Below are 72,089 nucleotides of genomic sequence, written 5' to 3' on the forward strand. Positions count from 1 at the left end.
CTGCCAGTTTCCTGCCAGTTTCCTGTCTGATACCTGCCTGTCTCGTGTCAACCTGCTACTATTCCTGCGGTCCGACAGTCTGCCTACCAGCCCTGCCAGTCTGTCTATGGATCCGTCTGCCCACTCACCTGGGAGCGCACATCTGCTACCTGCCTGCTAGCCTACCTGGAGGCTCCGCCGTCACGTGCTGTGACCACCAGCCTGTCCAGAGACTCTTGCCCGCTCACCTGGTAGCGCTCACCTTCTACCTGTCTGCTAGCCTACCTGGAGGCTCCGCCGTCACGTGCTGTGACCACCTGCCTGTCTAGAGACTCTTGCCCGCTCACCTGGGAGCGCTCACCTTCTACCTGTCTGCTAGCCTACCTGGAGGCTCCGCCGTCACGTGCTGTGACCACCTGCCTGTCCAGAGACTCTTGCCCGCTCACCTGGGAGCGTCCACCTGTTACCTGCCTGCTAGCCTACCTGGAGGCTCTGCCGTCACTTGCCGTGACCACCCGCCTGTCAAGAGACTGTCCCGGTCACTTGCCGTGACCACCTGCCCGTTTACCCAGAGACTGCCCCGGTCACTTGCCGTGACCACCTGCCCGTTTACCCAGAGACTGTCCCGGTCACTTGCCGTGACCACCTGCCCGTTTACCCAGAGACTGTCCCGGTCACTTGCCGTGACCACCTGCCCGTTTACCCAGAGACTGTCCCGGTCACTTGCCGTGACCACCTGCCCGTTTTCCTAGAGACTGTCCCTGTCACTTGCTGTGACTACCTGCCCGTCTTCCCTGGGCGCCACCCGCTTCCTTACAAGGGCCGCCCCCTTGTATAGTTGCTCAGAGGTTCTGCCTCCCAGACCCGTTACACACAATATCAACAAAAGTATTTGTCACATGAACATCACACCTACACAAGCTTTTTTAACATCTTATTCTCTGCATTAACACAAAGTTACTCCTCACATTTGCAGCTAAAACAGCGTCATGTTTTCTGGGAAGGTTTTCTACAAAATTTTGGAATTTGTCTGTAAGAAAATTTGCTTAATCATGCAGAATAGCCATGTGTCAGGTGGCCAGGCTTGCAATCTTTAGTTAATCTCAAAGGTGTTGGATGGGGTTGTGGTCAGTGCTCTGTTCGGCCGGTAATGTTCTTCCACACCAAACTCACCTGACCATGTGTTTATGGACATTGTGCACTGGGTACAGTCATGTTGAAACAGAGAAAGACCTTCCCCAAACTGTTCCCACAAAGTTGGAAGCTACAATTGTCCAAAATGTCTTGATATGCTGAAGTATTAAGATTTTCCTTCACTGGAATGAAGGGGCTAAGTTGTCTGCAGTGTTGTCTGCTTTTCACCGCACCATCCAACAGTTGTCATTGTGCTAGTTAATGCAAAGCTTGCATGCAGCTGCTCAACCATGGAAACTCCATCAACCATATTTTCACATGACTACTTGATGGCCAACTTTTTGGGGCTCCCTTTTATGTTCATGTTTACGATGCCTATCAAAAAGCAGCTACAGGTACATCATGAACTGACTTACACTGATGACGATGTATTGCTGAAGCACTCTTGCTGGTATCAGTGAGTTCTTTAGAATGAATCATTCTTTCACAAATATTAGCCAAGGCAGACAGCGAGGGGCTGGATTTTATACATAATAAACATAGAAGCATAGAAAAAACACAACGCAATTATCTATTTCTGATCTTGGAAAGGCTGGAACTTCGGAACATCCCCATTGCCATATGTTTGTAGAGACTGTAGAAAATTATAGTTTATCCAGCTGTGTATTTTTCTTTTTTGTAACTTCTTTTTTAACAATCATTAAAATCCATTTCAATGTGGAAAAAGTAGAAATAGCAGTTGGAAGATTTCTTTCCGCACTGAGATTGATTTTATTCTTATTTTTACGCATTGAAATGGATTTTAATGAATATTAATAAAAAGCATTTTTTAGAAAAATATGGATTCAGCTAAACAAACTATTATTTTTTCGTCTATTTTATTCACAGGATAACCTGAATTCAAATGTTAAGAAGTACTGTATGCTCAAAACCTTTTCTCCATATTATGTATGCTTACTGAATAACTACTCTCAGATTACAATTGTTCTGTACATCCTCTGTAAAAAATGGAGTAATTCAAAAAGGTTGGTCAATTGGGATATCCCAAAATCATATGAATAAAGCTAGCCATTAAAGTGATTCTAAACTCCTTCCACCATATTTTCACATGACTACGTGGTGGCCAACTTTTCGAGTCTTCCTTTTATGCCCATATTTAGAATGTCTATAAAGAAGCACCTATATAGTGACAACAGTCATTAATCATTAGTAAATAGCAGGCTGCATGCTTTGCTCTCAACTAGGTATCTAATTAATCCTGTAGTTCATGTGCTTTAGACTTGTCATACCAGCTCTCACAAGTAATGAACAATTCCAACTTAGAACAAAAATTGCGTGAACAGACCGAGTCCTCCTAACGTGTGATGTAACATATTGAGTTAAGGCCAAAATGTGCGTGCTGTAGGAAATCCCCAGCCACCACTACAATTATACAACCCTTTGGGCTATATTAAAAGCCCTTAAATTAATGGGCTGCATCTTCGTCTGATGAAGAGCTTTTAATGTAGCTCGAAAAGTTATGAGATTCTAGTGTTCCTCGGAGAATTGGACGTGAGATTTTTTTACATTACCTTCTGTGTTCCATTTTCGCTGTGTTCTCCAGCCTCAAAGTCTTGATCCTTTTATTTGAAATCATAAAAATGTTTTATCTCTTATCTCCTGTGGTTAAGTTGAGGACCAGTTTACATCTTTGTGGTTAGTATCAAAGAAAGAGCGCTGTGAGAGCTTGGAAGACCATGAATGCATTTCACTGACTCTCAACCTAAGAATAAAGTATTTATTAGATTATAGACAAGGTTCAAAGATAAAGTTTATACTAATGATTTTGTGTCTAACCTGCATATGTTTTGTCTATTTAGATCCTTTTGCATGCATGTATTATTATTCTTTGCAGCTTTCCAAGTAGGCAGGTTCTACGGGCGCGATAATAGCCTTTACTTTGGTGTCTTTCCTTGTTAACCTCACACACTGTTTTGCTGTGTACAACACCCAGACTTCTTCCCAATTCTTCTATACCCTCCCTCCTTTCTGAAAGAGAGAGAGAATCTGCAGATGTATTTCCCTCCGCCCGACTTATATCTTATGTCTCTGATGAGCGTGTAAGTGTTCTGTATGGTTAGGATGGTAAGCTGCTACCAGACACCTCTGTTGGTGGCTTATCTCCAGGAAAACAAACGCATGCACATTAGATGACTGGCCGGAAATAATAAAATCAACGGGTTTAGCTCATTTAACTCATCTATATTGTTTGCTCATATTCCATCCCTAAAGTGTTATTAAACACATGTGTGCTCACAGTATTATTTATTAGAGCTTGTTCACATGATCGTGCACAATCCATCAAAACATTGGATTGCACTCAGACCAATATTATGCTATGAGGCCGTGCACATGTCCGATTTTCTTCTCGGACTGCGATGGTCCATTGAAAAAATCGCGGTATGGCCGACTTGAATCCGATTATCGGATCGCACTCCTCTATGAGACCGTGGAAAACATCGGACTGCAGTCGGATGCAGGCCTTTTGCAGTTACTTGAGAGTTTTTGACCACCTGCCTACTCAGGAATCTGTTGGCAGCCGGTGACTGCTTCTTATTTCTGCCACTTCCGGGGAGTGTATCCAGTGTTCCATTAACTTGGAACTTGCAAGCTGCTTCCATCTGTATCTCTAGGAACATTCTCTTTGAATATTTTTGTATCCTTTGGGCTTGGTTCAGGCTATGAAACTGAGTCTACCTGTATAGCTGTTTGGATCAGGAGACCTGCGATCGGTTCAGACATAGTGGTCCATAGTCTGACTATGAAATACTGCTGTCAGCACCTGGCCTTATCTTGATTGTGCAAAGCAAAGATATCTTCTCTTAACTTTCTGGACCACTCGCTTGACACAACATCTGATGTACAAAGTGTGTCATTATGGGGAATTCTGTTCAGGAGGTTGAATCTTTCTAAGACTACAATAGTTATTAAAAGAGGCATTTTGTGTTGGTTTTGGAGAAACCACTTGTTATAATAGTTGTGTTGAGCTATTTATAGTATTCTTGTCTTGATAGTTTATTGGAAACATCAGAGTTTCCTAATTTGCAATGGAGCTTGAATAATTTCAATTGCAACTGTATACAATATGTGTTCTTAATGGAAAAATTTTTTTTTTTCCATTTTCATATCCATTTATTAAATATACCACTAAGGCTAGAGACCAAGAGCAAAGACAAATTAAGGTAAAATTAGGTAAAATCACTAACCATGTGACTCCAATTATTCTCCATGGTAGAAAAAAATGTAAGAATTTCCAACATTTTCTAACCTAACTATTGGAAATAAAAGATGGCATTCATCCCGAATTCTCAGCTAGCGGGTAGCTATAGTTTTAAATTCGGGTTCAAAATATGTGAATGGGGCTTAATAACTATTCTAATTCAGGTTTCGAAAGCTGCCTTAAGCCAGCCACCTGGCTATAGGAACCCACAATCTGTGGCCTGACTTTAACCTCAGGAGCCTAAGAGCATAACCCCAGAAACTGTCATATGTGACCCATGTCTTGTGGAGCCAAAGGTTATTTTGCTAGGAAGCATGAACTCTAACTCCTTTTCAAAGGGGTCAAGTGCCAATGACTTCTATGCAACCTTTAGAAAGATATTTTATATTCTATAGCTGTGACCTCCTGGCTCTTCGTGGTGATTCTACTCATATATTATAGTGAAAATCATTACATTCTTATTTCTTAAATCTCTCAGCTGCAATTTGGTGTTCAGTTGTCTTAGGTTTTACTTGGGACTGCAAGAAAAAACACTGAGCTCTCCTACATAGAGATGAGTGAATCGATTTGATGTAGAGCGAATTTGTGTAAAATTTTAGTCAATTCACTGGACTCAATGAATTCGATCAATTTGCAATTTGATCACTAATCACTACAAAAATTCCCATCACCATTTTACAGAAAGAAGAAAATGTAACTGTTTCGCAACCCTGGGATTGTCCGTTTTTGCATTTTCGTTTTTTGCTCCCCTTGTTCCCAGAGTCATAGCGTTTTTATTTTTTGGTCAATATGGCCATGTGAGGGCTTATTTTTTGCGGGACGAGTTGTACTTTTGAACAACATTACTGGTTTTACCATATTGTGTACGGGAAAACGGGAAAAAAATTCCAAGTGCGGTGAAATTGCAAAAAAAGTGCAATGCCGGAGCCCTCACTGAACCGGGGGTTACAGCCTGGTGCGTACTAATACTTACCAGGCTTTAATGTTACATGAGCCAGAGAAGGAACACATGTCCTTACAAGTAGCCGTCTCACATCCAATCAAAAGGAGCTATCGCAGGCCAAAGGCGAATCTAGGTTTTCCGTGCAGGTGCACTAGAGCAAAAATTCAGTTTTTGCACCTCCTCCTATACACAGCTTAAGCCGTTTGAGTAATCATCATGTAACCGCTCATATGCAATTTGCACACTAAGGTTACGGCCCCACTATCAGTATTTGGTCAATATTCGTTCGGTATTTTTTCTCAGGAGTGGGAGCCAAAACCAGGAGTGGGTGATTAATGCAGAATTGGTGACTTGTTCCTATTATACCTTTTCTCTGATTGTTCCTCACCTAGTTTTGGCTCCTACTCCTAAGAAAAAATACTGACCGAATACTGACCAAATACTGATAGTGGGGCTGTGGCCTTACAGTCATATGCCTACTAACTGCTCTTACTATTTCTCTCAATGTTCAGTGAAAAACCAACAGCCCTTGCTTCATTGAAAGAAGCAGGAAGAGAAGCTAGTTGGCATGTGACTGTAAGGCTATGTTCACACAGGGCGTTTTTGGTGCATTTTTTTTCCGCAGCAAAACCTGCTCTCTTGGCAGTAACGTTTCTTCCTCAATAAAGCAGGTTTTGCTTGGTTTTTGCTGTTTTTTTTTCTGCGTTTTTGTCACTGTCCATTTGTTTCTTATGCATGCTGATAAAGTTTAGTAAAAAAAAATTACCTAATTCAACGTCCTCAGGTTTTAGCACAAAAAACGCAGCAAAACCTGATACCTGCGTTTTTGCAGCATATTTTCAACTACCCATTGCTTTCAATGGGTGAAAAACGCTGCAAAAACGCTGAAAGAAGTGACATGCTCCATTCTGCAAAAACACAGCTCTTTATAAAAACAGTCTAGAAAAAAAACAAGCTGTGTGCATGAGATTTCTGAAATCTCATAGACTTTGCTGGTACTGTAAATGCTGCTGAAAATTTGCATAAAAAATGCACCAAAAAAGCCCTGTGTGAACATACCCTAAGTATGAAAATCCCATATGAGTAGAGATGAGCGTTGTTCGACTCGAACTGTTCGCCAATCTCAAATTCGAGCTGTTTTGGGCGGTGTTCGAGCCGTTCGGCGAACACGAACGATTTGAAAAAAATTCGGCTGTTCGAGGTTATGTTCAATAACTGTTCGTGCACCAAAATCATAACTGGATTTTTTCTCAGTAATGCTGAAAATTAATGTTAATACGCAGTTTGAGTGTACAGCGGGGTGGGGGGAGGGGCAGGGGATGGATCTCTGCAGGAACAATGAAGATCTCCATTTTTTTTTTCTCTTTCCCGCATTTACAGTGGGGAGGTGCAATCTGTCAGCCTATCAGCAGCGCACACACGGAGCGAAGTGCTTTTTTCACACAAGCAAGGGCATGTGTCATTGGCAGTGTATGTCACATGTCCTTGCCCTATAAGACCAAGCCATTTTCCCCGTCGCCACCATTTTCTCACTGCTGCAGCTGCGTGTTAGACGGCACCGCTGTTGCTGTGTGCGCTATACCTTGTTAATTTCAAGCCAATTTTCGCACAAATCTACAGATAGCTTGGGAGTAGGGAATAGTTGTGATTGCAGTCCTTTTAAGGACTAGGTTACAGCATTTCCTACGACTTTTATCAGGCAGGTCTGTGCTCTTAAATAGATAGATTGTGGGAGTAAAGACTAATTGTAATTGCAGTCCTTTTCAGGACTAAGTTACATCGTTCCTATCAGTTTTTGCCAGGCAGGTCTGTGCCAGTGCTGTGCAAGTTTTTTCACAGCATTTGGCTAAATCTAGCAAAGCTAATCCTTTTTGGCCTTTTGCAGAGTGTGTTAGTCAGTGGAGTAGCCTATCTGTGTTGCAAGCTACACCACCTGTGTATAGAATACCAATTTTTTTACTGCACCTAGTGAAGTAAAACCTTTTGGGCATAGCATCATTCTATTAGTCCATCTATACTGACCTCCATCACGTTGCAAATTGAATATAATTTTTTTCTGCATCTAGCTCTGAAAAAATATTTGGCCTTCTAGCAGTGTGTGGAACTTGCTCTATTAGTCCATCTATACTGACCTCCATCACGTTACAAATTGAATATAATTTTTTTCTGCATCTAGCTCTGAAAAAATATTTGGCCTTCTAGCAGTGTGTGGGACTTTCTCTATTAGTCCATCTATACTGACCTCCATCAGGTTGCAAATTGAATATAATTTTTTTCTGCATCTAGCTCTGAAAAAATATTTGGGCTTCTAGCAGTGTGTGGGACTTGTTCTATTAGTCCATCTATACTGACCTCCATCAGGTTGCAAACTGAATATAATTTTTTTCTGCATCTACCTCTGAAAAAATATTTGGCCTTCTAGCAGTGTGTGGGACTTGTTCTATTAGTCCATCTATACTGACCTCCATCAGGTTGCAAACTGAATATAATTTTTTTCTGCATCTAGCTCTGAAAAAATATTTGGGCTTCTAGCAGTGTGTGGGACTTGGTCTATTAGTCCATCTATACTGACCTCCATCAGGTTGCAAACTGAATATAATTTTTTTCTGCATCTACCTCAGAAAAAATATTTGGGCTTCTAGCAGTGTGTGGGACTTGTTCTATTAGTCCATCTATACTGACCTCCATCAGGTTGCAAATTGAATATAATTTTTTTCTGCATCTACCTCAGAAAAAATATTTGGCCTTCTAGCAGTGTGTGGAACTTATTCTATTAGTCCATCTATACTGACCTCCATCAGGTTGCAAATTGAATATAATTTTTTTCTGCATCTAGCTCTGAAAAATATTTTGCCTTCTAGCAGTGTCTGGGACTTGTTCTATTAGTCCATCTATACTGACCTCCATCAGGTTGCAAATTGAATATAATTTTTTTCTGCATGTAGCTCTGAAAAAATATTTGGCCTTCTAGCAGTGTGTGGGACTTGTTCTATTAGTCCATCTATACTGACCACCATCAGGTTGCAAATTAAAAATAATTTTTATCTGCATCTAGCTCTGAAAAAATATTTGGGCTTCTAGCAGTGTGTGGGACTTGGTCTATTAGTCCATCTATACTGACCTCCATCAGGTTGCAAACTGAATATAATTTTTTTCTGCATCTAACCCAGCCAATACTTTTGGGCTAATACCACAGTTTGGCCACTCAGCTCTGCTCGGTTCCCATCCATTGTTTTTTTGTGCAAACAACTCCAGAGTTGTGAATTAGTTAACCACCAAAATGAGTGGAAAAAGGCCTGCTGCTGGTGGAAAGGGGAATAGGCGTATTGGGAAGGGGAAAAAAGGTTGTGTCCGTGGAGTAGGTGTTAAAGCAACAGTAACATCTGCAGAAGAAAGACCATCTTCCAGCAAAACTAAAATGTCTACTTCTTTTAGCGGACAATGTGATAAGATCCCTTTGTTACGGCCACGCCAATCGCTACAAATTCCAGATGAGGCACAAAAACAGCAGGTGCTTCAATGGATATCAAGTGCTCCTTTAAGTGGGCTCTCCTCCACATCAACTTCAACATCACAAATACTCCAGTTCTCAGAGGTGTCACCCCAATCGCACTTGCTTCCTCACAGCTCCCAAATCTCCAGCTGCCCGTCTGAGTATGAGGTAGAACAGATGGTTGAGTCTGCAGAACTGTTTACTCATACTATAGCCTGGGAATCAGAGGTCGGCTCCAGCGCTTCTGTGAATCCAGACGAGGAAATGATCTGCACTGATGCCCAGAATCTTTATGAGTCGCATCCAGGACCAGACGCCGAAGGTTCTGACCATAATGTAGACCCTCATTCCCAAACTGTAACTCCTGTTGGTGGAGACAATGAGGAAGACGATGATGAGACTCAAATACCTGATTGGAGCGACAACTTTAGTTTTTTGTCAGGGCCGGAACAGGTTGGCTCTGAGGACGACGGGTGTGATAACACACAGGGTGATGATGACGAGGTTGGAGATCCCACTTACTGTCAACCCACAGTCAGCCAAGAGATGAGGTCAGCAGAGGAGGTGGAGGAGGATGCTAGTGACGACGAGGTCAGGTTGCGCCTTCCTGGACAGAGACGTAGTACTGGAAGCACGTCAACAACTGCATCCTCAAACACAACTCTGCCTCTGACCACAAGTCGTGGTGGCTCTTCAGGTCGCATGGGTGCTAAGCCTTGCATAGCCTGGGCATTTTTTCAGATCCATAAAGATGACCCAACTCGTGTTATCTGTAACATTTGTCAGCAAAAGCTAAGTAGAGGCCAAAAAATACATAGTTTGAGTACTTCATACATGAACCGGCACATGGACATGAAGCATAAGTTGCAGTGTGAAGCTCACTGTGCTACAATGCGGCCTAGCCGGCCGGGCCAACCGCCGTCTGCCACATCTTGTGCATCCGCAGCCTCTTCATCCTCTGTGACTGGGGGGACAGCAGTCACACCTGTTTTGGGAAGCAGACCTGCCACCTCTTTACCCGCAACAGCCAGCGTGATTGGCAGGTCATCATTTTCTTTGGAGGTGGTAACACCAGCTGGTGTTCAGCGCTGTCTGACATCGATAGCACCACCTTTGGATCAAGGCAACCTAACATGTCCGCCTGCATCTTCCTCACAGACCGGCAGTTTGCTGGGGACACCCTTCTCAACCCCGTCTAAGCACAACAGCAGCCCTCAGTCCCTCAGATGTGGACAAGTAAAAGACCATTTCCTCCTAGCCATGAGAAAGCTAAGAGGTTGAATTTCACCATCTGCAAGCTCTTGGCTACAGAAATGCTGCCTTTCCGCCTGGTGGACACAGAGGATTTTCGAGACCTTATGTCCGTCGCAGTGCCCCAGTACCAGATGCCCAGTCGGCACTACTTCTCAAAGAAAGATGTGCCTGCGCTCCACCAGTATGTCGCACACAACATCACCGCTTCTTTGAGAAACTCTGTGTGTGACAGGGTGCATTTCACCACAGACACTTGGACGAGTAGGCATGGACAGGGGCGTTACATGTTGCTGACTGGGCACTGGGTAACTATGGTGACAGCAGGACAAGGGGCTGCTGTCCAAGTCTTGCTGTCCCCACGAGTTGTGCGTCAATCCTCTTTATGTCAAAGTTCCTCCACTGCTTCTGCCTCCTCAACCTCCTCTCGGTCCTCCACCTGCACCCAAAGCCTGTCTGGTCATGCCACAAGCTTTCTAACTGCGCAGAAGGGATCCTGCACACCTCCTTACTATGCTGGCAGTAGGGCTCAACGTCATCAGGCGGTTTTTACTTTGAAATGTCTGGGAAATGTGAGTCACACAGCTGAGGAGTTGTGGTCAGCTCTGGAGAACCAATTTCATGAATGGTTGTCTCCACTGGACCTGAAACCAGCGAAGGCCATGTGCGGCAATGCTGCAAACCTGGGTGTGGCCCTTCGCCGGGGCAATGTCACACACGTGCCTTGTATGGCTCACGTGTTGAACCTGGTTGTCCAGCAATTTTTAGCCCACTATCCCAGACTAGATGGCCTTCTGCAGAGGGCACGGTTGCTGTGTGCTCACTTCCGCCATCTATACTAAGCTCCACCAGATTTAAAATTAATAATAATTTTTAGCTGCATCTAGCCCGGAAAATAATTTTGGGGCTCCGAGATGCGCAAGACACATAAGTGCCTTCTTGCTGCACTACCTGCAACATGACCCTCAGATTGTCAGAATTCAAAGTAATCCTGACTACTGGGTTGCCACACTCTTAGATCGCCCACACTCTTCGATCAACCTTTTCATTTTAATAAAGACCAAAAAAATGGTCATTTTTGAAATTATAAGCATTAGCAGGTTATTAGAAACTGAAATCAAACAGTTTTCAACTCAAAACTTTATTCTAGGTGATGTTACATTTGCACATAGGACCCCTTGTTCGAAAGGAGCTTCTGAACTCTCTCGTCCATTGAATTTGTCAGGTTTTGGATGGTTTCTGCTTCAATTGTTTTGCATGAGGACAGAATACCCTCCCAGAGCTGTTGCTTAGATGTGAACTGCCTCCCGCCATCATAAACACTCCTTTTGATGATGCTCCAGAGGTTCTGAATGGGGTAGAGGTGAGGGGAGCATGGGGGTCACACCATAAGTTTGTCCCCTTTTATGCCCATATCAGCCAGAGATGCAGATGTGTTATGTGCAGCATGAGACGGTGCATTATCATGCATGAAAATGTTCTTGCTGTGGAATACACGGTTCTTCTTCTTGAACCATGGCAGGAAGTGCTGTTTGAGAAACTCCACATACATTATGGAGTTCATCTTTACCCCTTCAGGGATCCTAAAGGGGCTGACAATCTCTCTCCCCATGATTCCAGCCCAAAACATTACTCCACCTCCTCCTTGTTGGCGCTGTAGCCGTGTTTGCGTGGGGTGTCCATCAACCAGCCATCCTCCACTCCATCCATCTGGACCATCGAGCGTTGCACGGCACTCATGGAAGTGCATTGAGGTGAAGGGTACATTGCTGGAAAAGGGGAAAAAGAAAAAAAAACTCTTTAAATCTCTTAGTTTGCGAGTGTGAACGAGCTGCGTGTGTCCGGAGCGTAAGTGCGAACGAAAGTAAGTGTTTGACTTGTTTTTCAGTGAAGAGGTATTGGGAATCCTGCAGAAAATACCTGTGTGAATTGTGGTGAGTGCTGCATTGTGACCTGCTGAGTGCTTTTCTACCTGTTTAGATTTATTGGGCTTTTTAAAATCTATTTTCTCACTACAGTTTTAGTTTCTTAGTTTACTACCTGTGTATATAAGGGTTAACTACATTGCGCTAAAATTCTGAGGTGTAGATTTACTCACAAGGGGTTAATTAAGGGGAAGGGGTCATAATTAAGGGTTTATAAGGGGCAGCTGGTTGGGCATCAAGTCCTTTGGAAGTGCATTGAGGTGAAGGGTACATTGCTGGAAAAGGGAAAAAAAAAAAAAAAAAAAAAAACTCTTTAAATGTCTTAGTTTGCGAGTTTGAACGAGCTGCGTGTGTCCGGAGCGTAAGTGCGAACGAAAGTAAGTGTGTGACTTGTTTTTCAGTGACTTTGGATTCAGGGAGTTTGGAAGGGAGGACTTAGGACTGAATTGCTGACTGTATTTCATTCTTTCTTTACTTTACTTTTTACTTAATTAATCCACCTGACCTACTTAGCTGATTCCCCCGTCCATACTTGATACTTAATTGATCCCTCATCCATACTTAACTGATCCCGCGCCGATATCTAATTGATACACTTGCACATCCCTAATTGATCCCCGTCCATACACCTATATATAAATAATTGTGTTTTGTACTTGTATATATATACTGACTGTATCCCCATATTTAGAATGACGTCCATGTTGGCCGGAGTCGTGCAGTGTACATCTTGCGCAATGTATGCATTCCGTGAGCACCCGCTCGAGGATCCATACTGCTGCGAGAGATGTGAGCATATCGTGCACTTGGAAGCCCAAATTCTGGATCTAAGTGCTCAGATAGCGGTACTGAGGAGCATCGACAACATGGAACGGAGTTTGCTGCTCACCGAGCAGACACTCAATGGGTCAATACTGGGGGTGGAGCATAGAGGGGAAGTGCAGGCTGAACAGGCAGGGAGCTGGATAACAGTTAGGAGGGATAGAGGGAAGAAGTATAGGAAGGCTGGTTCAGAACCGGCATTATTGGAGAACGACAGATCCTCTGACCGCCGGGGGAGTGTATGCTCCAGTAATGAGGGGGAGGGGGGAAGTGTAGGGCAGGCAAGACAGGTTCTGGTAGTGGGTGACTCTATTATTAGGGGGACAGACAGGGCAATCTGTCACATAGACCGGCATCGCCGAACGGTGTGCTGCCTCCCTGGTGCTCGAGTCCGGCACATCGCGGATCGGGTTGACAGGTTACTGGGTGGGGCTGGTGAAGACCCAGCGGTCATGGTCCACATCGGCACCAATGACAAAGTGAGTGGTAGATGGAGGGTCCTTAAAAATGATTTCAGGGACCTAGGTAGGAAGCTTAGGGCAAGGACCTCCAAGGTAGTTTTCTCAGAAATACTACCAATCCCGCGAGCCACACAGGAGCGCCAACAGGAGGTTAGGTAGGTGAATAAGTGGCTAAAGAGTTGGTGCAAGGCAGAAGGGTTTGGGTTCATGGAGAACTGGGCCGACTTCGCGGTCGGCTACAGGCTCTACCGTAGGGACGGGCTGCACTTCAATGGGGAAGAAGATGGCTAATAGGTTGGAGGAGTTTTTAAACTAGAGGGGGGGGGGAACCAAGGAAATAGGTGGGATGTGAGGCAAGCAAGGGGGAAGGGGAGAAGTGAATATAACGAGGGTAGAGAGGGGGGTGGGGATAGTACAGTTAGATCATTAGAGAAGAATAGGATGCTAAATAACCCCAAAGTTTTATCTTGCATGCTGACCAACGCAAGAAGCCTGACCAATAAGGCGGATGAGCTGCGGGCGCTTATATCGGAGGAGAGGTATGACATCGTAGGTATAACAGAGACTTGGCTAGACGATAGCTACGACTGGGCGGTAAATTTATTAGATTATAGTTTATTTAGAAGGGACCGGAAACAGGGGAAAGGCGGAGGAGTCTGCTTATATGTAAAGTCATGTCTAAAACCCAGACTAAGGGAAGATATAGGAGAGGGAGAAGAGGGGGTCGAGTCCATGTGGGTAGAGATAGAGGGGGCAAAAAATAATAATAAAATATTACTGGGGGTCTGCTATAAGCCACCAAATATAACAGAGGAGAATGAGAATCTGCTATTAGGACAAATAGACAAAGTAGCAAAACATAATGAAGTGATTGTAATGGGGGATTTCAACTACCCGGATATTGACTGGGAAACAGAAACCTGTAGATCTCAGAAAGGAAAAAGGTTCTTGACAAATATTAAGGATAATTATCTCTCCCAACTAGTGCAGGAACCAACGAGAGGGAAGGCCGTGTTGGACTTCATATTGACTAATAGGCCTGATAGAATAACTGAGGTACAGATAGGGGGGCACCTAGGTAATAGCGATCATAATATTATCGACTTCAAAATGACCTTCAGTAGGGTTATCAATAAGGAAACAACAAAAACATTAAACTTTAGGAGGGCGAAGTTTGATCAGCTGATAGAAAGCCTTCAACTTATTGACTGGGACAAAGTTCTTAATCAAAGGAATACGAATAGTAAATGGGAAACCTTCAAAAGAATTCTGAATACTCAGTGCGAGAGGTATATACCGTATGGGAATAAAAGGGCCAGAAATAAGAGGAAACCAATATGGTTGAACAAGAACGTAAAAGGGACGTTAAATAGCAAAAAAGAGGCATTCAAGAGATTAAAACAGGAAAACAGTAAGGAGGCACTAATGTGTTACAAGGAAAAAACGAGAACCTGTAAAAAACAAATAAAAATAGCGAAGGAGGAAACAGAGAGACGTATTGCTAGGGAAAGTAGATCAAATCCCAAACTGTTCTTTACGTATATAAATAGTAAAAGGATTAAATCGGATAATATTGGACCGATAAAAAGTGAGGAAGGCAAAATCATAGAGAAAGATGAGGATAAAGCTAATCTATTAAATAATTTTTTTTCAACAACTTTCACAAAGGAAATCGAACTAACAGGAGAAATGAGAAGTGACAAGCTTAATCCTCCACTAAGTATGACTAATCTAACCCAAGCTGAGGTACAGAAACGCCTCAGTAACATTAAAATAAACAAATCACCAGGACCTGATGGCATACACCCATGGGTACTAAGGGAACTAAGTAATGTGATAGACAGACCGTTATATCTTATATTTAAGGACTCTGTTGAGACTGGGTCTGTACCACTTGATTGGCGACAGGCGAATGTAGTGCCAATATTCAAAAAGGGAGCAAAAAGTAACACTGGAAACTATCGGCCGGTGAGTCTGACGTCCGTTGTGGGCAAAATTTTTGAAAGCTTCATTAAAGAGGCAATCATGGAGCATCTTGATGCTAACAATCTTTTAATCCCGAACCAACATGGATTCATGAGGAATCGCTCCTGCCAAACAAACCTGATTGACTTCTACGAGGAGGTTAGCTCTCGAGTAGATCAGGGGGATCCAGTGGATGTCGTGTATCTCGACTTCTCAAAAGCGTTCGATAGCGTGCCACATAATAGGTTGGTATACAAAATGAGAATGATGGGGCTGGGGGAAAATGTCTGCAAGTGGGTAGCTAACTGGCTAAAGGATAGAAGGCAGAGGGTGGTTATAAATGGAATATACTCAGATTGGGTAAGCGTCACTAGTGGGGTACCACAGGGGTCTGTACTAGGCCCAATGTTATTTAATATCTTTATTAACGACATAGTCAACGGGATAAATAGTAAAATATCAATATTTGCAGATGACACAAAGTTATGTAAAACAATTAATACAAAAGAGGACAGTGCAGACCTACAGAGGGATTTGGATAAGCTGGGTAGGTGGAGCATTAAATGGCAAATGAGGTTTAATGAGGAGAAATGTAAGGTCATACATATGGGAAGGAAAAATGGAAGTCACCAGTACTCACTGAATGGGAAATCATTTGGGCATTCAGAGATGGAGAAGGACTTGGGCATCTTGATTGATAGCAAACTAAATTGGAGTGCCCAAAGTCAGGCCGCTGCTGTAAGGGCAAACAGGGTAATGGGATGTATCAGAAGAGGTATAGCTGCAAAGGATGAGAACATTGTTCTTCCACTGTACAAAGCACTGGTCAGACCACACTTGGAATACTGTGCTCAGTTATGGGCGCCAATATATAGAAAGGATATAAATGAGCTTGAAAAGGTACAAAGGAGGGCAACAAAATTAATAAAGGGAATGGAGGGACTGCAATACCCAGAGAGGTTGGCAAAACTAGGACTATTCAGCCTGGAAAAGAGAAGGTTGAGGGGGGACATAATAAATGTGTACAAATATGTTAGGGGACAGTATAGAGATCTTGCCCGGGATTTGTTCAAAAGGAGGGATATTACGGTAACAAGAGGGCATTCACTAAGACTGGAAGAGAAAAGGTTTCAGCACCAGCATAGGAAGGGGTTCTTTACGGTAAGAGCAGTGAGAATATGGAATTCACTGAGTTAGGAGACGGTAATGTCGGATTCACTACACCAGTTCAAGCGGGGACTGGATGCATTTCTAGATACCAGGCAGATTTCAGCGTATACTTAAAAATAAAATAAAATAGTAGGTTGATACAGAGATTTATTCTGACTGCTGGTTTCAGAGTCGGGAGGGAATTTTTCCTCAGGTGAAGATTGGCCAAATCATTTGGGGTTTTTGCCCTCCTCTGGATCAACTTTAGCAATTACAGAACTAACAGGTCGAACTTGATGGACGCAAGTCTTTATTCGGCTTTACAAACTATGTTACTATGTCATCCGTGAACAAAACAGTTTTGAAATCAGTCTTCATGTAATGTTTGGCCCACTGGAGCCGTTTCTGCTTGTGTGCAGTGGATAGAGGAGGTCGACAGGATGGCGTACGCACAGCTGCAAACCTCTGAAGGACCCTGCATCTTGTTGTTCGGGGACGTTGGAGGCACCAGCAGCTTCAAAAACTTGTCTGCTGCTATGACAAGGCTTTTTTGCCGCTGCTCTTTTAACCTGACGTAATTGCCTGTAGGAAAGAGTCCTCAATTTGCCCTTATCAGCACGCACATGTGTGTACTGTGAATCAGCTACATACTTCTTGATTGCCAAGACACTTCATCCTCATCATCGCACAATGTTGATTGTAGTCATGCCTTGACCTAAACACTCCACAATTTGTTGCTTCTCAGCAGCCGACACATCCTTTTTCTTTCCCATTTTGGCAGAAAATGTAGGCTGCTTAATAATGTGGGACAGCCTTCTTAAGTAGTCTTGCCGTTCATTGGACACACCTGCCAAACTAATTAGCACAGGTGTCTGCAATTGCTTACAGTGATATAAAGAGCCCTGACACACATCACCATCAATGAGTTTAACTGACAAACAAACAAATTCTTCCCTTATCACTCCTAAACACTTTTTGCATAATAATTTGGAACACAGTGTACATGTGCTTTTCCACAAAACACCAGTGGTTCACGTAGTGAATCTTACAGTTCTAACTTGCCAACCGTGGTCTGTATGGAGTTGTTCAATAAAGGGCCCAAAATTAAGATAACATAGACGGGAGAGGTCTCTATGAATAGGAATTCCTAAGAATTTGATACCCTGTGAGGGCCAGGCAAAGGGAAAGTTGGACTGGATGGAATCCTGTATGGATTTGGGGAGGGAGACATCGAGGGCCTCAGACTTCGCTGTATTGATTTTAAAATTTGACCATGTAACAAAGTGATCTATTTCAGCCATAACAGCCTGCTGATGGATATATGTGATTGACATCATCAGCAAGTGCAGAGCACTTGTACTCGGTGCCTCCCACCTCAATCCACCTAATATTGGGGTTATGGCGAATTGATGAGAGCAGGTGCTCCGTCACTAGGATGTATAAGAGAGGGGACAGAGGACATCCCTGCCTTGTCCCATTGGTGATTATGAAAGGTGATGAAAATGTTCTGACCCGCCCCCTGGGCCATGGGACATCCGGAGCCGGACCCATTTTGGTGGATGCTGGTGGTTGTAGTCTCCGTGGCGGCGACCCGGTTCCGTGGCTCAGGGCGGTCAAACCAGTGGCGGAACTATTTATGTGGTTTTGATGTTTAAATGTCCGACTACGCCACCCATGGATTGCGGTCAGAGTGAACCGGCGCTGCAGGGCAGACCGCTGAGGCTGGTGTTGTGGGTGCAGCAGAGCGTAGCATAACTCCCCACGGGAGGAGTATAGCCTCAGGGCAGTGTATGCGGAGGATGGGGGTGATGGTGCAGGGCAGCAGCAGTAGCGACACGGAGTCAGTGATGCAGTCCAGGGCCTTTACTCACATTTCTTATTATCCAGACCACTTCTGCAGGTAACAGGTGCCCACGTCGTACTGTTCTCACCAGGTGAGGGGCTCAGACAACTCCCAGATAACTCTGGAGCGCTTCACAGGACCCCCTTTGTGTGTCCTTTGTCTGGCCTTTCTTACCAACCCTTCTCTCCAGCTGCCTCTGGCCTCCTCTTGGTAAACTTGGCGCCAGTTTCCCTTACCCTATGTGCTGACCTCCTAGCAGGTTTAGCGAGGGGCTGCGCCACATAAAATGTCACAGCCTCTGGTTTCTAGCTGAGGGTCGTTTCCTGCCTCCACTAGTTTCGGGGACTGGTCTCCCCCTTTGGCCTGACCCCTCCACGCAGGTGGATTCGGGCGTGCGGTGGCGACTCGCCCGTCCACACCCCTGGGATCCCTTCGTTCCTCATTCCTGGAGCCTTCTCCGCTCCTCTTCCTTCCTTCTCCCTCTTCCAGGCCTGGGCCTCTGTTACTAGGCCCGCCTCTGGAGCAGAGCTCATGCAGAGCCCCTGCTCACTGTCACTTCTGCTCAGACTTCTCTGCACTGAACTAAGATGGTGCCCACCTTTTATACTCCCTTCTCAATGCACCCAGGAACTGCTTCCTCCCTGCTCCTGCACTACAGGGTTCCCCTTTCTCAGTGTTCCCTCCCCCCACTCCAGCCAGGGACAGGGACTGTCGTGCCCATCTCAGGGGCATATTGGTCGCCCTGCCCCACAGCAATGTGGTGTAAAGCATGCAGGTGTCGTGGTCCTGATCCACACTCCATCCTTACCTGAGAGTGAGATATCACACCTCTGGGTGAGGTGCAATACCTCTGCAGCAACCGAGCCCTCGGGGTGCTACAGTTCCATTTATCTTCAGCCTAGGTGACGCATTGCGATACAGGGCCGTGATTTTGGCTATAAAAGGGTCCCCTAGACCCTTACCCCAAGCTTTTTAAGAGAATAATATATGGCGTGCCAGGAGACTCTATAGAATGCTTTCTCAGCATCCGAGAGTATCTAATTACAAATTTTTAACTGCATCTAGCCCAGGAAATACTTTGTGCCTAGTAGCAGTGTCTGCTAGTCAGCGGATTATCCCGGCTGTTAAGCAAGCTACACCACCTGTAGTTTGGACACTTAATTTTTTCAAAGGAAATGCTTAGGGACCACTGGATACTCAGTGAAGAGCATCAGGAGGCACCCCAAGGCATAGGGGCTGGGACTGGCGGTAGGACGTCTTGCGGTGGACAGCCGAGCTCGATCCATATAAAAGCTTTTTAACTGCAGCAGCTTTAGTGGACGCTACTGGAGCTGGAATTACGCGGCTGCTGGCATGAGACTTGCCCTTCAATAGATTCTTGTAAAAGGATTTAAAGTGTATTCATTCAAATTAGAGAGACAATTTAAATTAAAAAGCTTAGTGCTGCCTCCACCACAGGGGGGCTCGCTCGACCCACCAGCGGACAGGCACCAGTATTGGGAGAGGGGGGCTGGCCGTCAGGGTCCACCGCGGCTCTGGCACAAACCCGGCGACACGGAGGTGGCACGGGCAGGAACGGACTGGCCGTGTCGGCTTCTCACTTTTTGGATTTTAGAAGGGCATGACATGCCTATATCTGTGTCTCCCCCTCCTTTTACTCCTCCACCTCTTTTCTTTTCGCATGACTATATGTACTTGTCACTTTTCCATGTGTTAGTTATGTGTTCTGAGCAGTTTGTCAGCTTTTGGACACCTTTGAAGGTGTTTTCTATGTGTTTCTATGTGTTTTTGTTTGCCTGCCATTGGTTTTAACGGTGTTCGAAGGTGTTCAACGAACAGTTCGACGAACAGTTCGGCGAACACAAGGGTGTTCGACGAACCGAACTGAACTCGAACACTATGGGGGTGGCTCAACACTACATATGAGTGGTCATGTGTAGACCACTGAAATTGGCAAATACAGCCGAATCCCGACAGTGAGTATATTTCATGCTGTTAGGATTTGGCATGCTATAGTACTTAATTTTATAGTTAATTCTCATAACCTAAGCACAGATATAATAATCCAAATTTGAAGATTAGTAATCCTTAACTTGTCAGACGGTACAGTACTTTATTACCATCAGGTTTTCTGACAAGTTATGGATTGCTATATGTGTACAGGTTCAGAACCAATAACAGCATATGAATTCATCACCAGAACTACCAACAGTACATAAATACATAGTCAGAAACATCTACAGTACAAGAATACAGCATATCAACTATCATCAGTTCAGGAATACATCACCAGAAGCACCATCAGTACATGAACACATCATCAGAACACCATCAGTTCAGAAATACATCACCAGGACCACCATCAGCACATATATACGTCACCAAGCTTAGTACATCAATCAATTGTAATGTCTGGATAGTCCTATATACAATTGTATCACACGAACCTACAACTCCAAGTATGCCCTTGATAATAGTAATGCGATACAGAGAGTTGTTGTTAACATCTACCATCACACTGTGAACCATACAGGAATCACAGAGCTGATGAGACTAAGTCAGTATCACAACATTTACATCCAGGTACCATATAGATGACATCTTGTCTGATAGGAGTCATTCTCTTTATTTTCTTCTCTATCTTGTCCAGATTGCATGATCACGTTTCAAATCCACAGCTTGTCTGTCTTCTCCTGTCTTCTGTTGCATATCCTGACAAGACATTTGACGTACCTATACGTCATGGTCACATAGAGGTTCCCGGCCAATGACGTATATGTGCAGTATGTCATGGCGATCGTGCGGGGAACAGGAGCTATGCCCGCATAATCGCTGCTGGGTGCTTGGCTTACGTGATAGCTGAGCCTCGGCTCTTACAGCCAGGAGCAGTGCCCACACAACCGCTGGCTGTTTAACCCCCTAGATGCCACAATCGATATTGATTGCAACATTTAGGCGGCTGGGAGAGGGAGTGGGCCTGCAATGTCATCACAAGGGCCCAATCAATGTCATGGCAACTTGAGGTAGTATGATGACCTCCCTGTTTCTGCCAGCTACAGCAAGCCTGTTAGACCATGCATGGTCTAACATTGACAGGTAGAAAGTATTGCAATGCTGGTTCATTGCAATCCATTATACCAGTGATTAGAGGGACAAAGGTTAAAGTCCCATACAGGGACTAAGTAAAAAAGTTTAAAAAAAATTGCAAAAATATATATTTTTAAAAATCGCAAAATAATTAAAAAAATTTAAAAATTACACTCATAAATACATATTTTTATGTAAAAAAAACAAAAACAAAAAAGTACATATATTTGGTACCTGATCTATAAAACTGTCACACTAGTTAACCTCTTCAGTGAACACCCTAAAAAAAAAAAAATAAATAATCGGGCCAAAAAACAATGCTTTTTCATCATACCGTCGAACAAAAAGTGGAATAAAATGTGATAAAAAAGACGAATGTAAATAAAAATGGTCTTGCTGAAAGCCTCATCTTGTCCTGCAAAAAACAAACCACCTTACAACTCCATCAGTGGAAAAGTAAAAAAGCTATAGCCCTCAGAATACAGCGATGCAAAAGCATTTCTTTTTTTAATAAAAAAATTTTGTGTAAAAGCAGCAAAACAAAAAAATGATATAAATGTAGTATCATTGTAATCGTGCTGACCTGAAAAATAAAACTGTCTTATCACTTTTACCACATGGTGAATGGTAAAAACAAAAAACCCCACAAAAAACAATTCCTGAGTTTCTGTTTTTTGTTCATTCTGCCTCCCAAAAATTGGAATAGAAAGCGATTATAAAATGTCACATGCCTGAAAATGGTACCAAATAAAATGTCAATTCATCTCGCAAAAAACAAGCCCTCACATGACTCTGTCAGCAGAAATATGGAGAAACTATAGCTCTCAATATATGGCAATGTAAAAACTTTATTTTGCAAAAAAAAAAGCTTATTTTAGTGTGTGACAGCAGCCAAGTATAAAAAAATATATATATATGGTATCTCTGTAATAGCGCGAGAAGAATAAAGTCATCTTATCACATATACCGCACGAGAAACGGTGTAAAAAAGAAATAAAACTAATGTTTGACATGCTGTTGATTTTCTTCATTCTGCCTCCCAGAGATCGCAGTATGGCTCGGCTCACATTTATCCTGTGCTCTACACTGAGCGCTTATGTAGCACCCTGAGGATTCGGCTGCTACAGGGGTATTGCACCTCAACCCAGAGGTGTGATATTCCACTCCCGGGTAAGGATGGAGTGTGGAGCTGAGCTCAGTCAGCTGCTTGCACTACACACATCCCATTTCCGAGGAACAGACCAACGGTACTCCCACTTAGAAATGTGCAGGTACGACAGAGTCTGTTCCTGGCTGGAGTGGGAGGGGGGTGGTACATCCCAGTAGTGTAGGGGCAGATAGGGGGAGCAGCCTGGGTAAAGATAGGAGCTCATTGGGTGCTGGTCACCTGAGCTCACACATAGAGGGAGTATTTAAGGTGGGCACCATCTAAGATCAGGGTCAGTCAGTCAGTCAGTCAGCCACAGTCAGTCTGAGAGAAGTCAGTCTGTGAGTCTTGGCAGTGGAAGAAAGCAGAAGAGCAGAGCAGCCCCAGCCCAAGAGTGAGAGAGGAGAGCAAGAAAGACCCAGAGGGGGAGAAAGAAGGAACTCTGAGACCCCAAATACAATCACAGGGTGAAGAGTTGGCAACAGGGTACCGGATCCCAAACTGGTGGGGGCTACAGCACACCTCAGCCAGAGACCGGAGGCCGTGGGCAGCATCTGCCACGGCCACCCACCATATCCACCCAGAAGGCAGACCACGCGTAGGGTCAGGGAACCCAGAGTCAAGGGTTACCAACAGAAGGCCCGAGGGAGCCGGACATAGGTGGATCCCTGGTGGGGAAGGCCAGAGACGAGGACAGGACAGAACGGGAGCTCAGAACCACGCTCCAGAACTACTTGGGGGTTGGCCGAGTCCAGGACCTGGTGGACGCAGCGCGGCTCGAGTGGTCACTCAAGGCCGGAGTGACCGGAACATCTGCAGTAAGTAAAGAACCCTGAACTGCACAACCCGACTCTGACTCTCATTACCATCATCCCTGCACTTCCACAACCACCATCCTCTGCACCTGACCCCCTGAGGCTATACCCCTCCCGTTGGGGGTTATACTACCTAAGCTGCACAAACACCATCAGCCTCAGCGGACCCTGCTGCAGCGGCGGCCGTAGTGACCGCAATTCAACGGGTGGCGTAGTCGACATAAAGAACTTTAGTAACATCAGTAAGGACTGCCACACACTGAGCTTGACACCCTGGGCACGGACCGGGTCACAGCCACTCGGAGACTACAACCCCCCATCTGATCCGGCTCCGGGTATTCCCCTAAAGAATATGGCCCAGGGGGCGCGTCAACTTTGGCGTAGTCGGCAGGATCACGTGCCCGCAACACCCGGGTACTGCGTGCCTGAAGAAAAGAACAAGTTTACCTCAAAAAGAAGTCTCCTGCCGGTTCCGGAGGGTCCCCGCCATCGGACTCCATCACAGATCGATTCCCGCCGGTTGTCCGCCATTAACAGCTTTTTCCCGCCATCCATGGAGTTTCCCGCCACTGGGAGACGATTCCCGCCATTTCCAAAGGTTTCCCGCCTTGGAAGAGCGGACGCCATTATGGGCGTGCCAGAGGGTGGCAAGAGGCCGCCTCCCATCGTGGGCCAGGACCGAACATGGCGCCAAAAGTGGAAACCGCCCCCAACAACAGAGACTGTGATGCTAGAGGTGTCTGTCAGCGTGAAAGAACTGCCCCTGGAGCTGACAATCACCAAGTGGCCCCGGGACCGCCCTCGAAGTGGGAGGACTGAGAACAAGAGAGCAAAGATGGGTGTCGCCTGGAGCAGTCTGGAGAGAGCGCACCCGGAGACAAGAAGCCTGGAGCAGAGTCCAGAAAGAGCCTACCCGGAGATGGAGGGAGAGCCAGGCAGCACCGACCCAGTGGTCAGGAGCCTGATGCGGGCCGCCACTCCAGGCAGCACTGACCCAGTGGTCAGGAGCCTGTTGCCGGTCGCCACTCCAGAAGACCTGCTGGAGACAACGGGAGGAGAGCAGAGCAGCACCGACCCGTTGGTCAGGAGCCTGCTAGAAGCAACGACCCCACTAGGCTTAGTGGAGGTCCTGGCACAGCTCCCCCGAGATCGGGAGTGTGCACAGACCGCGCTGGAGGGCCTCGCACGGAGGATGGCCCGGGTGCAACGAGAGACGTTGGCGGAGTGGAGCCGAGAGATGGCCCAGCGGACCGAGACTCGTCAGCGGAGCACGCCACCCGAGACGAGGAGACAGACCGCCTCTGAGGATGGCGCAGGAGGACTGAAGGCCGGAGACGGCGCCGAGAAGGGAGCCGAACGAAAGGAGGCAGGTAAAGGGGACGTTTCTACCCCAAACCGGGAAACCGCGTACCTGCCCCAGCTCCCCGTCGCAGAGCCCGAAGTACCCCCTGCCGTGCCCGTAACCGCAACGTCACCGCCACAGACTAGGCCTCAACCGGAAGCCGCAGCCGCGACCCCTGTGACGTCACACGCCTCGACCCCGAGCGTGACCAAGCAGGAAGTACCACCAGCCTGGTCGCAAGGCCTAGTACCCCCGGGCGCCGCAATACCAACAGCGCCCCCTACCTCCGCGGAGCCACCGGCCTGGTCGCAGGGCCAAGTAGCCCAGGGCGCCGCCGTCCTTACGGTGCCCTTCACTTTCCAGGTGCCCCAGGCCTGGCCGCAAGGCCTGGGCAACCCGGGCGCCACCACCACCGCGCCCATAAAACCAAGAGTGCCGCATCTGGGAGAAGATCTGTTCGCCCAACATACGTGCCCGGATGGGCAGCCCTTTATATGGCCACCGGAGTTTCACCATCCCCGACTCCGGAAAGAGAGACCCCTAGACGAACCCCTGATTCCGGTTCCAAAGCCCGTAAAAAGGACCTCGCCCCCGCTAGAGGAGGCACAGTTTGAGTGGGACCCCACCGGAGAAGATCTCATGGGGTTCACTCAGGAGACTCGGGCAGCTGCAGCGGAGCGTGCAGAGTGCTGCCGGCAACAGCTCGAGGTCTTTGAGAGGGAGCGGAGAGAGAGGCGGGTCCGGGAACAACAAGCCCAAATAAAGAGCGCGGAGCAGAAGAGCCGGGCCAGGAGGAGTCCCCGTGCAGCTCATGGTCCCCCTTCCACCGGGACTGTGATCAAGTTTAATATGCAGCACGGGTGGGGCTTCATCCGAGATCACCGCACCCCAGGCGACGTCTTCGTGACAAGAAGAGACGTTGAGTCCCACCTACCGGAGGGACACAGAGGACGTGACCTGTATATAGGGGACGAAGTCACCTTCACCCGGCACAAGTGTGCCAAAGGACCCTACGCCCTCCATGTGCATCGCCTGACGGAGGAGGAGCTGCGGTGTGAAGAGGAGCAAGAGGACCCGGACGGGTCTGAAGCTAAAGTTAATCACAAAGAAAGAGCAGGAGGACGTCGTCGTTGAGTACAGCAGAGTAGAAGCTGTATATAGTTGCCCGTCGGGGCACAGTGAACAGTTGCTGCTAATATAGTCCCCGTTGGGACCAGAGAACTGAACTGTTAACCCGTATTTCCCTTAATCCCACTGACCGAGGACTGAGAGCGGTCATCCCTTTCCTAATACCTGGCCGAGGACTGAGAGCGGCCATATCCCCTTGTATATAGTTGCGCTTCCTAAAGCGCCCCCTACCGGTTTTATAGGAAACCGTGTTTCTTCAAGAGACTGTCGCACTTTACCCGGTCACAAGTTGCACCGTGACCGGAGGTACCAGAAGACAAGAAGTTTTATATGAAAAGTTTTATGATGCTGATATATATGATGTTTTATATGTTTATGTTTATGTTTATGAAAAAATTGTATGTTTTGGATGTTGTTTATATCTTACAGCCCGAGGACGTGCTGTGATTTACCAGGGGGGAATGTAGCACCCTGAGGATTCGGCTGCTACAGGGGTATTGCACCTCAACCCAGAGGTGTGATATTCCACTCCCGGGTAAGGATGGAGTGTGGAGCTGAGCTCAGTCAGCTGCATGCACTACACACATCCCATTTCCGAGGAACAGACCAACGGTACTCCCACTTAGAAATGTGCAGGTACGACAGAGTCTGTTCCTGGCTGGAGTGGGAGGGGGGTGGTACATCCCAGTAGTGTAGGGGCAGATAGGGGGAGCAGCCTGGGTAAAGATAGGAGCTCATTGGGTGATGGTCACCTGAGCTCACACATAGAGGGAGTATTTAAGGTGGGCACCATCTAAGATCAGGGTCAGTCAGTCAGTCAGTCAGCCACAGTCAGTCTGAGAGAAGTCAGTCTGTGAGTCTTGGCAGTGGAAGAAAGCAGAAGAGCAGAGCAGCCCCAGCCCAAGAGTGAGAGAGGAGAGCAAGAAAGACCCAGAGGGGGAGAAAGAAGGAACTCTGAGACCCCAAATACAATCACAGGGTGAAGAGTTGGCAACAGGGTACCGGATCCCAAACTGGTGGGGGCTACAGCACACCTCAGCCAGAGACCGGAGGCCGTGGGCAGCATCTGCCACGGCCACCCACCATATCCACCCAGAAGGCAGACCACGCGTAGGGTCAGGGAACCCAGAGTCAAGGGTTACCAACAGAAGGCCCGAGGGAGCCGGACATAGGTGGATCCCTGGTGGGGAAGGCCAGAGACGAGGACAGGACAGAACGGGAGCTCAGAACCACGCTCCAGAACTACTTGGGGGTTGGCCGAGTCCAGGACCTGGTGGACGCAGCGCGGCTCGGGTGGTCACTCAAGGCCGGAGTGACCGGAACATCTGCAGTAAGTAAAGAACCCTGAACTGCACAACCCGACTCTGACTCTCATTACCATCATCCCTGCACTTCCACAACCACCATCCTCTGCACCTGACCCCCTGAGGCTATACCCCTCCCGTTGGGGGTTATACTACCTAAGCTGCACAAACACCATCAGCCTCAGCGGACCCTGCTGCAGCGGCGGCCGTAGTGACCGCAATTCAACGGGTGGCGTAGTCGACATAAAGAACTTTAGTAACATCAGTAAGGACTGCCACACACTGAGCTTGACACCCTGGGCACGGACCGGGTCACAGCCACTCGTAGACTACAACCCCCATCTGATCCGGCTCCGGGTATTCCCCTAAAGAATATGGCCCAGGGGGCGCGTCACTTACTCTGGGGTTTCCGTGTCAATCTCTGAAATACTGTACGTGATCCAGACGAAACCCACAATAGAAGATTCCCTATAATGAGGCAGATAGAGACTCTATGGTCGCCGTCTGGCCAATGATCTGGTGGTGTCCATCTTAGCACAATGTACCGTGTCTCAAAAGTAGTTTTTGAACATAAATTGGGTATTGTTGCACTAGGGAGAAATTGTGTAACAAATTATACTGTTCATTTTCTCCTATTATCCTTTTGAAAACTGAAAACTTAGGGCCAAAGAAACATTCTAGTGGACATAACTCATTTACTCAGCCTAATGTTATACAATTCTGTGAATCACTTGAGGTTTAAAAATGCTCACTACACCCCTAGATGAACTCCCCAAGAGGTGTAGTTTCCTAAATGCATTCACTTGTGGGGTTTCTGCTGTTTTGGTAAGTCAATGGCTCTTCAAATGTGACATGGCCTCCACAATCTCTTCCAGCCAAAATTGCACTCCAGAATTCAATTTGTGCTCTTTCCCTTCTGAACCTGGTCGCGTGCCAAAACAGTAGTTTTCCACCACATATGGGGTATCGGTGTACATAGGAGAAATTGCACAACAATTTGTATGGTTCATTTTCTCCTGTTACCCTTGTAAAAGTGAAAAATTTGGGGCTGAAGCAACATTATTGTGGGAAAAAAAATATTTTCACAGCTCAATGATATAAAATTCTGTGAAGCACCTGTGGGTTCAAAATGCTCAACTCACCTCTAGATAAGTTCCTTGAGGGGTTTAGTTTCCTAAATGGGGTCACTTGTGGGGGACTTCCACTGTTTAGACACATCAGAGGCTCTGTAAACTCAATATGGAGTCCGCTTATCAATTCCAGCCAATTTTGCTCTCCAAAAGTCAAATGTTGCTCAGTACATTCCGAGCCCTGCCGTGAAAACAGTAGGTTTTCAACACATATGGTTCCGAGCTCTGCCGTGCGTCCAAATAGTAATTTTCCAACACATATGGGGTATTGTCATATGAAGGAGGAATTGCACAACAAATTGTATCGAGCTTTTTCTCCTGTTACCCTTGTGAAAATTAAAAATTTGGGGCTAAAGCAACATGTTTGTGATAAAAATGTATTTTTTCATTTTCATGGCTCAATGGTATAAAATTCTGTGAAGCACCTGTGGGTTCAAGATGCTCACCACACCTCTAAATAACTTCCTTGAGGGGTTTAGTTTCCTAAATGGGGTCACTTGTGGGGGACTTCCACTGTTTAGACACATCAGAGGCTCTGTAAACTCAATATGGAGTCCGCTTATCAATTCCAGCCAATTTTGCTCTCCAAAAGTCAAATGTTGCTCAGTCCATTCCGAGCCCTGCCGTGAAAACAGTAGGTTTTCAACACATATGGTTCCGAGCTCTGCCGTGCGTCCAAATAGTAATTTTCCAACACATATGGGGTATTGTCATATGAAGGAGGAATTGCACAACAAATTGTATCGAGCTTTTTCTCCTGTTACCCTTGTGAAAATTAAAAATTTGGGGCTAAAGCAACATGTTTGTGATAAAAATGTATTTTTTCATTTTCATGGCTCAATGGTATAAAATTCTGTGAAGCACCTGTGGGTTCAAGATGCTCACCACACCTCTAAATAACTTCCTTGAGGAGTGTAGTTTCCAAAATTGGTCACTTGTTGGGGTTTTTCGCTGTTTAGACACTTCAGGGGCTCTGCAAACGCAACATGGTGTCCCCTATCTATTCCAGCTAATTTTGAGCTCCAAAAGTCAAATGGCGCTCCTTCTCTTCCGAATTCTGCCATGTGCCCAAACAGTAGTTTTCCTCCACCAATGGGGTATCGGCGTACTCAGGAGAAATTGCACAACAAATGGTATAGTTCATTTTCTCCTGTTACCCTTGTGAAAATGCAAAATTTGGGGCTAAATGAACATTTTTGTGTGGAAAATTAAAACATTTTTTCCCTTCCACATTAGGGAAAAAAATCACCTAAATGGTTAATAAATTTCTTGAAAGTGGGTTTCAGCACCTTGAGGGGTGCCATTTTTAGAATGGGGTCAATTTTAGATATTTTCTGTCACATAGGCCCCTCAAAGTCACTTAAAATGTGATGTGGTCCATAAAAAAATGGTTTTGTAAATTTCATTGTAAATATTAGAAATGCAGATTAACTTTTAATCCTTCTAACTTCCTAACAAAAAAAAATATGTTTCAAAATGATTCTGATGTAAAGTAGTCATATGGGAATTGCTATTTCAAAATTATTTTGTGCAGCAGTTTGAAAATTGCGAAATTTTCTACATTTTCTCCAAAATTCTGATATTTTCACAAATAAACGCAAAAAAAATTTGACCTAAATTTACCACTAAGATAAAGTACAATGTGCCACGAAAAAACGTTCTCAAAATCAATGAGATTCGTTAAGTGTTCCATAATTATTACAACATAAAATGACACTGGTCAGAATTGTAAAATTTGGCCTGGTCAGGAAAGTGAAAGCAAGCCTCTGCACTTCTGATCATATTCTGACAGGGATTACTGTGTCAGTATGATTGCAGCAGTCTGTGAAGGGGACTCATTGGCTGCTTAGTTTAGTAGCTCAGCTGACTTCCTTCTCTCTTGCTATATCTGGAGTCACAAAAAATAGAGGTTGGTTGAAATCAACAGCCAACCCCCTTCACATACTGCTGCAGTCATAGGAAACTCTGGCCTGTGTAGGTGTTTATCAAGTGTTTTCACCCAGAAAGGGGTGAAAAAGTAATCAAAGGGCATAAAACTATTTTAAAAAGTTAGATATTTTACCATTTCTAATAGAAAAACCCTTTACGGCCATAATTAGAAAAAAATAAGCACAACGTTTGGCATAAATCTTTTAGCTATGAACAGGCGTGAATTTACTTTTCAGTTTATCTGAGAGATCAAAATATGTCAAATACTTTAATTATCCCATTTTTTTGTTTGACTGGCACACAATATGCCAGAGCTGCTTAGTGTGGGTTATTGAAGGGGGGTAGAGGGTCGGTAGCTATGGGCTGGAACTAAGTTCTCTTTGCCCTGAAACCCCTCTTTTAAACAGGAGTCTGACTTATGTGCTGTGCTGTGTTGTTCGTTCTATACTCACTTGTCATTTGGGAGTCCTTGTTACCCCCCGTCCATGGGACCGATTACAGCTACATACAAGACAGGAGACCATAGATCCGGTTCAACAGGTTCAGCTTTACTGTGCAATTTGGATACATGCGGTTCCATCACACAGAGTGAGACAGAATCCCCTCCAGATGATGTTCCCTTTGTCCAGTGTACTATCAGTCCTTGCCTACGTTCTGCCTACCCTGCCCACGCCTCAACAGCTCCTGTTGGTACCGGGAACCTTCTATCTGGCATAACAGCTTCCATGAGACCCACCATCCTTCTCTGTTGCTGAGATCCAGCCGGGATCTTCCTCACAAGGGAGACAGAGACATGACACTCAATGCCTCTTCTGAGCCCTAGGCCTAAGACTGCCCCAGTGTCCTCATGAAGCTTCAGATGTGTCCTCATACTTTTTGGAGACTTGGCACTGACCGAACCTTTTCGTCTCTGCTGCATCCACTTTCTTGGAACCTGTTGAATACTGTCACTATCTAGCACTTTCTCTGAACTCCACTCACACATTTGACTCTGAACTTGACTCTACTAGACTCCTCAACTCGACTCACTAAAGTAGGATGTGCTTCCCTTCTAATCTGATCTAACTCCCCCCAACTAGTGAACTAATCCCAATCTGTTAACTGTATATTACCCTGTGTGGTGCAAACTATATCCCTATGCTTTGTAATGGTTCCCCTAGTAAACAGACCTCCCTATTCCCAGGGACGGCATTGAGCCTAAAACATCTAGGAAACCGAGACACAAACCGGCCATATGGATAAAATGCAACACTCTTTATCAAACATGTAATCAAAACATATGCACAAATAAGGGTATGTGCACACGATGCAGAAATGAAGCAGAAAATTTCTGCATCATTTCTGCATCTCCCTGGCAGAAAAAACGCATGCAGATTGTGCATGCGTTTTTCCTGCAGAATACATGCGGATCCACATGCAGATTCACATGCGTTTCCGCATGCAGATTGACAAGCGCTTTCCAGGCGATGTTAGCATCACCTGGAAAGTGCTTGATAACTAGGTCACACTATATAAATCCATGCAAACAGCATGGATTTATACAGTGTGAACCGAGAGAGTGTATATACTTACCTCCGATGGCCCGCGCTGTCCTGCTCAATCTGTTCTCCCTCGCCGGCAACTTTGAATTGAAAGACCTGCCGACGTCAGCGTCACGTGACCCGTCACATGACTCTGACGTCACCGCAGGTCCTACAACTCACTGCAAGTGCCGGGAACCAAGCGGGAGCGCTGCGCGGGCCGACAGATGGTAAGAATACATTTATTTTTTATTTTATTCTTCTTTTACAGCTTTTTTAATGGTACCTGGGTGTGGATGAGACTCTCCTCTCCTCCACACCCGGGTACCATCCGCACATTAGAACGCACCAATTACGCAAGTACAAATGCTGTCTTGCGGAATTGGCGCGTTCTAATGCAAGTCAATGGCGGCGAAATCGCCGCGTTTCCGCAAAATTAATTGACATGCTGCGGATTTTTGACCGCAGCGTTAACGCTGCGGAAAAATCCGCATCATGGGCACAGCACATGCGGATTTCCATTGGGGAACATTGCTTCCCTTCTACCATGCGTTTTTCATGCGTTTCCGCGGCGTTTACGCAACTGCAAAAACGCCGCGGAAACGCATGAAATACGCATCGTGTGAACACAGCCTAACACTCATTCTCATTAACTCCTTCTTACCCCAACATCTTCTTCTACCCCCATGCACTATTTTAGTGTTAATGTTATGTCTCACATGTGGAGGTAGAGTTTTGAAGCTCTTGGTCCTGAGATGCAGCTATAATGCAGCACAGATAGATGACTGTGGTGCAACAGGGTGGTCCAAATAAATCAACTGAAGCTGTACAAGCCGCAAACAGAGGAACACACAGGAAAAGACAGGAAAAATCAGCGATGAGGAACTGGTGGAGATATATAGCAGAGCTAAGTTTGTCACAGAGTCTGATTCAGAGCTGGAAGACTTGGCTCAGTAATAGCAGAGCTGAGTTTGTCACAGAGTCCAAAGCAGAGGTGGCAGTGACTCGCCCCCAGGGCCGTGGGGTACTCGGCAGCCGGGCCTATGGATACCGGTGGGGGGATGTCACGGTGGCTGGCCTGGCCCGTGGCCCAGGGCGGTCACCGAAAAGGGGGGTTATTTACAGGGGATTTGTGAAGTGTTCGTGACGCCACCTGTGGAATGCGGCTAAAGGGAACCGCCGCTGCGGAGCAGTCCTCTGAGGCAGATGTTAGGGCAGCTTATGATGGAACAGCTCCCCACAGGTGGAGCAGGCCTCAGGGCAGTGTGAATAGCGTGGGTTGCGCTGGGCATTGTAGTGCCGGGAGGCAAGAGGGCGCAGACGAAAGAATGGACGGAGGCAGTACGGTGCAGTCAATCGAGTCTTTACTCACAATTCTCATGACAGTTCCACTGGTGCACTGTACAGGTGCCAGCCTCCCACGTCGCGCTGCGTTCACCAGGCAGGGGTTCAGCTCATCCTCAGGCAGATTAGGAGCACCTGACGGAACCCCACTTTCTTGTGTTCCTAGTTAGACCGTCTTCACGCTGGGTCTTTCTCCCTCCTGCCCTGCGCTTCCCCACTCTCAATCCCGCTCGGGTGCTCTGAGGTCCCTCCTGTCTTGCTGGAGTTCCCAGACCTGCTTGACCCTCACGGCGATTAGGATAGGGCTTCGGCAACTGGACTCTGAAAGCCAGAAGCCTCCGTTTTTTCCAGCCGAGACTTGAAGTTACACGACTGGTCCAGGGACCAGTCCCCTTCTTGCAGCCTACGATCCCTCTGTCTTCTGACAGATTCGGGGCGCACGAGTGCTGTCCCGCACTCGCCGTACCCCCTGGGATCCCTTCTTTAGATCGGAGCCTACTCCTCTGCTCCCCTCCTGGGCCTCTAGGACTAGGCCCTACTTGTGGAGCAGAGCTCCTAATGAGACTCTGCTCCCTGACTGTCTTCCTGAACTGTTCTTCTGAATTGCTCTGCCACCCTAAAATGACTTCCCTTTATATACCTACTGTCAAAGTGCTCCCCTAAACTACTTCCTCCACCCACACTCACTACTGGTTCCCCCAACCTTTGGGTTCCCCCCACTCCAGCCAGGGACAGGGCTCAGCAGGAAAACACATTGCATCTTGCGCTTCCAGCCAGCCTGGAGCAGTGTAGTGTTGGATGCAGGTGTTGGGGTTCCGGGCAGAACTCCCTCCTTACCTGAGAGAAGGGGATACCACACCTCTGGGTGAGGTGCAGTACCTCTGTGGCGACTGAACCCTCAGGGGCACCACAGGCAGCAGAACGACAGAGTTGGTTCAGCAATAAGAGAGCTGAATTGTCACAGAGTCCACTGCAGAACTGGAAGAAGTACAGCAGAGTTGATTCAGTGATAGCAGAGCACAGCTGGGTAGCAGTCTGCGTTAACAGCAAATGAGACCTACCTGGATTCTCTGCTGGAGTCTTGTCACCTGACCAAGGCTAAATGACCTGGGAGAGCAATTTCATAGGAAAATGCTGGATTGCTATGGCAATCTGGCGCAAAGAGGAGCTGGCAGTACCAGCCTGTGGATGGAGTGCTCAGCAGTGTATCCAGGAGAGATGACTAACAGTAATTTAGCATTTTGTACAATAAAGATTTGGGACATTCAATACATTTTTTAAATATTCAGAATTTTCTAACAACATTGCATTGTAAACTATAACATTTAGGAGATGGACAGAAGACAAGTACGTCGCCTCCAGCCCTTAACTGGGCTTAAAGGAAAACTCCACTATCCAATGCATTTTTGATTCAGAGCCTGAGCGGTTAGATATTACAGTTAATGGTCTACTTTTACAACGTACAGATTCCTGACTCTTGTTCCCATATTAATGCATTAGTAGGCAGGAGTGCTAGTCATCAGTGCAGGAAAGACTGGTGCAATTCTTATGGGAGCTATAGGAATTAAAAAATGTCTACATAAAATTTTTTGGATGGAGCAAGTCGAGTGAGGGGACACTTAGTGGTGATTTTGTGATTCTAGGAGGCGTTACCGTCTTATATTGTGTGTTACGAGAACATACTTATTGATAGGATTGTGTCCCTCCTTTCTTACCTTGCAATTGAATCTAAACATCTAATTCGAAGTTCCCTTTACCATCAGAGGCAATACAATATGGTATCGTTGCATTTACAGATCCCCCTCCTCTTTCTTATGTTCATATGATTCCACGGCCCATTTTCTTTCCCGTCCTCTCAGCGCTTTCTGTCTGTAGTGTCCGGCTTCTTCCTCATTACTAACCAGCAGGAGGGCCCATGTTTCCTTGTTTTGAAGCTGTTGGACATTTGTTATACCCTGTTTACAACCAGCAGGTGTCTATCCCCCACCTTCCCTTTCTACTTTATTGCATTCTTCTTTAATCAGCACTTGGGAGTAGGGGAGGTTGGGTTAGAAATCGGAAATAATCTTAATTAAATGTTTTCTATCCTGAAACAAGGAGAGTCTCTTTTTGAATACGAGGCGGTGTACCGGATCACAAAAGGCGAAGACAAATATTTACCAAAGAACAAAAAAAGAAGTCTGATGAGGCGAACGCTCAATTTGATTATCTTTGTTCTCCCGGTAGAAATGTTTAACAGTGTCAGATAATTGCTAGGACTCCTATAGAGGAGGCAATTTCCCTTCCCCAGCCCAGTGTGGCAGTGAACTATTATATAAATGATATCAACAGTTAATCAGTAAGAACAGTCAGAATGTATAATGTATTGTGGCTCCTCGCCGGCTTTAATTTTAGCATTGCGTCTAAAGAACGGCTCCCGCGAAGTCGTCTGTTTATGAATTGAAGCCATTTCTGTTTGTGTGCATTTACAGGTGGAATAGAATTTATTGAAGTTAGTAGAACAACGAAAAACTTTTTGGTGTTAGGTTTATTAGCTTAAATTATGTAACATTAAACTACTTCGAAATAAACCATTAAAAAGCAGAAAACTGCAGCAAATTAGAAAAAATATATAATAATATAACAAATTGTTATGTATTTATTTTATATAATTTTAATATTGTTAAAAATAATAATAACACTAATAATATAAATAATTATCTATTTATTTTTATATAATAATAATAATAACACGTTATTCTTTATTATTATACATAATACCGCTAATACTTTTTGATAAGAAAATAATGTCTCAATAATTTATCTCTTCATTGCTTATTTAATATATATTTTTAAATCTAAGCATTTTTTTAAAAATAAAAAAGCAGTCTGCACTCAAAAATGGGATTCTAACGAAAGTCCAGCAAAACTTTTAATAAGCCATATGTACAACAGGAAATCGGCAACGTGTTGGCTCCACAGAGCCTTTCTCAAGTACTTTATTATTTTAAAATACATTATAGCTTTGCTGACACTGCAATTTTAGCTACTATTGTTGCATAGCTGTCATGGCTCCAATAGAAACATATCCCAAGGACCCTGGTGTGAACCAAGCTTTTAGTTGGCCATACACACGAGATAGTTGATGGCTGAACAATCGTTCTTCTGCAGACAGTTATTTCTCCCAATCCCTTCCATACACATGAGTGCTTGCAGGCAAGGACTGGCCCATCCTCCGGTGGGCCCCTGTGCAAAAGTGGGCAAAAATGGCAATATAGATACCATACCCAGAACATGGTGCATTTTAAAAAGACTCCCCCAAAAAGTTTTATTACAACCAATGGAAAATATGGTGCTTTTAGTGCACTATACATGTTAATAAAGACATATATGTACCATTTGGCTGCAGAATTCAGAGTAAAAAAATACATTGGAAAAAAAAAACTTTTTTCAGCAAATACCATGTAAGAAACCAGAATAAGGCTACGTTCAGATAAATGTATTTTCAATCAGTGCGCAGTCCAAGTGTTCAATGGACTGAACACAGTCAGCACACTGACCGCTGTTAGTCAATGTGCAAGTGAGTGGTTATCTACATTGACCTTAGATCTGTGTTGTAAAAATCACTGCATGCATTGGTCTCGTCCATTATACATCCATCCATCATCCATCCATGACTAAATAATAGGGAATGATCCATTTTTTTCTGGTAATATGATGGACACCATGACGGAATCCTACTAGAGTCTGGGTCTATTAGGTCACCTCGTGTCCATCATGCACAAGGATTCAGCTCTGCTTTAATTTTTCTTGTTCTGCTTCTATGATGGCACATTACAGTGAAGGAAATAAGTATTTGATCCCTTGCTGTTTTTGTAAGTTTGCCCACTGACAAAGACATGAATAGACTATAATTTTAAGGGTAGGTTAATTTTAACATTGAGAGATAAAATATCCAAAAAAAATCTAGAAAATCACATTGTATAAATTAGATAAATTTGCATTTTGCAGTGAGAAATAAGTATTTTATCCCTCTGGCAAACAACACTTAATACTTGGTGGAAAAACCCTTGTTGGCAAGCACAGCAGTCAGACATTTCTTGTAGTTGATGATGAGGTTTGCGCACATGTCAGGAGGAATTTTGGTCCACACCTCTTTCCAGATCATCTCTAAATCATTAGGATTTTGAGGCTGTCGCTTGGCAACTCGGAGCTTCAACTCCCTCCATAAGTTTTCTATGGGATTAAGGTCTGGAGACTGGCTAGGCCACTCCATGACCTTAATGTGCTTCTTTTTAAGCCTCTCCTTTGTTGCCTTGGCTGTATGTTTTGGGTCATTGTCTTGCTGGAAGACCCAGCCACGACCCATTTTTAATGTCCTGGCAGAGGGAAGGAGGTTGTCACTTAGGATTTTACAGTACATGGCTCCATCCATTCTCACATACCTGCGGTGAAGTAGTCCTGTGCCCTTAGCAGAGAAATATCCCCAAAATATAATGTTTCCACCTCCATACTTGACAGTGGGGACGGTGTTCTTTGGGTCACAGGCAGCATTTCTGTTCCTCCAAACATAGCGAGTTGAGTTAATGCCAAAGAGCTAAATTTTTGTCTCATCTGACCTCAGCACCTTCTCCCAATAACTCACAGAATCATCCAGGTGTTCATTGACAAACTTCAGACGGGCCTGCACATGTGCCTTCTTGAGCAGGGGGACCTTGCGGGCACTGCAAGATTTTAAACCTTTAAAGCGTAATGTGTTACCAATGGTTTTTTTGGTGACTGTGGTCTCACTGCCTTGAGATCATTAACAGGTTCCCCCCGTGTAGTTTTAGGCTGATCTCTCACCTTCCTCATGATCAAGGATACCCCACGAGTTGAGATTTTGCATGGTGCCCCAGATCGATGTCGATTGACAGTCATGTTGTATTTCTTCCATTTTCTTACTATTGCACCAACAGTTGTCTCCTCCTCACCCAGCATCTTACTTATGGTTTTGTAGCCCATTCCAGCTTTATGCAGGTCTATCATCTTGTCCCTGACATCCTTAGAAAGCTCTTTGGTCTTGCCCATGTTGTAGAGCAGAGGTCCCCAACCGCCGGTCCGCGGACCAGGACCGGGCCGTTGGGGTTTTTCAGCCGGTCCGCGGGGAGAGGGGGCCCCTCCAGCCTCCAGCAGGGCCGCCATCAGGGCATGACTGCCCTGACTCCAGTATGGGGCCCGGCCGGTAGGAGCCCCCTCGGAGCCCCCCTCTTGTGCGTCTCTCTCCTCATGGGGCCCCCGGCCACATGCTAAGCGCCGGGTCCGGGAGATCTTAGCGCTGCGCTGCTGCGGCAGCACCTTCATGATTCCCCTGACTTCCGGTCATGTGACGGCGCCGTCACATGGCCGGAAGTCAGGAGAACCTGGTGTCAGCGATTTGGACAAGCGCCAGGATTCTGCAGGGATCGCATGGGGGTAAGTATAACAAGTTTTATTTTTTTTTAAATACAATTAACTAGGAGTGGGGGGAATGGGAGATGCACATGGGGGGAGGGGAGAGATGAGAGATGCACATGGGGGAGGGGAGAGATGAGAGATCCACATGGGGGGGAGGGGAGAGATGAGAGATGCACATGGGGGAGGGGAGAGATGAGAGATCCACATGGGGGGAGGGGAGAGATGAGAGATGCACATGGGAGGGAGGGGAGAGATGAGAGATGCACGGGGGGGTGAGAGATGCACGGGGGGGATGAGAGATGCACGGGGGGTGGATGAGAGATGCACGGGGGGTGAGAGATGCACGGGGGGATGAGAGATGCACGGGGGGTGGATGAGAGATGCACGGAGGGGGATGAGAGATGCACGGAGGGGGATGAGAGATGCACGGGGGTGAGCTGCACATGGGGGGGTAAGAGATGCACATGGGGGGGTTATGTTTACATAACTTTGTTGCCTTATGAAGGGCGGGGGGGGCCCCCAAAAATTTCTTGCACAGGGGCCCACTACAGTCTGTGTCCGCCCGTGGGATGAAGTAAATGCAGCTGAACAGCAGCTGTCAGGACAGCTGCCCTGTCCTGCTGCAGGGCGTGATGGGGCCTCAGTGATGGGGCTCCTGGCACAGCACATTATGTGGGGCTCCTGGCATAGCTCCTGGCGGGGACCTGGTCTACACTATATGATAAGTATGCACTAAACTCCAAATCCCTCCATTACCCCGCCCCCATATGACCAAAGCCCCGCCCACCCCACCCCCTCCTTGCTGGGCCATGGAAAAATGATCTTGCTTCAAGTCGGTCCCTGGTGCAAAAAAGGTTGGGGACCACTGTTGTAGAGGTTAGAGTCTGACTGATTAATTGAGTCTGTGGACAGGAGTCTTTTATACAGGTGACTATGTAAGACAGCTATCTTTAATGCAGGTAATGAGTTGATTAGGAGCGTCTAACTGGTCTGTAGGAGCCAGAACTCATAATGGTTTGCAGGGGATCAAATACTTATTTCTCACTGCAAAATGCAAATAAATTTATCTAACTTATACAATGTGATTTTCTTGATTTTTTTTGGATAGTCTATCTCTCATTGTTAAAATTAACCTACCCTTAAAATTATAGACTGTTCATGTCTTTGTCAATGGGCAAACTGACAAAAACAGCAAGGGATCAAATAATTATTTCTTTCACTGTATATTGACCCTTTCTTAGAATTCACATCCTAATCATTTTCTCTTTGTTGTATAAATATTGGCACCCTAACAAACTTGTACTATGATAAAGTCACTACAGGATTGATTTGCAGAGTTGAGCAAAACAATTAATAGGACCATGTTCCAGCAGCCACATAAAACTGAACAAGAGCACCATGAACCTCCTACTATCTACGACATTCCCGATGCCTCTTCTGTTTAGTAGGTGACATCATTATGTTGCAGTGGGCTACTAGCGATGTCTACTCAGTAGAGGCACTGGGGATGTCACAGGTAGTAGGAAGTTTTCAAGGCTCAACATGTATCTATACTCAAAAGATGAGAGGGATACAAGCCGTTGAAGGAGATATTGATATTGATATTTGGTTGCAGTTTAACTTCTTAATTCAAACTAATGACCTTTCACTTGGGAATCAACGTAATAACACACTGAGCTATTAGGGAATCTGAGAACAGGTTGTGATTTGTAGCAAACAGGAGGAAAAAGATTTTTCACCACCAGGAGCAAAATAGTAACAATGCAGTGACATGACGAAAATCTGCATAACTAATCATATTCTAAATAGTTACAAGTCAAATTTATGTATGCGATAACCAAGATGATTGTCTATAAAATAATGGTAGTAGTCGAAACAGTGGTGAATGGTGAGATATGGAGCCTGAAAGTCAAAAGTTCAAAACATTGTTACCCTTTTGCTTGTCACTGTATAACAAAAACAGTCACAGATCAGTGTAAAGAGGTGAAGTATTGAATGCATAAGGCTTTATATGCCATAGGTTACCCAATGAAATCCAGTAAAAATTCCAAGGTGTTGGTAAAGATCTTCCTCACCCGACGCGCGTTTTTCGGGAAATGCTTCGTCCAGGGCAAATTTGTACCATAATCTTAAATGGCTCTCATTTGTTTTTATTTATTTTTTTCCAAGTTTCTTCAGTGTCTCATCAGTGTTTCAGTTTTTACCATCAGTATTTCATCAGTGATTTTCCATAGCTTCTCTTATATATTGCAATGTTAACCACGCACAGTGCACATATTGCATACTGATGCCATCTGTGTGCTGTCTGTGAATTATACAGTAATTTTGATCCATGACTTGGATCAGAATCGGACATATCTCCGTGATTCTTTTGTGCACTGTCGGTCCGTAGAAAAACAAGGTCAAGTGCCAATTTCCATTGGCTTTAATGGGTACGTGTTCTATCTGTGAAAATAGCGGCTATAACATGTATGTGATTCCCGGACCTCTGCATGTCGTCTAAAAGGGTGTTGACCATATTATAATGTTTTACACGTGTAGTGGTTTTCAAAACTATTTCGACTTTCTAGGAAACATCTGGACATTCTTTTCCTAATTACAGAATACCATGCGAATAGCAAAACATTTCAATGTATGTGTCAAAAGATAACCAAATGAATGGAAATATTTTATGCAGAGAAACAGTTTTATGCATTGTATCATAAATTCGATGGCACTTCTTATAATTCATTAATCAACCGCAAAACAGCATTTAGGCACATTGGCGGAGAAGACTTCAAAAGCATTGTTTCATTCACAAATAAGGTGCTCTCCTCCTCTACAAGGACAATAAACATTATTATTTTATACTCAGTGGTTGCTATAAGCCACAATCCAAATGCAGGGACCTTTACACTTATTTTAAATTGAAGGTCATCTGTTCATAAAGGTGTTAAAAAGAGCGAAATGCCCTTCTGTATTGTACTTGAAATATTGAGATGAATGGTAATTAAGCAAAGTCTAGACATGGTGAATTATGCCTGAACTGTCCCCGGAGAAAAGCTAAGGATTTGTTTTCCACAGTAAAGATAAAATGTTTTGTTCTTTCAATAGATACATTTGTGCAGATAATAAAATCGGTAATTGAAATCTAATCACCTTTTATGATGATGCAAGGTAGGACGGCACCTCGGAATAAGGTTAACACATTTAACACACTCATTGAACATCAGGACTAGAGATTATAGCAATTTTCTGGATCAAAAATGAAGCGCTCCAATCAGGGTTGGACTGGGGTGTCTGGGGCCCACAGTAGGAATTGACCCTAGCGGCCCACCCTACAGCTATATGCAAATACCTGTAAGCCGTTATCTCTGTTATAGTACAGCATCGACTGCAAAACACGGGTGGCTCCTGCACATTTACTGTGCGCCACTATAACTGTGATGTACTATTATAGTAGTTTGCATTAAAGGGATTCCTTGATGAAAACAAATTATCACCGATCCACAGGATAGGTAGTTGATAACTTATTAATCATTAGAATCCAACCATTGGAAAGCGCACCAATCAGAAGAATGGGGAATTTTTATCCTTGACAGTTCACTTTTATCCCCCTTCTAAAATGAAGCGGCAGGAGGAATGTCTGACCGCTGCTCCATTCATCCTCTTTGGGGCTTACAGAAAAAGCCAAGTGCAGCGTGTAGCCACTTAGGGAATGAATCCGTGGTCGAGTCGACCATGCTGCTCCAAACTAATGGGGATAAAAGTTGCTCATGCTGCCAATTGGTGCGGGTCCCAGCAGTCGGATTCCCACCCATCGATAACTTATCACTTATCCTTAGGCTATGTTCACACGTTCAGTATTTGGTCAGTATTTTACATTAGTATTTGTAAGCCAAAATCAGGAGAAGAGCAATCAGAGTAAAAGTATAATGGAAACTGCACCTCCTCTTTTTTTTTTTAACCCACTTCTGGTTTAGGCTTACGAATGCTGATGTAAAATACTGTCCCCATCCTGGGCCCCTTTATTTAATAATGTCTCCCATACTAGACCCCATTGTTCCTCTATCCTGGGCTCCTATGTTTCTCCTTCCTGGATCTCTATTTCATCCATCTTGGGCCACTATGTTCCTCCGTCCCAGACCCCTATGTTCCTCCATCCAGGGCACCTATGTCCCCGTCCTGAACTCCTATGGCCATTACCCTTCCCATTCACAAAGAGGAAAAAAAAAGATTCTTCTCACCTTCCGACGTCCTCTTGCGGCTTCATATCTGGCGTGGTTGTTACAATGGCGGCTATCCCATCAGAGGCTGCACACTGAATCGCGTGGTCCCTGATAGGCCCGTGGTCATTCTAACGAAAACAGTTACCGTGAGGGCCCCCTCTATTTTCAGCATGGGGGCCACCGAGGACCCGGAGCCCACCGGAGGATTGTCCGATTCTAGTTCCAATCAACTGCATGGTTTTCTTTGTATATTATGGATTGCCTACAAATCTTGTGCTTCTGCTTTCACAATTAATATTGGTTATTTACATGTCATTAAAGGAAAATTCATTTGTTTTTGCTAAATAACATACAATCGTTTACATACAAAGAGATAGTGATATCAGAAAATTACCTATTGTAAATAATCAGTGGTTGGGTGCTTACGTTTATGACATCCCTATACATGTATATGACATAAAAGGGCTCATTGGCAGAAGTTATCCTCGGTCAACACCTCTCCATTTTTGCTCTTTATTGGAAATGACACAAAGCTTACCTAGAATGATGTCAATCTAATGATAGCTAAGGATTTGGTGTTGGGCTAAAATGGGGGAGAAAAGTCATGGGAGTTCTCATATTTTCACCTCTGTACAGGGATATGGTCTTTGCTACAGTAAATTCTTAGGCTGCTACTCCTAAAACCGTCTCCAGCAGGGCAGGTGCAGACGACCGTTTTTCCCCTTCTGAGAAAATTGGTCCGATTATGCTAATAACATTGATCAGAGTGGGATCCAATTTTCTTAGAAGTGGAGAAAAATTTTTTTTTATACCTTTTCCATTGTATCAATCCATGAAAATCTTCCGATTGAGGTCTAACTTTTTCCACGGACCCATAGATATGAATAGGTGAGTGCCATCTGATTCCCGGAGGCAAATCGTGCATGCTGCAATTTTTCCATTTGGTCCGAGGAAAAAAATCGGACATGTGCATGACTCCATAGGATAACATGGGTATGACTGTTATCCGTCAAAACCACGGACAGCACTCTTCCGATTAAAACAATCGTCTGCACGAGCCCTTAGTAAAAAAGTTTATGTTTAGAAGACTAAAAAGTCTAAGATGGAAAGCTTAGACGGGCAGATCCTGAGTCAGGGCAGGAGGAGTTTTATTACAATGGTAAAAAGAAAGAAGGTCAGGGCTGGCAGCAAACAGAAAGATCTGTTGAGAAACAAGTTGGGTCAGTAACCAACAAAACAGCAATAGCACACTTACACAGAGATAGGGAACCCAATGAACCAGTTTGTTCAGGTAAATGAAGATTTTTAAAAAGAATATGTCACCAAGTTTTTGTCAACTAATCTGAGAGCAGCATAATGTAGGGGCTGAGATTCTGATTCCAGTAATATCACTTACTTGGCTGCTTTCTGTAGCTTTGATAAAATGACTGTTCTTTCAGCAGGAGATTATCAAAAGAGGACTAGTAAACCAACTGGCAGGTAGTCCTCTATATTCATGACCTCTGTGTAACCCCTTTGTTACCATTGATTTGTAGCTTTCTGCCTATGCACAGTGCACACAGAAAGCTGCCAATCAGTGGTGTGGGCGGGGTTACACAGAGCTCAGCATTCAGAGAACTGGTAGGTCTGCAGCCGAGAAAACTGTGATTTTATCAAAACTACGGCAAGCAGCTCAGTAAGTGATACATCACTGGAATAAGGGTCTTTGCCCCTACATCATACTGCTCTAAGATGGGGTAGCAAAATCCTGGTTCCATATTACCTTTAAGATGCCTGGAGAATTAGCGGAGGACATGTGTAGCCTACAAGCCTGGGCTGTGTGTTGTACACATGTGTAACTATCAGAGGAGAGTAATGTATGCCCAGAACAGCGGTGACTCAGGTGAGGACGTCATGCATGGAGAATGATAAGAGTGTACAGCATTACAGAAAAAATGTGTACTGAAATTTTTATCCTAAGTCATATGTCAAGGCTTTTTAAAAGGGCCAATAATGACTTTTAGGATTGCTATTTCCATTAGGTGGCGCTAGAGTTCAAGCCCTCGTCCTCTCTGAAGAGACAATTTGCATATAGAAATTTTGAAATTTATTGATGAAGACAAGACAAGACCATGATCACACCTCACTGTAGTAGGCGATATATTATGGAGTTACTTATTTTCATATATCCATAAAACCAGAGGGGCACATTAAATATATCCTACCTTAGGGAGCATAGTGGATGCACCCACCCACACCTACGAAATATTCTCTCTAGGTGTACTGATTGGATTACTGTAAAATTCTTAAATTGAAGTCATGCTTGAGTACAATTAAGAAGAAGGATTCACAGTGCATATTTTAGCATGTGCTGATTTCATTAAGTTAGATGACATTTTTTGATGGCTTCTTGTAGACAGTATAATAATATTAACAACTGTTTTTATAGTAGAAAATGATAAATGAAATGAGCTGCAGATCAGTGTCTTATTTTTGGTTTATGTTTCGTCTGTACCTTGATTATGGTGATGATACATACCTTAGAAGGTTATTCCCCAAATCACAATGTGGTCTTATAATAATGTATACTTATATTTATTAATTTGTTCTAAAATAACAAATATGCCCCATTTTGCACATCATTCACAGAAAAGATGCCCGTTATTTACCCTTTTCGGTGATCCTCATCAATCACGCGCAGTGCAGTCTCTCTCGGCTGGTGTCCTGAGAGAGCGGCTCCTGTGTGGGATTATAATAACAGAAAGGGATGAAGCCACCTTCATTACATTGCAGAGATACCAGGAAGCAGCTGTGCTTGTGATGGCTGTAACTAACAGGAGTGATGTACTGCAAGAGAGGGCTTTATATAGAGGGGGCTGAAAGGAGACATATACAGTAGAATGGGGCTGTGTATAGAGGGGCAGTAAAAGTGATATACTGTCAGATTAGACTGTGTATACAAGGGGCTGAGAGGAGTGATGCACTGTGGGATGGGCTCTAAATAGAGGGGCTGAGAGGAGTGATGTACTGTGGGATGGGGCTCTAAATAGAGGGGCTGAGAGGAGTGATATGCTGTGGGATGAGGCTCTAAATAGAGGGGTTGAGAGGAGTGATGTACTGTGGGATGGGGCTCTAAATAGAGGGGCTGAGAGGAGTGATATGCTGTGGGATGAGGCTCTAAATAGAGGGGTTGAGAGGAGTGATATACTGTGGTATGGAGCTCTAAATAGAGGGGCTGAGAGGAGTGATGTACTGTTGGATGGGGCTCTAAGTAAAGGGGCTGACAGGAGTGATGTACTGTGGAATGGGGCTCTAAATAGAGGGTCTGAGAGGAGTGATATGCTGTTGGATGAGGCTCTAAATAGAGGGGCTGAGAGGAGTGATATACTGTGGTATGGAGCTCTAAATAGAGGGGCTGAGAGGAGTGATGTACTGTGGGATGGGGCTCTAAATAGAGGGGCTGAGAGGAGTGATATGCTGTGGGATGAGGCTCTAAATAGAGGGGCTGAGAGGAGTTGAATTGTTGGTTGCCTGCTGCTGAGATATGACCCCCTTTCCAGTATATCTAATCTTTTAGCCTACTGAGTGTGGTCCTCCACCCTTTTCTGTGGGGGTCTTCATGAGGACAATGCCCTGTTTGCAAAAATATACTAGATTTACATGCAAGAAAGAGTAGGCATATCTCAAGGAGGGAGAGGCACGGGGACAAAACAAAATCACCAGATTTAGGAGAATAGCCCCATTCATACCAGGTAAAAACAATTGTATATATGGAAAGGTCCTCTTTAAGATGCTTCAAATTGTGACAGCAATTTTGCAATCCTTTTGGCTGTAAGATAAGACAGCCATTAGGTGCTGTAAAGTTAGAAAAAAGTTTTTGAGGATGTGCCAAATTCATTTCCAAATGATCCATTGTGATAAATTGCATTTGCTCTTTACAAAAAAAAATGGACAGGATTAGTAAATCTGCTCCAAAGTGTAAGGAATAAATAATTGGCAAACTTGAAACCAAGCTTATTCCACTTTTCAGGAGCAGAGAGAAGCATCTAGAAAAATATTTTCACAAGAAGGACTCCAGTAATTTTTACAAGGTATTTTTTTTTGTATTAAATGTATGGGGAACAAACCATCAGCAGATGTCAATTCTTTCAATTATTTCTTGCAGAAAATGTTTTCACTTTTTTCTCCATCTTTTTGAACATTGAAGCATTACTGACTTCACCGTGTCGACAACTTGTCTGTTTTTTGTCTGTCATTCCCTTAACTTTAAAATTAAAAAAGTAATTGAAAGAAAAACTAGAAGCCCGATCTTTGTTCGTAATCAAAGTTAATTGAATTTATTCACTCATCTTCAGAAATCGATGAAAGATTCGTCTGCTGCTTGCATTCATCAAAAGAATCAATTTGACCTATTTGAGCCTCTTTTTTTGAAAATCTAAGTAATTGGAAAATATACCCTTCAATCTCGCAGATCAGGTGGATTCGCAAATACAATGGATCAGGCTCAGTTCATATACTATAAGCTTAACTGCATATGTGTTCATAGACTTTAATGGGAAGAGAAATGCAAGGCCTAGGGTTGTCAATCATGCCAAAGGAGGCGTGATTAGGAGATCTAAGGCAGGGCTAGTCTGGGTGAAGAAATGTCCTGCAGGACTAGTCCTGTCTCAATTGCATATTTGACACTTCGAGATTCGTGGAGGTCCAATATCTGGCACCACCACCAATCAACTGAAAAATGCTTTGTCGGAGGCTACATGCAAACACATGGAATGGAACTGCAGATCGTCGTCTCATTCAATGTGTACCATTCGCTTACAGGTACTGCAGATAATATCAGTAGCAATTAACAGCTGATCAATGGGGGTGCTGGGTGTTGGACCCCACAATCTCAAATTGATGACCTCTTCTTTGGATAGGTGATCAATGTGATGTGACTGGACAACCCTATATCCAGGTGCAAATTTTCATCTATACTGATAGCTGTGTCTGCTACTTACCAGCTCAGTCCAATTTAAAGGAGTTGTCCACTACTGCACAACCCTTTCTAAATTGTGGGGGAACACAACCCTGCGATGATACCGATCTGGGAAGTAAGTATGCAGCATTTCTCATGTTTCTGGGCCAGAACCCTTGAGCCTGCGCTTTGTGGTCGGCTTCTCTGCCCACCAAGCCAAAGCAGATACACCTTTTCTCTAGGTCTTTAGTTTCTGTTATCCTTGTTTTAGTCTTTTTAGGGTAACTGGTGTTTTCATTTACTCATTTGTCTGCCCTATCGCCTTTCGTGTACGGCTTTATATACTTTCCCCCTGCTGTTTTTTTCTGCTGGTGATAGTCTCATTTAGATATCCAGCCATACTTCTGTAGTTTAATCCAGTCAGTGAAAGATCAGCCAGGATTTATCTCTTTGCTGTTTATGATCTTTACCCTGCACCTATCTTCTGTTTTTTTTTATGAAGTAGGCGGTATATTTACTAAGAATATGTATTTAATCCTTTATTTTGTATTTCGTGGTTTGTTTTACTCACTTTGGGATCTCTTTCTATTTCAGCACACTTTCCCTTCTGTAGGTAATTTGCACTCTACTCTGCTCTCTGGTTCTTTAGGAGGAACGTGAAGCGCTCAATGGCCTTTCAGGCAGCATAGGTCTGAGTCGCCATCACCTAGTCTGAGGTTAGGGCTGTATCAGCTCACCCAGAAACCACTAGGGACTGTGGGGTCAGGATCTTTAGTCTGTCCAGGAATCGGAAGGGTCAGTTGTAGTTATTAATGTGTTACCTATTTTCCCAAGTAAGTTGCTACACAATCATAACACATTTTAATTTTATAATAACCAATAGAGGATTTAAAGAAGCTATTGTCTAGTACTGACTATTCCTTTTGGACTCCTCTCTTTATCCTTTTCTATAGTGGCAGTACTAGGAAAAGACTGACTATGTTAATAATATAATTTATTTTTGCTTTCAGTTGTATCCTAATTGGGAATCATCAGATCACATTAGGCTAAAAATGTTCAGTTCTATAAATGTTGATAACGTGTAAACTAAATACATATAAAAATGTGGCTTCATTAAAAGGTATTTCCACATAATCAAATCTGGATTTGTCCTTTTCTGTCACCAAGTAATAATCTCATGCTTTCTTTTTAATGCATATTTTGCAACCTGGAAAAATGGGAAATCTGGGTGCCAGATAAGAGACAAGCATGGGTAAAGAAGATTTTTTTCAGAAATTTTCTTTTAGATTTTTGACATTTTTTTTGACATTTTATTTATGTTGTATTTCTTCACTCATGTATTATCATTGTGTGTCCCTCTCCTCTAGGGTGAAGTGCTGAATAAGCCCGCAGAGGTAGCAGAGTTCTTGGTAAGTCTCTACTTGTTATGGTTTCTGTTGAGTTCTTAGTAATAAATTCAGCAGAAGGAAATTATTTTCCCCCTTTAAGTACCTTAATATATCAGAAAGTTATAATGAGAGTTTAAAGTCAGTGAACCCCAAAATGTGATTATGTATTTGTATATTCTATCACCAAAAAGGTATCAAACATTCAGAGTTACAAATGCCCAACAAAAATTACCACAATCTCTTTGATGTGTGAATAACAGGGACCCCATAGTGAAAATCATAATGAGGCACCTATTCTGCTGCGGGCCCACACCCTTCATCTGAGGACAGAAGAGCCAAAAGTTTGTTGGTCCCTATTTACCGATCTGTCCTTACTTACCTTTCTTGGTTCAAGATTTCCCAAGATGGCAGGATATGACCAGCTTTCAAAGAGAAAAATTGCATTACCTGTTGGGCATTGTTTTTTACTATATGTGTCAGCACGAGAATGCATTTAATTTAGGTCATCAGAAATTGGAGTCTTTAAAGGGTTATTTAGAAAATCCTCAGTTATCAATTATCCATAAAATAGGGTTAACTTGCTGATCGTTGAGAGTCTGACTGCTAGACCCCCAATATTCCCAAGACCAGGGCTCTAGAATTCCATGAACGGGGGGCTCTGGAGCACCATCCCCAGTGGAGCAGAGGTTCACATGCTTGGCCTCCACTCCATTCATTGTCGATGGAACCGTGAAAATAGCAATGCACAGCGCCCAGCTTTTTCAAGCAGTCCCATTGATAATGACTCTTCATGAGGTTCCAATGCCCCAAACTTGGGATCCCTTTGGATTTCAGCAGTTAGACCTCCAGTAATCAGCAGGTTATCCCATATCTGATGGGGTGGATACAATATTCTATCCCACAAATAGCCATCAAACATTTAGAGCAACAAATGGCCATCAAAAATTATATTCCACAAGCTCTTTGATGGGTGAATAAAAGGAAGCCCATAGTGAAAATCATAATGGAGCACCTATTCTGCTGCAAGCTCATACCCTCTATAGGGGACAGGAGAACCAAAAGCTTGTTGGTCCATAACTACAGATGTGTCTTTATTTACCTTTCCACTTGATTCACGATTTCCCAAGATATGTTAACCATCTTTGAAATAAAAAAAATAGTTTTACCCTATTGGGCATTGTTTTGTGTTATATGTGTCTGCATGAGAAGGTTTTGAATTTGTGTTGTGAGAGATTGGAGTTCTTAAAGATTTATTCCCAAAACTACAAGTTGTACCCTATCCATGGACTATGGGATAAGTTGCTAATCACTGAGGGTCTGACTGCTGGACCTCTGACAATCTTGAGATCAGGGCTCTAGAATCCTGAAAACATGGCTCTGAAGCCTCATTTTGAGTGGAGAGGAGGTGTTCATGATCTGCATCCGCTCCATTCATTCTCGATGGGACTGCCAAAAATACCCATGTATGGTGCCTTACTTTCTCCAGCAGTCCCATAGACAATGACTCTTCATGAGGTTCCAGAGGTTCGATTGTTGAGGATCCTAGCGGTTGGATCCTCAACTATTAGCAAATTATCTCCTATCTGATGGGGTGGATACATCTGTAACATAGAGTAGATTTCATAACTTTTGGGGCTTATGGTACCTGGAGAAAGGTGGAACCTCTGGCGTTTCATGAGCCACCAGCATTTGCTTCTACAATTTCACCTCTATCACTGTATAAACAGGCTAATATTTGGTCCAGGTCCTTTTGATGATTTTCAATTCGCTTTTTTTATTCTACCCTAAATATAACTTGTGCTCTCTGTCTTCTTTCCATCTACTGTTACTATGAATAACTCTACAAATGTAAATCTTACCTGTAGATATTTTTCTGGCAGAGATGAAGTAAGAACTGGATTTAATTACTGATCATATTTATGTAACCATGCTAGCTCAATATTGTAGCTGAATCAGCAGAAGTTAATGAGACGTGGAATATCCTCGAAGAGGAATATGATTTTTTTTTTTTTTGCTTCAGGTTTATGATGAGGAGCAGAAACTTAAAACAAGGCAACTAGGAGGCAGGATGGTACTGTACGATGCTGGGACATTGTTTATGGGAGATGCTGCGAGAACTAAGCAGTCATATTTCGAGTGGGAATGTTCTCACTTTTAGGTTTCTGTCTCTCATCTGTATTATTTTGGAGGGGTATTAAAAAAGTAAAGTCACCTCCCAACTAATAGCAATGGTGGAAGCCACTAAACACTAATGGTTCATTCTGCACCAGTGTGGTGGTGTTACCACATAACTTGGAAGATGTGTCATTCACCACCCTGTATATTAACGGCCATATAAGTTGGTCATCTTTTATAGGAACAGATGTAAGTAAAGGAAAGTTCACACCATGTTCAATACACACGTTGGCAGAAGAGCTGGAGGGTAATAAGCTGCAATGGACACGATTGATGCCATCATTTGTTATTTACCAGGCAGTTGTATGTGGGTACGCCCTTCTTTTTGCATCAAAATATGCCTAAGGTTCCTGTAATGAGCTTTTGGTAACTTTTTTAGCACCTATTAATTAGGTTAGTTGTGTTTTTTACATTACGTTTTTCACAGCATTTTTTTACATGCATTTCTTTTCACGGTTTTGAGGCTGCAATTTCTGTGTCTTTGCTACTTTGTTTTTGATAATTCCTGGTATTTGTCTTTAACAAAACTTTATTGATGCTGTCATGTGCGAATTGCATTAGTTTTTCATACATTTCCGCAGCAGAATCGCACTAGAAAGGCATATGCATTTTTTTACCTATGGATTTTCCACATCTAATGCAAGTCTATAGGGAAAGTCAGCACATAAAACTCAATACTTACAAGAGGAATTGACATGTTGTGGATTTGAAACCCACACCGCAACACCGCAGGACAGTTTACACTGAGTAAAGAAAAGCACAGTGGGCATGAGATTTCTATAAATCATAAGTACTTTGCTGAAACTGCACAGTGAAAATATGCAGCATCAAAAACTCATCAAAAGCTCATCAAGTTTTGAAAAACACCTTACCTCACCTCACTTAGATTTTTTGCTGAGTTTTGGAGAGGAAAACGATCAGAAACTCCAAATTTTTGAGGCGTTTTGAGTTTTTGAGGAGGATTTGGAGAGTTTCAGCTCAGTTTCTTCTCAAAATGATGGCTTTAATCCAACGGTGGAGTCACCAGAGTTTTCTTTCACAAAGCCGCTTGAAGAAAAAGCTGGTGGTCATTCTCGTGGTATCTTTTTCCTTTATCTTCTATTATAGTGAGCAGGTGGCTTCCAAATGACAATGCTTGAAGACTGAACAATTAATTCATTTAACCAGTCCAGTGTTTATGAACACTGACTCGGTTAAAAGAAGTGACATAAGACGGAGCATCTCCACAGCATTGTCATTTTGATATTACCATACGTTATATTCATGTTTTGCAGTGCTTTATCAGGCAGATTCCAGGTGACGTCCACCTGACAAAGACATTGTGTGTACCTAGCCTAGGTGCAAATCACTTATATAAAGTGTCTACTGATGAAAAACTGAGCATTGTCCAGTCAAAAGACTTCAAAAAGCACTTGAAAAATACTCTGCAAAAACTCTTAAAAACTGCTTGAGAAAACAAAAGTCTCTTCAAATAACTCCCCAGAGAGGGAACATTTTCTGAAGTGGTTTCCACTAGAAAACTTGTCGTTTTTGACCACCTGAAAATAAAAATGCACACTGAGGCTTTTTGCTGAGTTTGCGGAACAGAAACTAAGCAGAAACTCAACATTTTTTAGGACTTTTGAGGTTTGAAAGAGGATTTGCAGAGTTTCTGCTCAGTTTCCGCTCCACAAGCTGCTAAAAATCCTCTGTGTGCACATAGCCTAAGAAGCCACTAAATATACTATTTTTTTATACTGGATTCCTTTATACTCCTTAAAATGAACTTACAGGTCTTCTGACATTTTATTAGGGTAGGTAGTTATATAAGTCCATAAAACAACCTATACCATCTCATGTTAGAGTGCAGAATTGCACTGTACCTCTGTAAAGGCTCGTGCCGACGAGCGTATAAATCGGATGTGCGCCGTACGATTTTGATCCGATAGCACACAGACCGCTCACTGACCAATGTCATTCAATATGGCTTTTCAGATTAACAATTTTTCTTTCGGTCCGACTGTCCGTGAGAAAAAAATGACAGCATGCACTACTTTCTTCTGAGTCTTGGATAACACTTTCCAATTCAAGTCTATGGGTGTGTAAAAAAAATCTGATCCCACAGAGAACATATGGGTGGCATCAGATTTTTACAGATACATTTCTAGTAAACTGTACTTAATTATGTACATTTTTTAATGTAGATGTTTGAAAAAGGGATCTAATGCGAACATCATACATGTAAAAACAGGGAGCATGGATGAAAATGGGATGAAAATTGTCCGAGTTTTCCGGATGAAACGCGGACAATATTTCATATGCTCGTCTGCAGCCGACTTTCCTTCTAGTGCTGCCCCGTCTCACAGTGTGCTTCTCCTGAAAATGTATGCTTAAAGAAGCACTCTTCCTCCCACCAAAGTTATTATCCTCTTAACATATTGCAATCATCATATTATATAGCACTGTGTACTTACAATTGCTCATATTGTCTTTCTACCCAGATAATTTTTCTCTTTTCCGTTAGGTCTATGTCCATCACATGATTAAAAACTGACTAGCTGAATCCTTCTTAGCTCTATGTAGAAACAGAAGGTCGATTTTCCCTGCATGAGTCATAAGTCACTGCAAAAGTCCCTGGCAGAGGGAGGAGGGAGTAGAGATGTGCCAACCCAAACTGTAAAGTTCGGGGCTCGTACCGGTTCTGAACTCCAAACATGGACTTCTCCTGGAAGTCCTTTTTAGAGATCAGGAATCAGGGGAGAGAGAGAGTTATTTTACAGCTTCCAATTTCGGGTCACCATCGATTTCTATGGGGTTCGGGTTTAGGTTCAAGTTCGGATACAGTTCTAGTACCCGAATTGAACTTTGGACTAAAGTTCCGAAGAAACCCGAACTTTCACGGGTCTGCTCATCCCTGGTGGTCGGGAGTTGAAGAGGGGGATGACTCACGCAGGATAAAGAGAGAAGAAGAAAAGAGAAGAATTAGCTGGGTAGAAGGGCAAATTGACAAAAGGAACTGTAAGCCATGTTGTCAATATATGCATACATTTCCAGGAGGAATAACTGAGGAATTGCACAATGTAGACTTGTAAGTAAAGGTATTCTAGCATAATTATTTCATTAAGTATTTATTAAGGCAGACTTGTCAGAAGAGCTACAAGTCCTCTCTATGATTACGCTTTATGTAATGTCTAAAAAGACAGAGAGGAATAGAAGCAGAGTGTCTGGTATGAAATAGGAGTCATTATGGCACCGGAGCTAAGCAGCGGTGATTACATTATTACTGCACAGAAATCAGCCATAAAAAGTTTAGTTCCAGCAAATCAATCTCTAAGTATAGCATTTATCAGAGGCGCCACTAATGCAACGTAAGCACGGGTTAAGCAAACTTCTGCCATTGTGAAAATGGCTGGAATTATGTATTTCTGATATAAGATCTATACGATGAACATCAGGGGGAATTACTTAACCGGGGGAGAGAGGCCACAGGCTCCAGAAAACAGCTGCATCTGTATCATTATTCTTTATGAGGCTTTTTGTGTACAGATGTAAGACTCTCATAACACATCAGATGACATCAGCAAAATTGGAGTCTCAACATTTTGGTTTGCAAAAGTCTGAAAAGGACTTCTCCAAGCTGAGAATAAATTTGGATACAAGCCCAATAGAAAGCAAAAAAACCCCCCAAAATATATATATATATTTTTTAAATTAAGGATTAATTTACGAAAGGATCCTGCAAGGGGCAAGTTTTCTTAGCCTCTATTGACCTTCATACAGGTGCGTATGTACATGACATTAGTAGCATACAGTATATTATATTATAAGGCCTTGTTTCCATTAATTTGGCCATCTGGGTTCGTTTTTTGTAGTAGACTGGTGGGAAACTGTTGTAGAAACTGTTCCCGTAGTTTTCTAAGGGATCGTTCCTATTCATCCTGCACATTAATTGGACCCTTCAATGAGCCGGATTGCAAAATGCTAGGTGTTGCGTTTTTTGATCTGGCTCACCAGTTTTGCAGTAGGAATTAGTAAAAATAATAAAAGCCGTATGACAATGTCACGCAAGGTGTGGGAAAGACTAAGTGCACCTCTAAGGAAAGACAGGAAGGGAGCCCAGACGCTAGGGTAAGGGGGAGTGGAGACCTCCTAGGCTGATCTGATATCACCCTGACTCCCCTATTATCCCTCTATTGGTTCCTCGCCATTCGCCACACAAGAACCTAAGCTCTGTATTTCCCTAGGCCCTGAATAGGGAAGGGGGGATGAGCACTAGTCAGTCCCCACTAGCAACTAAAGACAACAAGGGAGACTCACACGGGGAAAAGTAACTCAGCTTGAGCCGACTTCAGAGAGATTACACCAAACGTCCTCCTAGCACCAGGGAGGAAGTAAGCAGACTGCAGAAGCTCCAAGCCTTCATATAGAAACATGTGAATATCACCAGCCCTTCCATGCTGCAAACTGAAAGCATTTAAACACCCAGGCCTGGGTGTCAATTAGCATGAGGGAGGTAGCCGCTGGGTCCTAGAGTGAGACATATTCAAGAAGGTGTCTGTAATTCCAAACGAAGAGCTCTTCTGCAGCGAGCTGCAGGGTGACAGTCGTCACATCTGACACAACCATGACCCATGACAGACAATGATCATTGATGCCATTTTGGCATCTAATCAGTTGAGGGTTATGAACACTGATCCCGATGGCATGGACAAATAGAAACTCAGCCTTAGAAGGAACTTTATATGGTTCTAGAAGGAATCCAGTTAAAGAGCTGTAAGAAAAAGGAGAAAACTCATAACTAGAGGACTAGGGGCTTTCTGCAACCCCCAGCATGGCAATTTGGTGTTCAGGTAACAAAGCAGTGTAAACATTAAAGAGGCTTCAGTGCTCATCTGAGTCTCGTGGTCTTTGCTAACAGCTTAATAACGGGGTGCCGACAGTCAGACACCCACCACATAATTACCAATATAGTTCCTGCTGTTAACTTAATGAGGTCTTAGTCCTGCCCCCACTCACACCCATTTGTATATGTATGTTAACCTCGTCCATTTTTGTCTGGAGTTAGGGCTCATTCACACGTTCAATTTTTCCATGTATGAGAAAAAAGTGTCATCCTCTTTTCTCGTACGTGGAGAAATATGGAAAAAGTTTTCTCCACCTTCTCCGTTCTGACTGTCTGCGAAAATCAGATTTTCACAGACCCATTGACTTGCATTGCCGACTTTGAACCGACAGGTACAAGTGCTATCCCTGAAAAACATGGATCACACTCTCATGTGAAAATTGGACGTCTGAATGAGCCCATACTGCAAATTTAAGGTAAAAAGAAACTGGAAAGAAAATAATAATAATAAAAAAAGAAAATAAGCACAAATAGGGCTTTAACTGGTTAAAGCATGGATAAAAAAGCGATAATACGCTCACCTTGTACAGTTGCAGTCCGAAACAGTATACACACATATGCCAGCTGCTGCAAAGCCACAGGTTCGACAGACCAGGTAGAAGAAAATGTAGATGGATAACGGCTTTTCCTTGCGCTGCTGGTGGATCCACATGGAAGGATGCATTCAAAGTGAGCAGTTCCCATGAAGAATATTTTTATTTCCAGGTTATAAAATCTGTTTCAAAGTGCATCTCACTTCTTCATCAGGACAAGAGATAACCAGCGCAAGGAAAAGCCGTTATCCATCTACATTTTCTTCATACTGCAAATCTGGGATTGTTTCTGAAAAATGAGGACGCTTTGGGAAAATTCTAGACAGATGGCATATATGCCACCAATTAGAAAATAATAACCTATTCTAAGGTTATACCATCACCATTTTGATCCTGGAAATCCCCCTTAATGGTGAAACTTCAACTATTGTTTAACAACTTAGATGCAACAGTTGCTATTGATCTGTGAAATCAAACAGCCAGGATCAGAGCTGTCTCTGATCTCCTCCATGACATTTGTATTACACACCAGACACCCACTGAGGTTGATACATTGATGGCATTCTGCATGGCGTCAACAGTGAAAATACAGTAAATGGGGCGAGGCAGTGAACTGGGTTAAAATTAAGGTTTGAAATGAGTTACATAGAGGTGGTTATTAGTGGAACACACTTAGGTTGGAACACATTAAACAGTGGGGTACCATAGGAGTCAGTATTGGGCCCTCTTCTTTTTAATATATTTATTAATGACAACGTAGGGGGAATACAGAGTAGGATTTCAATGTTTGCAGATGACACTAAACTCTGCAGGGTAATCAATACAGAGGAGAATAAGTTAATATTACAGAAGGATTTATATAAGCTGGGAACTTGGGCTGAGAAATGGCAATTGAAGTTTCATGTAGATAAATATAAGATCATGAACGTGAACAAAGGAAATAAAATGTATAATTATATTCTAAATTGTAAAATACTGGGAAAGCTGTCACTGAAAAAGACTTGGGAATATGGGTGGACGGCAAGCTCCACTTTAGTGACCAGTATCACACAGCTGCTGAAAAGGCAAATAAAATCATGGAATGCATTAGAAGAGGCAGAGATGCTCATGACGAGGACATTGTTTTCCCTCTATACAAGTCACTAGTACAGCCATACTTAGAATACTATGTGTAATTTTCGACTGCAGTGTATAAGAAGGTTATAGCTGCACTTGAGCACGTGCAGAGAAGAGCAACCAAGGTTATTAAGGGAAAAAGTTGACTGCAATATCAAGACAGGTTATTACACTTGGGGTTATTCCTAAAACAAAGGCTTAGGGGTGATCTTATTACAATGTACAAATATATGAGGAAGACAGTACAGAGGTCTGTATAATGATCTTTTTACACTTAGACCTGTGGCGGTGACAAGGGGTCATCCTCTACATCTAGAGGAAAGAAGGTTTAATCATAATCACAGACGGGGATTCTTTACTGTAAGAGCAGTGAGACTATGGGAATCTCTGCCACATGATGTTGTAATGAGTGATTCACTTCTAAAATTCAAGAAAGGTTTGGATGTCTTTCTTCATAATTATAATAATACTCGTTATACACACTAGATTCTGTAACGGGGAGATTATCCAGGGGACCAGTCTGATTGCCGTATGTGGAATCAAGAAGAAATTGTTCCCCTAATATGGAGCTATAAATGTCTGACCCATGGGGTTTTTGCCTCCTCTGGATCAACATGTTAGACTATAGGTTGGACTCTATGGATTTAAGTCTACCTTCAAATGTAAAAGCTATGAAACTATGGGTTAATGAGTTGGGTGGCAAAAATTTAAATTTGGTTCCCTTCAGAACTCTAAGTACTTGAAACAGGAGGGCTTAAGACTTTTTTTTTCTTTGCCCTCCACTTATTTTCCTTGATTCTTGTTTCCAGAACATTTTAAAGAGGTGATACCGACAGTGGGATTTCCAGCACCCATTAAAATATAGGATGCAGTCGAGCAAAGTCTGAACTGAGGCAACAAAGCACATATGGTTAGTCTTTATCTCACACACATACATGGTGAAGTTAGTGTGATGATAGTCTATAGATATATATCTATGTATATATTTTATATAAAAAATATAAAAAAATATACATATATACACTGCTCAAAAAAATAAAGGGAACACTCAAATAACACATCCTAGATCTGAATGAATGAAATATTCTCATTGAATACTTTGTTCTGTACAAAGTTGAATGTGCTGACAACAAAATCACACAAAAATCATCAATGGAAATCACATTTATTAACCAATGGAGGCCTGGATTTGGAGTCACCCCCAAAATTAAAGTGGAAAAACACACTACAGGCTGATCCAACTTTGATGTAATGTCCTTAAAACAAGTCAAAATGAGGCTCAGTATTGTGTGTGGCCTCTACGTGCCTATATGACCTCCTACAATGCCTGGGCATGCTCCTGATGAGGTTGCGGATGGTCTCCTGTGGGATCTCCTCCCAGACCTGGACTAAAGCATCCGCCAACTCCTGGACAGTCTGTGGTGCAACGTAACGTTGGTGCATGGAGCGAGACATGATGTCCCAGATGTGCTCAATCGGATTCAGGTCTGGGGAACGGGCGGGCCAGTCCATAGCTTCAATGCCTTCATCTTGCAGGAACTGCTGACACACTCCAGCCACATGAGGTCTGGCATTGTCCTGCATTAGGAGGAACCCAGGGCCAACCGCACCAGCATATGGTCTCACAATGGGTCTGAGGATCTCATCTCGGTACCTAATGGCAGTCAGGCTACCTCTGGCGAGCACATGGAGGGCTGTGCGGCCCTCCAAAGAAATGCCACCCCACACCATTATTGACCCACTGCCAAACAGGTCATGCTGAAGGATGTTGCAGGCAGCAGATCACTCTCCACGGCGTCTCCAGACTCTGTCACGTCTGTCATATGTGCTCAGTGTGAACCTGGTTTCATCTGTGAAGAGCACAGGGCGCCAGTGGCGACTTTGTCAATCCTGGTGTTCTGTGGCAAATGCAAAGCGTCCTGCACAGTGTTGGGCTGTGAGCCGGTCGGTTTCTAACCGTTTGTGCAGACACACGCACATTTGTGACCTGCTGGAGATCATTTTGCAGGGCTCTGGCAGTGCTCCTCCTGTTCCTCCTTGCACAAAGGCGGAGGTAACGTTCCTGCTGCTGGGTTGTTGCCCTCCTACGGCCCCCTCCACGTCTCCCTGTGTACTGGCCTGTATCCTGGTTGCGCCTCCAGCCTCTGGACACTACGCTGACAGACACAGACCTTCTTGCCACAGCTTGCATTGATGTGCCATCATGGATGAGCTGCACTACCTGAGCAACTTCTGTGGGTTGTAGAGTCCGTCTCATGCTACCATGAGTGTGAAAGCACAACAAACATACAAAAGTGACCAAAACATCAGCCAGAAAGCATTGGTACTGAAATGTGGTCTGTGGTCCCCACCTTTATTGATTGTGTCTTGATAATTGCCAATAATTTCCATCTATTGTCTATTCCATTTGCACAACAGCATGTGAAATTGATTGTCAATCAGTGTTGCTTCCTAAGTGGACAGTTTGATTTCACAGAAGTTTGATTTACTTGGAGTTATATTCTGTTGTTTAAGTGTTCCCTTTATTTTTTTGAGCAGTGTATATATATATATATATATATATATATATATATATATGTGTATACATTTTTTTATATTTTTTTCTCCTTCATTATTTCAGAGGCACATGGGAGCACAAAGACAATAATTAGTGAGCATAATATTTGCCATTCTTTACTACAAAGGAAACCAAGCTGGCCTGTCATTTATAAACCCTGTCCCTTATTGACATGTATCAGAATAAATTAAAAAGGCCAAAAGGGAGCTTGGTAAATGATAGAAGAATTGGGGGCAGGAGACATGGTCTCTTGCCCCCTACGTTTCCATGGTAAGATATCATTAATTGCCATGGGTTCTGTTCTTTGCACCATGTATGACCTTTCATTGTTTCCTTCGCTCTTCAGTTCATCCAATGTCAAAAAGCTGTGGGAAAATCGTCTAGCCCCTTGCATCAGCTGTTAGGCGCAAGTCATTGTCCTCCGGTCTTAATATTCTCTTTGGTTGAAGGTATCGGTGATGGCCAACTGCTCGGCAGGTGAGGGCCATTACCATGTTGTTCCCTTTGTGTCTATGTGGTTTCTGCAATCTGTTCCCTAGTGATCAGGTGTTAGAATGGTGTCGAGGGTGGAGGGAAAGGGGTTTTCTTTTTAATTTGGGAGGGGTTACAAGGATTAATTCCCACGAATAAAGAAAGGGGGATGAGAAAGATAGAGCAATTTTTTTTTTTCTTAGCCGGGGGATTCTCTGCATGACTTCCCCACTGATGTGATCATGTGCTTTCAGCCTGAGATTTTATTAACAATTCATATGGAAATTGAGGGCACCGGAGGAGCAGATTCTCACATAAACTTGATCTATTCATGAATGCAGTTCTCTGTTTGCCCTGACCCGGCATGGCTTAAGATACGCTTGCAAGCCAGAGAGCTAGACACAAAAAAGTAGAATGAAAGGCAAGCAAATTCCTGCAGTGCACACAAAGGCGGTGGAGCAGAGTTTCAGGGCTCACCTCCTTATCTTCTTCCTACCAAGATCTCATAGAAACGTTCCTGTTCTACTGTACCTATTGGATTTTATATTATGGAATACTTATATGTGTGTGTGTTTATGTGTATATATATATACAGTACAGACCAAAAGTTTGGACACACCTTCTCATTTAAAGATTTTTCTGTATTTTCATGACTATGAAAATTGTACATTCACACTGAAGGCATCAAAACTATGAATTAACACATGTGGAATTATATACTTAACAAAAAAGTGTGAAACAACTGAAAATATGTCTTATATTCTAGGTTCTTCAAAGTAGCCACCTTTTGCTTTGATGACTGCTTTGCACACTCTTGGCATTCTCTTGATGAGCTTCAAGAGGTAGTCACCGGAAGTGGTCTTCCAACAATCTTGAAGGAGTTAGACAGCCGTGACACATGTGGAGATTGCCTATTTGAAAGGGTTAACAATACACGCTCGCTCAGCAACACTAATTAATAGCTTTACTGCATTTTATTTTTATTTTATTTAAATAGATTTTTATTTCACAATTCTCCCTATTTACCTATGTAATGATGAGTAAGCACATTAACATAGTTACCGATCGCCATCTTCCTTGTTTTCCACCCGCCATTCCAGTCAACAACATGACCTGCAAACAGACTCGTCGGCTCACACAGGGGTTAAAGTCGCTTTCTATTTTAAAGTCAGTTAAAGAGGTTAAAGTCGCTTTCTAAGACTATGAAGCCTCATTCTGACTAGAGTTGGGTGAATTGAATTTTACAAAAATCCAGATTCTCCAGAATGCGTGTTTTTTAAATTTTCTGGCCAACATTTTGTTGAACCGTTGAGGGTCAGAAAGAGGTTAAAAAGAAAAAAAATGAATAACTTCCCAATTACATTACCCAGCTACCTCTGCTGTACTCTTTCACTCAAAACCCAAGAAAAAAAAACTGAACATATACCCTATAGTAAGTAAATAAGTAAACAGTAATAGTACATATAAATAACATAGGGTACTGCACTTAGTTAACGTTATTTTGATGGGGCACCTGTTCTGCTCTGTCCTTTTTCACATTTACGTTGTCTGACACAAGGTAAGGTTTTAATACTAGAGACAGGATAGGACCGTCCTGATTGGGTCACCTTGTCGTGGTAGGATGGCTTTTGATCAAAATAATGTTAATTAAGTACCTGTTTTTTCTTGGGTTTTGTCTGTGAAATGGCCACAATGTGAACGTGATTTGACGCAGTGCACACATACCTACTTATGATAATTTCATTGGTTTTGCTGCCTGCTCTCACTTGTATGCTCCTCACAATAATATTTATGCATAAAAAAATAATAAGAAAAAATATATATGCAGTATATTATTAAAAATCTCGATATTTATAAAAAAAATATATATTTAAAATCCAGTTTTGTTTCTGTTACAGCATATACCAACTTCACAGACTCATCAAGTGTATTGTTTTCCCTACAATAGTGTTCGTCTTTCTTGGACTTTTTAGGTGTAGTTGTATATAGTTATGAGTTATCACAATAAAGTTAAAGGTCCATTATTCATTATTGAGCTAAACCTGTTCGCGAGAAAATAAAACATGTATTATTGATACTAAACAGCAAAGTTTTTGAGCCCATATGATCTTTATAAACATTCATCTTGAAGCTTTTCTTCAATGCATTTATGATTGTGATCAGTTTTTTTGGAGGAGTTTAGTTTTAGTTCTGCAGATAATCCTCATTACAGGGGCAGCCAGAAACAGTACGGTTTCCCTGTGCAAGAACAATATAGGGGCCCTTTGATCTTAGTTGCTCATCATTGAACATCACCAGTTTTTGTGAGCTATGAAATGTATTAATTTAGTATCTTTATAGTTAATGTAATAGACAGTAAGAACGTGCTATCTGTTATAAAGTGGTTGTTTAACCTTGGGGACATTTTTTTCCACTCAAATGCCATGTATTTGGGATTTTTGTTTCATCTTTAATGTTGTTTGTGGTCATAAATCAACTTAGAGGTGGTCAGAAAAAAACACTCCAGATACAAACAGATATACAGCAATAGTTATACGCTACAGAAGGCAAATGGTGCAACATTTTGTCTTGAAACCATATGCAAAAATATATTTTAACTCAAAATAAATGCATTTACGTATAATAAATAATTGTTTTGTACTATTAATTTATGATTTGTGTTATTAGTATATCATTATTGTGTTATTATTAGTTCTGCCTTATTCTCCCTAGTTTTCCTGTTGATTTTGTATTATGTCACTCTTGACCACATAAGCTATTCTCGGAAAACTTTTCATAATTTCCTTAACTTCCCTAGTTATTTGACGTCTTAGCTCCTATACAGTTGGCTAAAATCAATAATATATGTAAGAAAGGAAGATATTTGTTCTAGCAACTTGGGACAGAATTAAAAAATTGTATTATAACATGGTTAAAATTGCATGAGAGGACAAAAGTGAGGCGTTTCTATCATTCTCAATGTTCTGATTAAGATTGCAAGAGTAAGATCGAAACGCGTCGCTTTTTTCCTCTGTTAAGGTTTTTCCATTTATGAGTGCCATGTAATTTTAACCATGTTATAATAAAGTTTTTGAATTTTATCCCAAGGAGCTGGAATGAATCCCTTCCTTTCTTCCTGGCTACACACTTCTGATCAGAATGGCGTTCCGCGCACCTGAAGCAATTTAGACTTTTTTTTACTGAGCTGGCTACATTATTTTTTTTTACATCAATGATACTTACTTCCCCCAATGACACCTATAAAAAAGGTAACCATTGCAAACTAAGTGGATCTCCACTTTAGCATAGAGATAAATTGGTTGTCCTCATCCAAAGCTACTCCGGCAAAAACTCATGTCGTCGATGTACCTAAACCACTTAAACTTGACCAAAACCCCTATAACAGCCGCAGCGTTTGTTTGACCTTTGCACTTGAGCCATAAAAGTTAATTTGTTTTAAAAACAGCAATTGGTAAATAATCAGAAAGTGAATTGGGTTTTAGGAGGCCCTGACTTTTCCTCTCCGCCCTATGAGGTCTTTACTCTGTGGGGGTTTCTTTTCAGTGATTTAGAGCTTAGTATCATTTCCCTATTGACTGGGAAGCCATCCTACAAAGGCCGGCTCAGTATGGGGTTGTCTTCTGTTTTAGCTTGATATGTAAACACTAGTTTACTGCTGAATACATACATAGCAGGGGGACACAATAGACCCGTCAAGACAATCACCCTCTTCCAATCTTGAGGGCTAAGATTGAGTCTCTGACAATTATTCTCCAAGCAATATCCCATCCGTTGGGTATCTTACCGGACGGGCATTAACAGATATAATAGCCAATTTCCTTTTCACTAAGGAAACTAATGTTTTTTGCTTTTTTTTCGAGAGAGAAAGTGCATAACTATCCACAAGCTAATCTTTGATTTGATATTTTTCGCCTCCCGGGCACTCGCCGTGGTCACGGATAATTATCTCAACAAAGGGACTCTCCAATTTTAGTTTTATGGGATTTTTGAAACAAAAAAAAAAAAATGAGCTGGAAAAATCATGACATCAATAAATGCCAGACAGATGTGAGAAACTGGCAACTGCGAAAAAATGTGTCTTGGTCATAAATTATTATTTTATTTCCGTCAATGAATTGGCATCTGCTCGGGTTGTGAAGTGTTTCATTACATAGACATCACAAAGACACAATGGGTCTGATAGGCCATTGAGAACCAGCTAAGATTACAGCCATTGAAATGGCTGCGGTCTATTAGCTTTTCAAAGGTTATTCTACTTTCTGGTTAATTGTTACACTTAAGATAATTGAGACTAATTGGTGACAAATTATTTTACTGCCTTTGTTGAGATAATGACATTATCTCTGCATTATCAGGTCCTTGTCCTAATGAGCCAGACCTTGGACTACCCTTCCTCCTGTCAAATTTCAGTGTCTCAGAATGAATTACACCAAACTACTTGGTCCTAATCCGTCATGTGTTACTGGGATGTTTGCTTTTCCCCTTGTTTGATGTCATGTTTATATATTATATGGTGTGAATGTTTTATTTAATGGTCCCACGGCTAATACATGAGTTTATATTCAGTCGGCTAAGTCCGTGAGACAAAATCTATTTAGGGATCAGGCAAATAAGTGGGTTATCTCTCATCGCAGAATATTAGGCAAAAGTATATAAATTGTTCCTTTATGCCCATGTAGCTAAGGATGAATCCGAAATCGCTGGTATTCAGAGCCATTCAATCCAACTTGCATACAGCTGCTTCATTCTTCTCAGCTTTTCCCAGGAAGGTTTGGGAACCATTGTGGCTGTGAAAAAGTCTTAAACTCAAGGATTGAGGGAACGCAACAAAGCGTAAACTGTAGAGAGGAGCAGATATGACAAAATTTGAATTCAGTAAATTGCACAGATTTTTCTGGGAAATTCGATTCAGAGCGAAGTTATTATTAAATGTTCTCTATTATGCCCTGAGGTCTATTGAGACCTCGGAGCATTCAGGTCAAACTCCGGCCCGCGGGCCAAATCTGACCTGCATAGAGTGATTATATTTGGCCCACGACACCAGAACCACCATTCCTGTGTGGGGCCATTATTCCGTATGGAGGACTATGTGGGGCCATTATACTGTATGGAGGACTATGTGAGGCCCATTTTTTGTACCGAGGACTATGTGGGGCCCATTATAATGTATGGAGGACTATGTGGGCCCATTATTCTGTATGGAGGACTATGTGGGGCCCATTATACTGTATGGAGGACTATGTGAGGCCCATTTTTTGTACGGAGGACTATGTGGGGCCCATTATAATGTATGGAGGACTATGTGGGCCCATTATTCTGTATGGAGGACTATGTGGACACCATTATTCTGCATAGAGGACTATGTGGGCCCATTATTCTGTATGGAGGACTATGTGGGGCCCATTATTCTGTATGAATGACTATGTGGGGCCCATTATTCTTTAGGAGAACTATGTGGGGGCCATTATACAGTATGGAGGACTATGTGGAGCCCATTATTCTGTATACAGGACTATGTGGGGCCATTATTATGTATGGAGGACTATGTGGAGCCCATTATTCTGTATGGAGGACTATGTGGGACCCATTATTCTGTATGGAGGACTATTTGGACACCATTATTCTGTATAGAGGACTATGTGGGCCCATTATTCTGTATGGATGACTATGTGGGGCGTATTATTCTGTATGGAGAACTATGTGGGGCCCATTATACTGTATGGAGGACTATGTGGGGCCCATTATTCTGTATGGAGGACTATTTGGGGACCATTATTCTGTATGGAGGACTATGTGGGGCCCATTATTCTGTATTGAGGATTATGTGGGACCCATTATTCTGTATGGAGGACTATGTGGGGCCCATTATTCTGTATGTAGGACTATGTGGGCCCTTTATTCTGTATGGATGACTATGTGGGCCCATTATTCTGTATGGAGAACTATATGGGGCCCATTATACTGTATGGAGGACTATGTGGGGCCCATTATACTGTATGCAGGACTATGTGGGGCCCATTATACTGTATGGAGGACTATGTGAGGCCCATTTTTTGTACGGAGGACTATGTGGGGCCCATTATAATGTATGGAGGACTATGTGGGCCCATTTTTTGTACGGAGGACTATGTGGGGCCCATTATAATGTATGTAGGACTATGTGGGCCCATTATTCTGTATGGAGGACTATGTGGACATCATTATTCTGTATAGAGGACTATGTGGGCCCATTATTCTGTATGGAGGACTATGTGGGGCCCATTATTCTGTATGAATGACTATGTGGGGCCCATTATTCTTTATGGAGAACTATGTGGGGGCCATTATACAGTATGGAGGACTATGTGGAGCCCATTATTCTGTATACAGGACTATGTGGGGCCATTATTATGTATGGAGGACTATGTGGAGCCCATTATTCTGTATGGAGGACTATGTGGGACCCATTATTCTGTATGGATGACTATTTGGACACCATTATTCTGTATAGAGGACTATGTGGGCCCATTATTCTGTATGGATGACAATGTGGGGCGCATTATTCTGTATGGAGAACTATGTGGGGCCCATTATACTGTATGGAGGACTATGTGGGGCCCATTATTCTGTATGGAGGACTATTTGGGGACCATTATTCTGTATGGAGGACTATGTGGGGCCCATTATTCTGTATTGAGGACTACGTGGGACCCATTATTCTGTATGGAGGACTATGTGGTGCCCATTATTCTGTATGTAGGACTATGTGGGCCCTTTATTCTGTATGGATGACTATGTGGGCCCATTATTCTGTATGGAGAACTATATGGGGCCCATTATACTGTATGGAGGACTATGTGGGGGCCATTATTCTGTATGGAGGACTAGGTGGGGCCCATTATACTGTATGGAGGACTATGTGGGGCCCATTATACTGTATGCAGGACTATGTGGGGCCCATTATACTGTATGGAGGACTATGTGAGGCCCATTTTTTGTACGGAGGACTATGTGGGGCCCATTATAATGTATGGAGGACTATGTGGGCCCATTACTCTGTATGGAGGACTATGTGGACACCATTATTCTGTATAGAGGACTATGTGGGCCCATTATTCTGTATGAATGACTATGTGGGGCCCATTATTCTGTATGGAGAACTATGTGGGGGCCATTATACAGTATGGAGGACTATGTGGAACCCATTATTCTGTATAGAGGACTATCTGGGGCCATTATTATGTATGGATGACTATGTGGAGCCCATTGTTCTGTATGGAGAACTATATGGGGCCCATTATACTGTATGGTGGACTATGTGGGGCCCATTATTCTGTATGGAGGACTATTTGGGGACCATTATTCTGCATGGAGGACTATGTGGGGCCCATTATTCTGTATTGAGGACTATGTGGGACCCATTATTCTGTATGGATGACTATGTGGGGCCCATTATTCTGTATGTAGGACTATGTGGGCCCTTTATTCTGTATGGATGACTATGTGGGGCCCATTATTCTGTATGGAGAACCATATGGGGCCCACTATACTGTATAGAGGACTATGTGGGGGCCATTATTCTGTATGGAGGACTATGTGGGGCCCATTATACTGTATGGAGGACTATGTGGGGCCCATTGTACTGTATGCAGGATTATGTGGGGCCCATTATACTGTATGGAGGACTATGTGAGGCCCATTTTTTGTACGGAGGACTATGTGGGGCCCATTGTAATGTATGGAGGACTATGCGGGCCCATTATTCTGTATGGAGGACTATGTGGACACCATTATTCTGTATAGAGGACTATGTGGGCCCATTATTCTGTATGAATGACTATGTGGGGCCCATTATTCTGTATGGAGAACTATGTGGGGGCCATTATACAGTATGGAGGACTATGTGGAGCCCATTATTCTGTATAGAGGACTATGTGGGGCCATTATTATGTATGGAGGACTATGTGGGACCCATTATTCTGTATGGAGGACTATGTGGGGCCCATTATACTGTATGGAGAACTATGTGGGGCTCATTATACTATATGGAGGACTATGTGGGACCATTATTCTGTATAGAGGACTATGTGGGGCCCATTATACTGTATGGAGGACTATGTGGGGCCCATTATTCTGTATGGAGGACTATGTGGGGCCCATTATTCTGTATGGAGGACTATGTGGGGCCCATTATACTGTGTGGAGAACTAAGTGGGGCCCATTATACTGTATGGAGGACTATGTGGGGGCCATTATTCTGTATGGAGGACTATGTGGGGCCCATTATTCTGTATGGAGGACTATGTGGGCCCATTATTCTGTATGGAGGACTATGTGGGGCCCATTATTCTGTATGGAGGACTATGTGGGGCCCATTATACTGTGTGGAGAACTATGTGGGGCCCATTATACTGTATGGAGGACTATGTGGGGGCCATTGTTCTGTATGGAGGACTATGTGGGGCCCATTATACTGTATAGAGGACTACGTGGGGCCCATTATACTGTATGGAGGACTATGTGAGGCCCATTTTCCTGTACGGAGGACTATGTGGGGCCCATTATAATGTATGGAGGACTATGTGGGCCCATTATTCTGTATGGAGGACTATGTGGACACCATTATCTGTATGGAGGAGTATGTGGGCCCATTATTCTGTATGGATGACTATGTGGGGACCATTATTCTGTATGGAGAACTATGTGGGGCCCATTATGCTGTATGGAGGACTATGCGGGGCCCATTATACTGTATGGAGGACTACGTGGGCCCATTATTTTGTATGGAGGACTATGTGGAGCCCATTATTCTGTATAGAGGACTATGTGGGGCCATTATTCTGTATGGAGGACTATGTGGGGCCCATTATTCTGTATGGAGGACTATGTGGGACCCATTATTCTGTATGGAGGACTATGTGGGGCCCATTATAATGTATGGAGGACTATGTGGGCCCATTATTCTGTATGGAGGACTATGTGGACACCATTATCTGTATGGAGGAGTATGTGGGCCCATTATTCTGTATGGAAGACTATGTGAGGCCCATTATTCTGTATGGAGGACTAGGTGTGCCCATTATTCTGTATGGAGGACTATGTGGAGCCCATTATTCTGTATAGAGGACTATGTGGGGCCATTATTCTGCATGGAGGACTATGTAAGGCCCTTTATTCTGTATGGAGGACTAGGTGAGGCCCATTATTCTGTATAGAGGACTATGTGGGGCCATTATTCTGCATGGAGGACTATGTAAGGCCCATTATTCTGTATGGAGGACTATGTGGGGCCCATTATTCTGTATGGAGGACTATGTGAGGCCCATTATACTGTACACTGGTTGGCCCATGACTTTGTCCAAGTTTTTCATTTTGGCCCTCTGTGTGTTTGAGTTTGACATCTTTGCCCCAGAGCATAAAAAGTAAGATGTAAAAAGAAAATCATACTCACCTTAACGCTCTCCTCTCTGACCGCCCATGCTGCTGTCTGCCAGCTGTTGGATCCTCTGCACCTCTATCATGCTGCATCTATGGACCAGTGTCCACTCTAGGTTGGAAAACCTCGGAGATGTGGCGCAATGAAGGCACTGAGGGCAAAACAGCTGGCAGAGAGCAGCGGAGGCGGCCAGGCAGCTGAGCGGTGCAGTGTGTATGATTTTCTTTTTACATCTTACTTTTTATGTGGCGGGCTGGCCGGAATGGTGAGCGGTAAATTGAGTATGTTTATTTTATCTTTTTAACCTTTTCCCAGCCCTCTACACTTCAGCAATAAGGTAGTCGCATCTGGCCACCTTTTGGCTGAATTTGTTCACAACCAATTCTAAAAAATTTATATTACACCGAATGCAGATTTTTGTAAAATTCACGTAGAAGTCAATTCCACTCTAATAAATTTTCCCATCTTTAGAAAACTACTGATCTAGATTGTAAGATCTTCTAAAAGATGTAATGCCCCCATATATTTTAGATTCCTCAGCCGACAGCTATCTTGGCCGTCTCTCTCATACACGGGAATGCTCCCTCTACCGGGCGCTTTCGTGTTCTCTGTGAGAAAACCAAAGTGTTGACAGCGGGATCCTTAACTCCCCCAACATCATCTGTCGGATCCCTCATACACATTAGACTGTTGGCCAAATCTGTTGATATCAGTGGGTTCATTCAACAGTAGTGAAAACATTAACCACCTATTGAATTTCTTGGGGTTCCGGTGGTCTGTGCTGGTCTTGCTGTGATATTGTCCCATCAGTCATTCAAATGACCTCTGCAGAATCTTCAGCCATGACACTTGCATGCTCGACACACAACCACGGAGTATTATCTATACTATTACTATGTATTCTATGTATTTTCATAGGTAAATACATGGGTGTTAATGGGGTTGGCCACTTTTTGGAAACATTTTTTTTTACTTGAATGCATGTTTTTTGGGTTAGAAATTTATTTCTGCAATTGGGTTTCATTAAAAATGTTGCATCATTTGGGTTTTACAGGGTCTTTGTTTCCAAGCATATTCACCTTTGATGTGGTTTGTGAATTCAAGTGAAAATAGAAAATTTGTACAAACGTTTTTTCATATTTTTTACTAGGACACTTGCTCAGTTTTGCATCATGTCCCTGTCAGCCAACAACTATCTCTCCAAATTTTCCCAGATGATTATTTGTGAATTTTTAATGGGGACAGTGGAGTAAGCCGCTGCTAGACAATTATTATAGCTGCTAACCTCCCCTGAGGACACAAGGATCGGAGTTTTTATCTCTCTTGACATCATCAGTTGGAGGACAGTCCAGATGATCCTGCCCCAATCTGCAGATTTACCAGACTTTAATCCAATGTCTATGGGGGCCCGTAGAGGTTTAATCCAGATTGAAGGGAAGAAACTCTGCTCGTACTCAACCTTTAATAGGAACTATAGTTCTTTGTGACTTCTTACGTCTCTTTTCTGCTAGCAACAATAGGTTCCAATACTAGAGATTTTAACTGGCAGCTGTAGATCTTCACGTTAGTCATGTTCTTGACATCTTATAGACTTGGTTTATGTGATCATCTTTCTTCTTTGATGAGATTTATACATTTCTTAGAAATCACACTTTGACAAAGTGCACCACTATTTCTCAACATTTTTTCTTTTAGAATTTGTTATAATCAGTTTTTTGTGTTACATGTATTTTTTTAAAAACAATGGCAATGTTTTTTTTGTCACATTACTATCTTTATTAAAAAAAAAATAAAAAAAACAATATTAGTAATCTTGCAACTTTCACACTGGCCACAGGGGCTTTTTTATTCTCTTACTTCTTGTCCTTTCAGGATAAGTTTTCAGCAGACTCCTTATTATCCGAGGCAGGATTACAATGACCTCTATACACAGCTGATAACACAGGATTCATCAATCCCAATAGGTGATGTCAAAGCTCACCTGCTCCTCCTCCCTTCACAATCACCTCTGATCTCTCTGCTC

Source organism: Phyllobates terribilis, unplaced genomic scaffold (genome assembly GCF_046119375.1).
Source record: "Phyllobates terribilis strain yellow unplaced genomic scaffold, ASM4611937v1 Scaffold_2__4_contigs__length_985480577, whole genome shotgun sequence".
In the NCBI taxonomy this organism is placed as follows: Eukaryota; Metazoa; Chordata; class Amphibia; order Anura; family Dendrobatidae; genus Phyllobates; species Phyllobates terribilis.